At 40.7% G+C, this 68998-nt stretch overlaps 1 protein-coding gene across 1 annotated transcript; it reads left to right on the forward strand.

Annotated features, from left to right (window-relative positions):
* The first annotated feature begins 1968 nt into the window (after positions 1 to 1968).
* On the forward strand, positions 1969 to 32302 carry cckbrb (cholecystokinin B receptor b). Its single transcript, XM_030111914.1, has 5 exons — positions 1969 to 2131; positions 16753 to 17004; positions 20086 to 20347; positions 25615 to 25742; positions 31638 to 32302. The coding sequence occupies exons 1-5, from the start codon at positions 1969 to 1971 to the stop codon at positions 32177 to 32179; spliced, it is 1347 nt and encodes a 448-aa protein (XP_029967774.1). The 3' UTR covers positions 32180 to 32302.
* The last annotated feature ends 36696 nt before the right edge of the window (positions 32303 to 68998 follow it).

The raw sequence follows: 68998 nt of genomic DNA on the forward strand, positions 1-68998 counted from the left end.
GAAAACATTCTGAATTTAGTTGAATTTTCAAAATTTTCATGCAACTGATGAAGCTCATGACGGTCACAACCACCAATATATAAACAGAGTTTTATTTCTAGCATCTTCTTTCTCATGTCCTCACACAGATTTTCTCACTGGCTGGGTGTGTGAAGGATCACCAGTTTAAGGCGTTTAGCAGGGAACCCACTTCTCCATCATAATCAGCTGTGTCGCTCCAGTCCACTGCAGCCCTCGGCTGGATTAAGCAGTGTAGATGGTGGAAGGTTCTATCCAGCATTAAAGGAGTGAGATAAATAGATTTCCCCCTTTATAGTGCTTCCCCACTGATCCAGGAGCCCCCAGAGCACTTTATATTCACCCATTCACACACACACACACACACACACACACACACACGAATGAAGGCGACTACCAAGCAAAGCACTCGGTCCATCCACTTTGACATATGGGGGACTGAACCTGTGACATTCCCATGGACAGACAGTCCACTCCTCCAACTGATCAACCAACAAACACATCAATCAACAGTAATTTGATAGGAGTTGCATTTTTATTTTTGAGGACGGAAAGTGACATTTTTATTTCTCATGAAGATTAGCTTTCTCCACATCTGCTGTCCTCTGTGCACAATGTTAAAACAGGCACATTTTAGGGCACTTTAGCTTGGACCAGGTTATCATAATCTCATGGCTGATCAGTGTTTGTCTTAATGTTTACACGGGGCTTTATTATTGCTGAATGAGGAAATACCTGAATAATCTTATGATTATTTCAGCCCATGACCACACAGGACAGGCAACAATAATCCAAGCATTGAACCACCGCCAGTACTTTAAGAGTTTGGTTCATATTTGATTTATAATTGGTAATTTCCCACCTCTGTAACCTGTTTTCTGAAGACCTTTACTTGTCTGAACTCACCACCAGAGGGCACAGGCGCGCGTGCAAAGCAGCTGCAGCCTCTTCCAGCCATCAGATTACACGCAGCAGAAACGCTTCTGCTTGTAATTTCATTTTAAAGTGACTTTACGAGGCTAAAAATCCATTAACTGACAACTTGTGGAGACAAATTATGCAAAAGAAGTCACAACCGCGGGAGAGAACGCATTTATAATCCGCGAATTTCCCTTAAATTCCATTGCAGATTGTGTTATTTATTTATTATTTATTTGTTTATTTATTTATTTTTGTTAATCCCTGGATTATGTAAAAATGAGACGGGAAATCTCAAGGGTGTGCGGCTTTTCACTCTCCGGATATGACAAGATGGATTGGAGTCAGATATGATGGGACAGCTGGACTGGACAGTCACAAAACTAAGAAGCATTAACAGTACAGCCTTCTTTTTTTTAAGATACTTATATTTGACACTTCTACATAAAATTTGTGGCAAAGAGAAATCCTTTTTAAACTTTTTTCATACATTTTTTTTTATTTAAATCTGTGCGTAAGATGAGTGTGTGGTGGTGGGCGACCTCTCTCTCTCTCTCTCTCTCTCTCTCTCTCTCTCTCTCTCTCTCTCTCGCTCAGGCACGCGCACACACACTCTCACGGTGTATAACATGAGCCCTCACTCGCTCTCCGTGCGCGGTTCACTTGGCAGGAGCGCAGAGGTCCGCCGCGCCTCCTCCTGCCCGGAGCGCTCTTCTCCTCCATCAACATCTGGGCGCATCTGCACCAACCTGAGAGCGGAAAAACTAAAAGGGAATAAACTTTTCTTCTTCTTCTTCTTCTCTTTTTTTTTAAACATGTAGACATGCATTAAATTGATCTCCTTCATCAAGTGTGATGGAATATAGATTCAAGGTTTTATTTCACTCCTTGGGTTGGGACAGATATTGATTGGAAGTTTTTTTTTTTTTTTTTTTTTTTTGCTCTGTTTTGTTTTGTTTTTTTTTTTCTTCTTCTTGCAACACTTGCCGTTACTGTAGTTTGGCAGGAGCGGTGTCTAAGATTTAAGGGGACATGGATTTCTATGGCCGGAATGAGACGTGGTTGTCGTCGGAGTGCGTCGGAGCGCAGCCTGACGCGCTCCTGAACGGAACCAGCAACGGGAGCCTGGAGACCGCGAGCATCGCCTGCAACAACTCGTCCACATTCCTCACACACCAGCGTGCGAGGCAGAGAGGTGAGGGCGCGCGCGCGCGCGCGCGCGCACACACACACACACACACACACACACACACACACACACACACACACACACACACACACACACACCACTTCATCATCACCAAAGGCGCAACCACTGGCTTCAAGGATTTTAAATATATGGATTTCTTTATAATAAAAAGAAAAGGGTGGATTTTTTTTGTGAGTCAGTGTAATGAGTGAGAGGTGTAGCCTCCCCCCAACTCAATCTCCTCCCATGCCAAACCGATTATTTATGCCTGTCAGACTCAGTTAATTGACATTTATTGCTTTCAGTGGAATCTGAAGCTCAAATTGACCAAGGTACCATTTATGTCTATTTTCAGTCTTTGAATAATTGGGCTTCAACAATTCACTGGATTGAGAATTTGAAAATTTAGATTTTATTTTGTTCCATTTTGAGAGAAAATCAGTGAAGCTACATTGAAGAGAGAGAGACTCATAGTTAATCCTTGGAATAAAGGAGCGTATTTGTTCATAAAAGCACTGCCTGCTGGTCGCTGGGCTCCACTCTGCTGTTACTGTGTGTTTTCAAAACATTCTCAAGCACCTTATCCAAATGGAAAGTCCAAGGCTGGAACATTGGTCAACGATTCTCTCCAACAGTGATAAAACTGAAATGGTTTGACTTCACCTTGAACTAGAGATGAAGAAAAAGCGCCCCCACTGTTTCAATTTCCTCCCAGTGCCTGTTCCACCTGCTGCATAATCAACACATGCTATTTTCATCCGTCTTGACACCGTTCAGGCTCCTCGTCAGTGTTTCCATGTGTTGATGAGTTGTTTGTGCTGCCTACACCGGTGTAAGCGACCTTCGATATGCTGGTGTGAGGGAGTGAGTGTAACTTTTTGCACATGCTCAGTATTATCTGTTATCGCCCTGGCTCTTCCAGGCTCTAGACGTGCCCATCATTACCTGACAGCTTCTCCGTCCAGTGATCAATGAGTCTAAGTGCTCAGCTTTTCAGACTGACAGCTAGATGAAGTCAGACCAAAGTGTGTGTGCCGAGACTCCCAGCAACAGTTAAATTTAGATCTTAATCCATTTTTTTTTAATGTGGAAATATTTAATTATTTTGCCCCGGCGATGAATCAATCACTCCCTCCCGAGCCTAACTATTATTTTTCTATCTTTAGCGATCTCGCTGTATCTTCTGACAAGATGTCACGCCCATCTAATGAGAAATAAAAAAGACATCTGAACCATAACAGCTGCTGACACCGTCATTACTCCCTCTGCCACATCAAAATTGATTACATCTCCACCACATTCACTCAGTCCCGTCGTCTCCTCTCCCGCTGTCCATCACTCGGGCTCTGCGTTTGGCTGCACACTGAGATTGCGTCATTGTTGAATTCCTGCTGGAGTGCGTTCTTCAGGCCTTTTGTTCATGTCAGTTCCTCCTGATACTGGGATGTAGCTGTGTGGTTCTGTCTCTTGGAGGCCTGTTCGGAGGAGCGGTCTGCAAGCTTTTCAACCAAAAAGACACTTTAGCCTCTTCGCCATCAAATGAAATGAAATCACTCCCCTGATGATGATCATCCGTTATATCTGTTGACTGTCCAGCAGTGGCTGATTGTGTTCAGAGTGTCCAGTTATGATGGAAGTTAAAATCCTCCTGGAGTCCAGGACACCACCTCCATCGCTCACACCTTCTCCTGCCTCTCTGCCTGTTGGGAGGTGAGGTGTTTATTACAAAAAGCAAGTTGCTGTAGTGTTCGTTCCAGTGTGACCGGGACCTCCGGGAGTCGCCTGGTGTCAGTCGACAGAAAGTCGTTTCCCTCATCGCCTCCATCAACAGTTCTGGGGTGCATTTGGCTTAGCGACGAGGCTTAGATGACATTTACCATGCTGGATTAGCCACTAGCTGTGACATTTACCCGCACCCAGGTCCTACAGAAGCGTTGCGCGCTTTTCTCTGATAGGAGCGGTGACACACGGACCCCCGGGGACCGACAGTGACACACACACAGCATATGTATTAGAGGGCGTGTGTTACCACCACATGGTCCATATAGGGGCCTCTATAGCTGCTACAGAATGAGAAAAAAAAAAAAACAGACCAACCTTTAAATATTAACGGATGTAAAATGATTCCCATTATTAATTCATTCACAGTTTCACTGAATAACTAATAATATCCTCTTCCACTGCCGTTAACTTTTTGCATGAATCACTGCAACGGCCTAATTCATGAGAGATCTTCCCGCCCGTCTTTCACCGACACTTAAATTGCCGCTGTATTAATACTTATGGTCTTTCAAATATGAATCTAAAGTGGGACAAATTGCATACACATGGGTGTGCAGTCCTGCAGACATCATACTGTGGCATGCGGAGGTAATGAGCGTCAATGAAACGCGAACCCAAACGTTAAATTGTTTCAGATGACTGCAGGTGGAAAACTTCTGAATGTGCCAATAAAAGAATTTTAAGTGAGTAATTCATCCCGTTTACATGCTCAGAGAGGCGGCGTAATACCGGAGTAAGTGGTGAGACGCAGCCATGCCGCAGAATCACTTTTTCTTATTTGGCTCTTCCAACAGAAAATAGATTTTTTTAAATGATTAGCTGAGAAGAACTCGTCCAGATCATCAGTCGCAGTAATAGCTCAGCTCTTCTGCAGAATAGTTTCTCTGGTGTTTTTGAAACAGTTCAGTGTGATAATATGACGCATTGGCTGAAAGATAAATATAACATTGATAATTATGTTTGTCAGGTGCTGAAACGGGGCCTTCAAATCCAAGTGGACCAAGGTCCCTTTTTCCAAGGAGTGCATCACGTTATGCTGCCGTGTTTCCATTAAAATCGTCTCTATGTGTGTGTTTTCATGGCCGTGATACGGGCAGTGCTCATCACATGGTTACAATAGGCAGCCTGCTGAATGTCCTTCCATGAATCAATCTTTTCTCCTGCTTTATATAACTCAGGATTCTGTGTGGGGTTTGCTTCATATCGCACCGACTCGCATGAAGAAGCTGATCAACTAACTGGAGACTTCATCTGACAGATGTGTAAAATAAACTCATGAAGTACATTTGTTTTCACGGATATGTAAAACTGGGCATGTGGACTGGATCATGCAAAAATACTGTGAGGAGTAGATGCTTATAAATTAATATGCAATGCATCTGACAGGTCCATGATTGTGTCGGCTTTTAACATGTTAAATGTCTTTGTTATTGCAGTAAAAGGTATTTCCTCAGCGGTCTCTCCACAACTTCTGCATGTGGACTTTATTAAACCCCAAGATTTCTAACTGCGCTGGCGTAATTCCATGGTGAAGACAATAAATAATGCATGCAAAATCCTCATTTTGGTTCTTCTGTTTGAGCAAGATGTCAGTCATGAATTATTATTCATAGCTGATCACCTGCAGGAGTCTGCTAGCCCCGGCCCTGAATGGGGTCATACATTGCTTACATTAAAGTAATTATTTCATAATTTAACATTGGTGATTGAGATTCAATATGTTTTGAAATTATTTTCAGACTTTTATGATTGTTTTTCATCCTTTTATGATTTCCACCGGTTCTCCAAAACTCAGCTCACAGCATGACAGGGTTAAAAACTACAGTGTACAGCGGTTAAAGGGAGGCAGAGTTTCATATCTAAACATGTTTGCTCTGCGTGATTCAGAAAGACTGTTATTGTTGTAAACAAAATCATTTTAAGAGCTCATATCTGAAAGTCATTACTGTGGAACAAACCCATGCTCTTTATAATTAATTTATTTTGCACTTACATTTGATCGGAATTACAATGAATGCTGTGGTAGATCCTAACAGTGCAGGGAATAAATTATAAATATAGCATGAAGCAATATGCTTGTTAAGCTTGTTTCATCTCATTCTTTCTCCAGTAATAACAACATGCTGTGGCCACATTACTACAAATGAAACACTGATTCTGTGGTAAATTCCAATGAAATTATACTACTGTGAGATAAATTATTATAAGGTTGATGCAGCTTTTTATTCATTCATTCTCTTGTAGTTTTTCCCTAATGAACAAATCTCATGTCGATGGTGTTTGTGAGTCGCCAGAGACCCCTGACTAAAAATAAATCCATTGTATTTGATGTTCATTGAGCTGGTTAGTGAAAATGTCCTCGGAGAATCATATCAAGAGTGGGTTCATTTTCTCATGTATGCAGAACATGTGCTCAAAAAGTGCTGAAGCATTTTTGAAAATTCCACAGTATTAGTTCTCTTATAGATCCCTTACATATGATTATAATATCACATCTACGGGGGGCTTAACATATATCCTGGATGGTTTTGTGGCCTCAGGGTGAGCTCATGATTTGAATATTTTAAAATAATCCTGCAGAGATTCATGAGAAATAGTAAGCTCATGAAAATCTCACAATGTAAACGTATTAACCAAAAAAATATACCCTGGACTTTTCCCATCTTATTGCATGTTCAACATGTAATTTTTTTTGAAAAACCATTTTGCTTATTTAACCTTAGATCATTGAGTTTGACAAGGTTGTCCTCTTTCCCCATTGCTCTTCGCTACTCCCTATGTATAACGGAGTCTCTCGTACTGATGTTGAACTCAAATTGTCGCTTTACGCAGATGATTTACTTTTATACATATCGGATCCACTGTCAAGCATGACGTCAATCTTGGATCTATTCAATAAGTTTGGCTCCTTCTCGGGTTATAAAGTCAATCTGCTTAAAAGTGAACGTTATCCCATAAACCCATCTGCTCTATCACTCAAACAATCTGACCTTCCTTTTAAATTTTGTATGTCAGGGTTTAAGTATTTAGGGATTAATGTTACCCCCACTCTACCCTCACTTTTCACTGCTAATTTCTCTTCCCTGTTGACTCAGGTCGAAGCTGATTTTCAGAGGTGGAACTCCTTACCTTTATCCTTGATAGGCAGGATTAATGTAGTAAAAATGTCTGTGCTGCCAAAAGTTTTGTTCCTATTTCAATGCACTCCTGTATTTCTCCCCCAAAAATTCTTCAGAACCCTGGACCAACGTGTGACGACCTTCTTGTGGCATGGGAAAGCGCCAAGAGTGAGATATTCACTCTTGCAGAAACTTAAATTTAATGGTGGACTTGCATTACCCAATTTCTTGCTTTATTGGTCAGCACATATACACAAAATGATTTATTGGCTTAAATGTCCAGAACTGTTGTGGTGCAGGTTGGAGGTGCAGTCAACACTCTCATCTTCTCCACTGGCTTTACTCTTGTCCTCCTTACCATTGAACCCTTCCAGTTTTACAGCTAACCCTGTGGTACTTTCCACTCTCAGGGTTTGGTTTCAGTTTAGACAACATTTTAAATTTGAGTCACCATCCACTCTGACACCTGTTACCAAAACTCATTTATTTACCCCGTCACTTTTAGATAATACATTTGGAACCTGGCAGAGACGGGGCATTAAACACTTCAGAGATCTCCATAAAGATGGTATTTTCTCAAGTTTCCCAGAACTGGCATCAGATTTTAATTTACCTGCGTCTCACCTATTTCGTTATTTCCAAATCAGACACTGTGCATCAACCCGACTCCCATGTTATCCTTCCCTACCTGTTAGTCAGCCGTGGGAAGATCTTCTATTGTTGAAATACAGTCAGAAAGCTCTAATATCCAAAATATATTCACAACTAATATCGTTAGATGGTCACAGAATGAATAAATCTCGCATCACGTGGGAACAGGAGCTAGGATTAAAATTTACAGACCGTTTATGGGATAAGGCCGTCGATATTATACGCTCTCGTACACCTTGTGCCAGGCTAGGATTAATACAATTTAAAGTGTTGCACAGAGTCCATTTATCTAAATCTCGATCAGCCCAGATATATCCCAATGTAGTAGATCAAGGTGACAAATGCCATGTTTCTACTTGCAATGTAAGTCATATGTTCTTTTCCTGCCCCAAAATACAAAAGTTCTGGAGCGATTCTATGATTGTGTCAAAGGTTCTGGGAAAGAACATCAAAAGATCATTGAGTTGCTGTTGGAGTGTTTTATGGGTTTGTAGAGTATGCACCCTGTGTTACTGTGTGTGTGTGTGTGTGTGTGTGTGTGTGTGTGTGTGTGTGTGTGTGTGTGTGTGTGTGTGTGTGTGTGTGTATGTGTGTGTGTAAATCTCTGGAATATTCCAGCCCAGCAATGCAAAATTAATTTCAGTCTGATCAAAAAGTTGTCCACTGTCATCTGATCAGTGCCAGTGTGTGCATCTGGTTTCCAGGCCCTCCAAATAAGAAACCTGTCTGCCAGTTGGCCAGCAGTCTGCCACAGGTGATGAATTAGTCAGACCTTGTGATCGTGTATGGATCAGTTTTTACCAGATGATCCATGACTTTATATTGTAACAAGTAAACAGAACAGAGGTGTGACAGAGACATTGTTTCTGATCCTCTTGTTTCCGTGGGAACTGTAGACCACTTCCACTCGGAATCGAAAATAAACATAAAAAAGTTCACTGCATCAAAAAAGTTCATAACAGTTAACTGTTTCTCTGAAAGAGGGAGGCTGGAATCACTGTTGTTTATGGTTGAAGAAAAAAAAAAAAACGGATGCAGACCTCCTTGGCTGCAGCTTCATGTAAATTATGGTGGCACCAAAGTGAAGAACAGTTCCAGACTTTAATGTTTACATTTTTCAGACCTCTGAAGAGCTCTAAAAAACAATGTTATATACAACCACTGCAGAGTTTAAGTGTCTCGTTACTGGAGTACTTGGAGTGTTAGCTATAGTTTAAACACACTACAAATGGATGTATGGGCTCACTTTACACTGAACACACACACACACACACACACACACTCATACACACATGGTAAGGTGGGAAAAGATACCAGCTGCAGACCACATTCCTCTCGTGACTGACAGCTAACATCTGACCAATCAGAGTGCAAAACAGATCCCTGTGCATGTGAGGCAATGTCCATCAAACGTTGTGTCTGGAACAATCAGGAAAGAAAGAATAATGAGAAATTGTTGTTGGAAAGATGTAACGCTGAAGACACAGTCAGTATTGTTGATTTTTTTTTTTAAGTAATAACTCATGAAAGTTGTGTTTTCTGCACTGTGCACATGCTCCTGAAGTTCACTTATCACCAGCAGCAGACGTTCCCGGTCCTCCCACTAAATATTCTAATCCTCTCACGGGAGCACCTTGCGCTTTAAAATATCCAGTTTTGCTAATGTCTGATTAATTCACACAGACCAAAACAAATCATGTGGGCATCCCGTTTGACTTTGATGTAACTTCTGAACTAAATGAGTGAGTCAGACTGATCCGCTCAGCTCAGCTCCAGGAACACGACCACTGCATGTCCACATTATGTGGACTTTACACACACAGAGAAAGAGGTGAAACAATAAATGTTTTACTTGAAGCCAGGAGTTGAGACGCACAGAGACGACTGAAAACACGTCACAATGTTTTTTTTTTTGTTTTTTTTTTTTAAAGCGGCGGGTTACACCTGAGTTCACTCTTATTTTAAAATAATGAGATGTTTTGCTGGGAACATCCTGAACCCAGGGTTAGTGCAGCACCAGGACTTTTTCATGGTCACATAGATAATGGTTAGTTTATTAGAGAAAGGCTGTATAATTCATAACAGAGGAGTTTTACTCAGTATTTTTCCATCAATGGCCCTCAGAATTTCACACAAACAGGGCAGAGCACAAGGTAAGCTAACAAATGCCACAAAAAAGAGTTGATGATTAAAATTTTAAAAATAGGTTCATGCTGTAGACTGTTGCCAGGCTCAACGCTTGTTGTTAGAAACAAATTCATTCAATTTTAGGTTGTCATTTTAGGGTCACATTTAATTTTAAATGCACTCTTTCAGTATTGTAAATTATCATTCGAACAGCTGTCTTTTTTCAGTATTTTCTCTTGACAAGAGTCCTTTTTACTCTAAAGAAGCAAAGGGCACTCTGAGTTATTGCATGTTTTTCATTTGCTCTTCTGTATTCAGAATCGCTTGTTAGTTATTTAGAAAGGAACAGAAATTAAATCACTGAAATAGGAAACAGGAAATGAGTTGTGCAGAGAAGACATCATTTAAATCTGTAGCTCTCTCCAATCACAGTCTGTATTCTGATTGTTTTGGCTGAACATTAATAATCTACCAGCAGGCAGCCGCGAACAGTGAAAGTACTGCGCAACGTCTTCGTAACACCAAACAGCAGGCAGGGAAACTCGTGAACTCACAACAGTGGAGTCAGGAGCAGCTTATTTTTTTTTTCTTCTTTTGGAGGTTGTAGAGATTAGAAAATAAAGCTAAAGGAACATTTTCTCCGGGTGACGCTAAATAAAACTCCTAATAAAAGACATCACTGCGTTTTCTGTTGACTCACAACCTATTCTGGCCTGAAATGACTCAATACGATGTGTTAGCAGATTGAAGAAACCATTAAAGAAAACACTGTAAAAGCTTCTCGAGACGCTGCAGACCTCCCAGTGTTTATCATGCTGATGCTGCAGGCCTGTAAAGAAGAAGACATCCATGTCAAACCTATTGAACAGGCATATAATCCATAATTCAACATTGTTAACAGTTCTAATTTAATTCTACAGTATAAACAACCTATTGAGGCTGAGAAACACCAGACTGAAATATTGGAGTGCTTTTTTTTTTGCTGTGCTGTGAATGCGAGTGAGCCACTGGAAAGCAAATGGAAATGCCAGCCAGAAGGAACTTGTAAATGTGCCGGGGGAGTTATCAGCGAGCGCACAGGGAAACTAATTGGCTCCGATTAGGCCGAAGCCAGTGTAGCACATTTCACTGAGTGAGTGAGAGAGTCGCTAATAAACAAAGGAGCGCTTCCCGCTCCCTCGTGCCAATCATGTGTCTGCACACTTCCACTGCTCCCACGTGGATGCATGTGCACTTTACATGCACGCAAAAAAAAAAACAACAAAAAAACAAAAACAGAATTAAACGACTTCGGATGCTGCTATTTACGTCTCTTTGTTGTTGGAGAAACGGTAACGTTCGGCTGCACTCCGCTGACGTCTCAGCTCTTTATTAATCTGCATTAAGGCTGACGGAGCCTTAGAAACTTCATGACATCAGTGTTTGTGTTTTTAATCAGTATTTTACGGTAAATGCAGCAGTGCAGGGTGTAGAAATCTCCAGGTTGTTGTTGGGAGTCTGTCAGTGAGTTTGCATGTTCTCCCTGTGCTTGCATGGTTTTCTGTGTTGAGCATGCCTTTCTTCAGAGAGGACATCTGTGAAAACAGGAACTGGACCACTTTGCACTTCGTTAGAGAACAACGCTGTAGAACAACAGATGGGGCCAAACTGAATTAGCTCACATTTATTGAGTTTCGCAGTAGGCATCACTGCTGTTTGTCTTTAGTTTTGACTTAAATTACTGTATTTTTACACATTTTGTTGTAATTCTCTATATTTTTCACACATTTTTGCTGCCTTTAGTGTATTTTTCTCACAATTCTGAAGTCTTTATCTTAAATTGAATGCATTTTGTGTTCATTCTGTTCTTAACATTTTCTTATGCGCCACGTTTCATAAATGTTTGTTCTCATTTGATTTCTGACCTCCAACAATGCTCCCGCTCCATCATTTCTCTAACTGTGAATATCCCAGTTTATGTTTCCACTTTTCACAGTGTGTTAACCCTGTTATTCGCTGTTGTTTTCCAAAAAAGAAGAAGAGGGAAAATGGTGCATACAAACTTACACAAGGAAATGTTCAAATGAGCCCGCATAATGTTTTGTTTTTCAGCAACCCGCAGATAAATCAGAAGGTGTAGGATGTTACAAATTTAAATAAGTTTGTAATGTCATTTTTATCCCCCCGGTACTTTATAATTATTTTTGCTCTAGTTTACCTTGGCTCAGCTTAACTTTTGCTCATCCAGTTTACGGCTTTGAGTGATTGATATTCATGTGAAGTCCTGAAAATGTATATTGGTGAAATTGCGAGTTTGTGTTTTGATCCCGGCTCTGATGTTGCTTCTGGGATGTTCAGTCTCAAAGCTATCAGTCTGCAGGAGTCAGATCATCTTTCGGTTGGACTGCTACACTGATGGAGACTGTTCTTCCTCCTGTCCTCATCACTAAATTTGCTCTCAGATTCTGCTCCGGTTCCTCCTTCATCCAGGCTTCTGTCCAGTAAGTCCCTCTGTATAAGGATCAGTTGAAATCTTGTGCCCACAACTGAATTCATGATGGGGGCTTGCCATCTGAAAATTGGTTGTCATAAAAAGAGAGAAATCCACGAGTGTTTGGACTGATCTCAGTGTGGTTGGTCCGAGCGTGCAGAACACTTCCTGCTGCATCCAGACGGCGCCGCAGGTTTTCCCGTGTGCTCATTCAGACGCACCAACACGTGCCGACTCTTTTTGCCACACCATTTACATTTTCTGCACCTTCTGCTGCTTCCTGATAAGCAGGCTGATAATTGGAGCTCGGATTAAGCGCCTCAACCACCTGTGCACGTTGTGCATAGTTACATCTCAGGTGGATTGCTCCAATCTGATGTGATTTAGGCTCATGATTTGGTCTCTAAATAGATGCAGCGATGTCCAAGGGAAATGCATGCGCTTTGTTCTGTGCTTCAGTTCTCTCTGTAATGGAATGAAGTGAAGTTTTATGATCAGAGAATGATCATCCATGTAAGTAGTTATTCTTGTTGAGGAAAATGTGATAGCCAGAGCTCTAGTACAACAGCTTGATATTTTGTGGCGCGACCAATGGCAGGCGGGTCACTGTGTGACCTGCTTTTCTCTTGTGTGGCTTTCTCTTAGCATGTTTGGGTAAAATCTTTTCACTTTTAATTGAAAGCGAAACAGGAAGACAGGGTTGTCAAAATAAAGCAAAGAGGGCAAACTGCAGATGACCCCCAAGAGAGAAACAGTACAGATCAAAGCACGACAAAAATACAGTTAAAAAAAGACATTTGCACTCAGAATGAACTGCAGAAGGTGCAAATGTTAAAAGCAAGATAGCAGAAATCATCTTAGCAAAAAGAATAAACCTTTCAAGATTTATTTAGTTTTTTTGTTTTATCACTCTCTCTGTTCGACTGTTGGTATATTTTCAGAGGATTAAAGTGTGCTTGGTTACACAAACCGCGCCAGTAAAGACAGACTTCTGTGTGATATGATTTGTCTCCTGCAGATGTGGAACCCAAGGGTACCTTTAATTACCAGGAAACACAGTAGGAAACACGATGAAAGAGTGTTGTGTCTGAGCAGGGGAGGGCGAGTTAAAGCAAACAGCATAGATTTTACAGGATGTGGTCCAGTGGAGCTGCTAATGACTGAAGGCGTGTCAGAATTTTCAACTGTACAGGGAGAGCAAATAAAATCTCAACTCAGAGGGGAAAAAATGCTGGTATTGAAATTTGATGTGTTTTCATACAAATGACCTGATGTAGTCATGGAACTGATAAACACATTGACTCTGTCAATAAGTGCCAGTATACATGTGACAGGAAGCAAGAAAATATATATATATATATGTATATGTATATATATATATGTATATATATATATATATATATATATATATATATATATATATATATATATATATATATATATATATATATATATATATATATATAAATATACATATATACATATATATATAAAAACATTAAAACCATAAAATAAAATTAAGAAATGTGACACTAGTTGCCCGGAACACAAGTAAAGATTAGAAAGACAGGAATAACTACAAATGAGAGCTAAGAAGGGAACATAAAACTAGGAGCAAGACAAAAATAACCCAGAAAAATATTGCTATTATTATCATTGAAATCTGAGCCTCAATAATGAGCGACACCTTGCTCTCCGATATCAAAGATCACTTCAGTTGTATTCTCCTGGTGAAAAAAACAAAGATAAGTCAGTTTTTAATTACAGTAGTTATTTGCAGAAGTCAGAGGAAGCAGGCCGTCTGCTGCAGCAGGAGAATCGTCCCTTACGAGTTTGACATGCCTCAAGTTTAAAAGAAATAATACAGTGGTTTACTGTTATTTATCACATTAACAGACTTTTGAAGGCTTCATCACCATTACTTAATGCATAAAGAGTTGCAAACCTTTGTACAAAAACATGTTACATCAATCCAGCATAAACTGACTGTAAATCAGCAGCAGTTTCTTACAATTCAGCTTCAGTTCAGCTCAGGATGTTCAGTTGCTACTTTTCACTTTAGCCAAACATAAATAACTTTTCAAACACCAGAATACGGAGGTTTCTAGGAACGCCCTGCCTTACCTGTTGGTCCTATCAGGTGTCTCAGGACATCAAGTTTCTCAAAGCGAAACATGAAGTTGTGTGTGTTTGTATTTCTTTACTTCCAGGCAACACTGTCTGACACAGTGGGAGCCTACCTACCACTGGGATAATAATAATAATAATAACAAAAACATTCCCATAATTCAAATCAATCATTGTAGGCAGCTGCGGATAGTCTGAGGTCAGGGTCAGGGTCGGGGTTAAGCAAGCACCAATTATGTTTAGTGTTAGGATAAGCCGCCAGGAAATTAATGTACCTCAGTGCAATATCTTCTGAAACGATGGAATATTGTCTCCCTCTCTGTTTGTGGGCTGCCTGAGGAACGGTTTGATGAATAAAGACTATTTATTAGGAGATCATGGAGTCGATGGCAGTTGAGATAATTAAAGTAATGGTTCGAAAATAAGACGAACCTGATTATAAGATATAGAACCAATATAACCAATGTGAAACATTCTATAAAGGTTTGTTCAGGATTACTGAGGGAGAGGATTTGTCTGCAAACACGGACATTTTATACCAGAAAACAAGCTCGTGTTTGTCTTACAAATGTTCAGTTCTCTGTGTAAGCATGTGGAAAATATTAGTAATATGAATAATAAATGAGTTTATATGAAAAACAAAAAAACAATAAACGTGCACCCTCTCAATGTGACCTGCTGGCATTTCACTTCCTTGCTCTGCTGCGCTGTTATGATTCCTGATTCCACCATCAGTTCCTGGCTCAGACGCTTCCTTTGGGAGAGTCCTCAACCTGAGAGACCCACTAACATGCTGTCTTGAATCAGCTGTTCATATAGCAGTCTGTATTTACAGCTCGTGCATACGGCGCTGTGACAGAACAGCTCACCGTTTTGTTTTCCTCCTGCACACGCTTATTGAGTTTCTCTCGCCATCATCTGCTTTGTCTCTCCAGTGCAGTAAATCATTGCGTTGATCTGCTTCTTCTCTGAACTCATATTTAAATTACTTGCCAGACAAAATATTTTGAACCTTCGGATCCTTGTAGTCCATTCCTGTGGCCTTCTGGCGTTGAAACTTCCTGTTAGCTGTATGCTAAAAGTAGCACCAGCACATGGTCAGGGTGGCTGAGCTGCTGCTCTGTCGCGATATCGTCCGGGTTCCACAGACCCAAGCTCATGGCACATAAATGCCCAAGATTCGCTCCATAACTAACAGTGTCAGCTTCACTGCTGTATGTTCAGGTCAGCCATAATGGAGGCATTTAAAGAGCTCCAGTCTTTCTCAGGTGCTACACGTGGTGAAAAGTCTTGGCCAACATCATCCAACCACATTATGTTCCAGTGAGATCACACCACAACCATCACCAACCTCCTGTGAATTCCCGGAGCCTCTCATTTGCCCTCCAAGGTCGTGGTCCGAGACCCCTGGTCTCCAGTCTTGAGTGTCGTCAGGACTATTCCTGACACAGATCCCCCGTCTCGCTTGTTTTCAGCTATCGTCACGCTCCGGTTCAGCCTGCTCCTTCCGTAGATTGTCATCCAAAGCTTTTTGCAGGCTTTAAACAGCTTTTATCCCCCCTTTCATAAAGACCCAGCTTCAGTTCATTGTGTGCACCTGATGTCTTACTGGCTCAGTCGGGTGTCCGCAGATTACATTCAGCATTTTCTTTGTGTCTGATGTGGAACTGGGCACAAAACCAGAGGCTGAAAATTGGGCACTAAAAATAGGGGCGACCCTCATTTTTCCAGGAAGGATTGTTTGTGTTACATTTAGATTCAAACGGTTCTTCATTTTCAGCAACACGGCATTTGATCCATCATCACGTTCTGAGCAATCCAAACAGACCTTCAGCTCCTGATGAACAAGAACAACTGCATGAAAGAATGTTTTAATTTGGACGACGATGGCAATACACAGCTTTCACACACACACACACACACACACACACACACACACACACACACACTATGTGTCTTGAGTTGATGGGTGGGGCCCGTCCTCTTTTCTTCCGTTCTTTTGTTTGGACTAGACTGAGTGGCTCAGATGCGTTGATTGTTCGGTTCATCTGGGCAGATGAACCTTGGCTGCATGGCGTTTCATGCAGGAAAAGACCAACCAGGGAAATGTTTGTAGTGTTAATGTTTTTATTTTTTACCAGATTTTTTTTTTCCAAAGGTGGTCCAAGTGTTAAAAAAGATTAACAAACAACACTAATAAAGCCTCAACTAAAAGTGTGACTATAAATGGCTCCTACAGGTGGTTAGACACACCTCTGTTACTCCAGACTGGATTATTCAGGAATCAAACCTTATCATTTTGTTCAAAAGTATTCATCTTTTAATATTCCCTGTTCTTCTGCCTTTAACAGATGAGGACCACACGCTGCGGATCTTGCTCTACTCGCTCATTTTCTTCCTGAGCGTGTTCGGAAACATGTTGATCATCGTGGTTCTTACGGTCAACAAGCGCATGCGCACTGTGACCAACACCTTCCTGCTCTCGCTCGCCGTCAGCGACCTGATGATGGCCATCTTCTGCATGCCCTTCACACTGATCCCCAGCATCCTCAAGGACTTCATCTTTGGAGCTGCGATGTGCAAGATCGTGTCCTACCTCATGGGTAAGAGAAGCTGCTGAGGTGAGGGAAGAGGAGGGACTGCTGCTCCAGTCCTGGACCCACATGTTACCGCTACAGGGAAATACAGTTCGATGTCATGAATAGTGTAGTGAAAACAAATATAGTCCTGAGGAGAAGCATGAAAAATGCTCAATATAGTCACCAAAATTTAAAAAAGGAATTTTCTTCATGTTTGGAATTGGCATTGGAACAACTCAGTGTGGCTCCTGAGATATTCAGTCTTTTAGATTTACATGTTGAACTGCAGGAGTCTTGAGTTTCTGAACCTTGAAAAGGCCAAAACCGAAGCCACAGTTTCATAAAAAGAAGAATTACGTGATTGAGATGATGAAATATAAATAATGATAAAAATATTGGCTGACGTCAATGAAAGATGAAAAAAAAAGAGGAAACAGAGAGAATAAGCTGCAAAAAGACTACAAGTCAACAGGCTCAGTTCAGAAATAAAAACCCTGAAAGCTCCAAAAAAAAACAAGGCTGCAAAGCTCAAGATACATTTAAATGAAAAAAGATAAGGAAGATAGGAAAGCATAATTAAAAGAAAAAAAAAAACAATGTCAGAAAGAAATGAATGCTGGACAAAACAAATGAAGAGTAGAAAACAGGACGTGGCTGCAGAGAAGGACTCTGGAAACAGCAGGGAGAGAAAGTGTCTGAGCCCAGACAGGAGATCATCTGCTAGAAGAAATGAAAACTCAATGGAGCAGGAAGCTCAGAGGACTGAAAAAGCAGGGGAGATGTTCGAACAAGTACAAATCCAGAAATTCAGTTCCCGGTTAACAGGATCACGATGAGCATGAGCTCTATCTCAAAAAGTGACCTCAAGAAGGGGAAGATGAGGAAAGCTGTCAGGGAAACTCAGGAAAAGAATGAAATGAGGGAGGAGGGGAGAGAAGAAGAATAAAGGAACCAAGGAAAGTAGTTTAGACTGAGATAGGAAAGTCAGCCTCTCTGCGTGCATCGGCACCTCAGAAACTGAGATAAAATCAGGTTTAGAAGGGGCAGCACAGCGGGGCAGTGCTCAGTCACCTCATGATGTGAAGGATTTCCATGTGGAGTTTGTGTTCTCGCTGCACTTACCATGGGTTGATCTGCAGGAGCTGTGGTTTCCTCCCACTGTCTAAAGCCCTCTTAAAGTCTCCTTATGCCCGTTCTTTCTCTATCATATTTACAATTAGAACAACAAAATTAATTCCTTCAGTATTTCCAGTGATTGTCAAGTAAATTCCTCTATTAAAACATGTGAAATGTTCAGATATGTAAATAAAAAGCTTGCTTACAATGTCTTACAGTATGAATGTATTTGTAATATTCATAAGAAAAGAGTTATTGTAGAAAAGAAGAACCACTATAGTGTCTGTCTTCTAGAGACAAAGTGGGACGTCCTTCACAGTCAGTCACTGTAGAAAACTTTACTTTTTTGAATTATTTAGTCTATTATAATCAAAGAAAGTGGGATCATAGGACAGTAGAAACATTCATCAGCAAATAACTTGAGTGTTCCCTGTGTGTCACCCTCCAGGCTAACTTTTCATTCCCTGATTTGTTGGGCCTTGACAGCCTTATTTTAAGATTTTAAGCACGTTGCCACCATAAAACATTTTGATATTTTAATATTTAATATTTAAATTGTAAACTGTTTTTTTTTTTCACAAACCAACAAAACTTTAAATTGACTTTAGGTTACTATTGACTTGCTCATTTTACAATTATAGTTACAATAAAATAATGCCATACCAAGGTATTGAGTATGATCACGTATTTTGTCACAGTTTTTAACATTTTTTCTATATTTTGAAGCAAGAAAGTGCTACTTATTCAAAGCAGGAGTGAGCAAAAACACCATAGCATTGTGAGAAGTACCAGTTTCATCATTTTCCCAGTGTTACGAGCTGCTTTGCTGACGTCAGATTAATACTCCAAGCACCTCAGTAGTAATTCACCAAGTTGAGCAAGTATTAATGACTCTGTTTAATGAGTTCTCTGGTAGCTCATTTGAAAGCTAGAAGGGACGTTTTGGCTTGTTGGAGATAAATCTTTAGCGTAATTATAACTATCCATTATTTTTACTCAGGGACATCTAAAATTAGAAGACAGAAAAAACCCATTCACGTTGGTTAAAATATAATTCCACGTGTCATACATGTTCAGGGGCAGCTATGGTTCAGTATGGTCGGGCCGTTTTTCAGTAAAAAGGTTGGTTGTTCGTTTACGATGGTGATCTTTGGAAGGATATTGAACTTCAAAATACAATGAAATATCTTAACTGTTTAACATATGCTTGTTTATGAGGTGGAGTTAAAGAAAATATTAGAGAATCAGTAAATTGAATGAAAGTCACTGAACTCAATTACACTGAAAGCACTGCTGTCAAATGTATTTGGGTGGAAAAAAAGCATTAAATCAAAGAGGGCTGTGCTGCTCTTGAGAGGAGAGTCACCTGAGAGTTGACCTGTAAAGGTTTATAAATTAAAGTACAGCACTTTTGTGAATGCAGGGAAGCCATCATTAGGATGTATTGAGGCAAAGTGGACTAACCACATGAGACTGTCTCCTGATTGTCCTCTGCTTCACTGGGCTCTACTCGAAAGCTTCCTTCATAGGTTTGAGGCAAGATAGTGCTCTCTCGGGTGCTGCCTCTTTCTCTCTTCCTCCATCACACACTCCCACAGTTTGATTTTCATTGAGGATATGGATGAGGCAGGTAAAGAGTAATTTCCCGTCTTCCCCTGTCAACAGGGACATGCCAGATCTCATCAGCGGTGAAGGCCAACATGATTTCCTCCACCACAAGATTCAGATAACCATCTCAGCCCCCTCCACCTTGCACTATATTCCTAAGACCATCTCAGCAGAGCACTGTGCTTTGTTTTGATTGCAGATATTACTTTCACTTCAAGAGACTTGTTTTTTTTTTTTTATTATGATTCAAAATTATATTCTGAGCCCTGAGCGGAAATAACTTCTCATTCATGAAAATAAAGAGTATCTAAGGACAGACAGCACTGCATATGTGTGCTTGTTTTCTTATTTTCCAAATATTCTGCCTTGTTTCCCCTACAGGTATATCAGTCAGCATCTCTACATTTAGCCTGGTTGCCATAGCGATTGAGCGCTACAGTGCCATCTGTAACCCTTTGAAGTCCAGGGTGTGGCAGACCCGCTCCCACGCCTATCGGGTGATTGCCGCCACTTGGGTGCTGGCCTTCATCATCATGATCCCCTACCCAATCATCAGCCACCTGGAGTCTTTTCAGCGGAACGACAACACCACGGCGCATCAGTGTCGCCACAAGTGGCCCATCGCCACGGCGGAGCAGACATGGTGAGTGTTTACAGCCGAGGCACTCCATCATGTCCCCTGCTGCATACTGCAGGAAAAAACAAAAGAACTGTGGTGCAATTTGTTGAACCTTCGAGTAAATATAACAGTTCCTTGCCATCACAATATTAATCTCATCCTCTATAGAGAGGAGATGAGCAGTGTGAGAATATCTCTTACTAATGGTGTTGGGGGGGTGGGGTCGTGATCATATTCAATCAGTGTGTTTGATATTTTCACATCTCGGAAACAATACAATTTTTTGGAACTGTTTCAGTTAGCCCCTGGTTCAAGTGTGGTTACGGTAAAGCAGATTGTCTGTAGCAGAATTCCCCATCTCCCACTGTCCATATGTCAAAACTGAGCAAGACACTGAACCTCAAATTGCTCCCAATGGATGGAGTGAGTGCCTCACATGGCAGCTGTCACCGCTGATGTGTGGATGGGTAAATGTGCACGAGCATTGTGAAGCGCTCTGGAAACTGGTGAATCAGTGGAAAATAGAGCCCTCAGAGTGAAATACGTTTCCTTTGAAAGCAATAATTCTTGAAAAATGGCTTGCAGGTTGCGTTGTATGGGAGTGGTGGCTGTATGTGACCAGTGAGCCGCCCATTTCCCATGCCTGCTGCAGACTCGCTGTTTCTGTCAGAGAAATATTGCTGCATGGAGGGCGATGTTGTTAGCGCTGTCGTCTCAGTTAGAAACCTGTGGGTCTAAATCCAGACATGGGTCCAGCCGGACAAGGTACTGTGGTCGTACTTTCCTCTGTCATCACTTTTGAAGACTCACCCCCGATGCACACTGGATGCGGTCCGGCTGCGGAACGGACACCGCAGCTAATCTATAGTCATTAAAATCAATGCTGTGGTGCACACCGGCCGTCCGGCCGCGGTCCGGCTCCAGTCCGGTTCTAGAGCCCTTGCGGAGCTCTGGTCTGGCTGCAAGGATCCTATTTTTCCGCATGCTGCAGCCCTACCACGTCAATTCAGACAGAAGCAAGTCGGGTGCCGGAAGGAAACGCGATATGTGTTCCAAAATAAATAACTTCAAAATAAAATCTGTGTCGTGTTTTTGTCATAATATTCTATTTTTTTACTTCTTCTGGTAGAATACAGAACAAACAACGTGATGTAGTCATTATACACATTAGAAGAATGAACGCTTTTGTACTTCGTCACTGCTGGAAAGTCAAATGACATCAAAATGGCTCAAAACAGCTCTGTGACCGGAGCAGCTCCGCGTTGCCAGATTGGGCGGGTTTCTGTCAAATCAAGCTTCTTTTTTTGAACACGTCGGACGGGTTGATGAAACGATTATGTGTTTATGACGTGTTTTAACTGTATTTTTGTAATAACTGCGATTCGCAGTGCTGCGGTATACCGGACGGCAGTCGAAACGCATCCAGTGTGCTTGAGGAGTTATCCCCGATGCTGGAGGAGGTTGCCAGATATGTCGCTCTCCCCCGTAAACAATATGACCCATTTAACTCAATAGAAAGCAGCCCAAACCGTCATCTCGGTTGAAAATTCAAGTTAAAACCATATTTTTATAATAAAAAAACACGTCATGAACACATAATCATTTCATCAACCCGTCAGACGTGTTCAAAAAAGAAGCTTGATTTGGCAGAAACCCGCCCAATCTGGCAACGCGGAGCTGCTCCGGTCACAGAGCTGTTTTGAGCCATTTTGATGTCATTTGACTTTCCAGCAGTGACGAAGTACAAAAGCGTTCATTCTTCTAATGTGTATAATGACTACATCACGTTGTTTGTTCTGTATTCTACCAGAAGAAGTAAAAAAATAGAATATTAAGGCAAAAACACGACAGATTTTATTTTGAAGTCACTTATTTTGGAACACGTATCGCGTTTCCTTCCGGCACCCGACTTGCTTCTGTCTGAATTGACGTGGTAGGGCTGCAGCATGCAGAAAAATAGGATCCTTGCAGCCAGACCAGAGCTCCGCAAGGGCTCTAGAGCCGGACTGGAGCCGGTGTGCACCACAGCATTGATTTCAATGACTACGGATTAGCTGCGGTGTCCGTTCCGCAGCCGTTCCACATCCAGTGTGCATCGGGGGTTAGTAATCAAATGTGGGGGAGGGGGATTCAGATTCAGTCTGGCTTTATTTATATAGCGCCAAATACAACACAGTCATGTCTAGACACTTTTACAGAGAAAACCCAACAGTTACCTCAAGAGCAGGCAAACGAAAACCTCCTTTTGAAAGGAAGAAATCTGCAGAACCACACTGAGAGGTGGAGACTTTCTGCTATTCCAGTTGGGGTGAGGGGATAAGAAGAAAAAAAGGACAGGACTGAGTGGCTGTATAATGAGACTTTGAATAATCAATGCTAAAAAATGTTTTTATTCTGGTTGAAACTATCCAGTCTTCAGCAAAAAAGAATGTCTTAAGAAATTTGGTTGTTTTAAAAAGTACTTTATCTAATTATAGCTTTATCCAATTAAATTATTTTTTAAATAGAATAAATATTTTGGAAAAAATGTCAGTCTGGCTTTCAATTCATGGATGGCAGACAACTTCCTCCAGCTCAACACAACACTGAGGTTTTAATTATCGGTCCTGAAGGTCATAAAGACAAACTTTTACCAGCACTGCGAGATCTGTAAATCTCCCAGAGAGTTAGAAACCTGGGCATTCTCTTCGACTCTGAGCTTGATTTTATCCATCATATAAAGAATGTAACAAAAACAGGATTTTATCAACGCAAGAACATAGCTAGAGTGCGCCCATTTCTCTCTCAGGCCAGACTTGCTTTTATTTCCAGCTGTTTAGATCGTTGTAATGCCCAGCTCTTTGGTCCTTCTGAGAAGAGCAACCTTTAGCTTCCTCAGAATGAAAGAGTGCTGATGAGGACCAGAAGTCTGGAGCACATTTCAGGATTGATTTTAAGGGTTCATTATTAGTTTTTAAGTTCTTAACGGTCTTGGGCCGTCTTATTTAACTGACCTTGTTGTGCCCGGTCCGCCGGGGGGGGTTGTTCTGAGGACTGTTGTGGTCTGGATGGTGGGAACCCTGCATTGTGCTTCATGGGCCATGGTGAGGGCTCCTCTCCCCCTGGGTCAGAGCGGACCCTTTGGTGCGGTCCCTCACATTGAAGAAGCATGGTCTGGATTTCAACCCACAAACCACTGAACCACAGCGCGGCCCTTCGATTGGACTTGACTCATTTTATTTCTTCTCTACCTTCAGTGGATCACACTGCCTCCTGAAAGCGAAGCGATTCAAATGTTCCAGCTGAGAGTTCCTTTCTCTACGTGCACTCTGCATGCACTTCCTTGTGCCTGACTGGGTTTTCTCCCTGAACCACAGCTTCCTCCTGGAATCCAAGGACATGCTTGTTAGGTTAATTGGTGACTCACTCTAAATTGCCAGTAGGTGTGTGTGTGTGTGTGTGTGTGTGTGTGTGTGCATGCGTGTGCGCATATGCATGCACGTGTGTGACTGTTCGTCTGCGAATCTCGAAAAATCTATCAGCTAATTCAGGTTTGTGTTGTCCGAAGGGAATGTTACTTCAACCAGTGATCAGCTGTGACGGGCTTTAATTCAGCGAAGAGCCATCTCGCTTACAGTGAGATCATTTCAAGGTCCATTTGCATCCTGTTACATAATGTCAAAGTCCAGTCACATATGTCACATGGTGCTTGTCTAAATATGAATTTCACTCCCTGCAGCTGATGCTAATTTTGAAATCTTGATGACTGTTTGTAGTTAAAATTTGAAAAAAAAAAAAAAAAAAAATCCCTCCTGCAGTTCTCAATGATGAAGCTTCCACTGAGGTCTCATAAAACTATGCACTGCACGCTCTGTACATTTCATTAGCAAATCAAACAGGGGGAAAAAAAAAACTGTAGAACAAATGAGATTTTACATCCAAGCCACTTCTGTAAGGCTTTAATCCAATTTAAGGTAATAGCAGATACAGGCAGTTTTGGTGCTGCCAATTAACGTTTTACTGTGGGTTTTCCCTCAGGAAGCTCAAACAATACAACATGTTAACTCCGCACAATCAAGCTGGGACTTGATCCAGGAATATTCTTGTTGTGAGGAGACGGCGCTGCGCCACACTGACACCACAGCTTCTTCTTTACACTCTCTACAAGTAATCAATTCTCTGTACGAGGACATTAAGTTGCCTCTTGTCTTGAAGCATTTCCTTCAATAACCGATGATACACGTCACTCTTGGCACTTGGGATGTCTTCATGAGAGACGTAATGAAATAGTTTAGTAGAGACATAACTTAAAGTTGAGCAGTTCATGCTTTTTTATTTTAATCTGGTGAACATCATCGGTCACATTTCCAGGGAAATAAGACCCACACCAGCTTGTAAAATGTAACTTATCATAAAATCTTCAGCCAGGTCGTGCATTACTTTGACTCTCGGCCGTCTGGAGAGTGTGCCGTTCTGTATCAAATAAACCTGAGATGAACTTTGTCTGCGTTTGAGGGGTGTGTGGGGCTCTGCGTACTTTCAACAAGACACGCCACACTGAAACACCTCATCCACTTCCATATTCGGGCCTGGAGTCTGTTTGTAGCAGCTCTCAGTGTAACTCTTTTGAATATTTTTGTGTTAACATTAGGACAGATGAAGAGAACAGACGGTGTTTCAGAGTGTTTCTTTTTTTTTTTGGCTCAAGATGGAACAGGCCTTGGGGTGATTTCAGTCCAATGGAGACCCTGTATGTGTGTTTTTAAACAGAGAGGATGTGTTACTATTTTGTTGGTGTGTGCATTGTTAAACTTTTATGTTGAAAGCTGTGTCCTTATCTACCTTCTACCACCTTATCTCTGTGTGTGTGTGTGTGTGTGTGTGTGTGTGTGTGTGTGCGTGTGTGTGTGTGCGTGTGTGTGCGTGTGTGCTTGCGTGCGTGCGTGCATGCATGCGTGCGTGCGTGTGTGCGCGTGTGTGTGTGATTGAAGCCAATCCGAGCTGACATTGATGCAATCCATCACTGAGACAAACACAATCCGATGCACAAGCTCACACTGGCAGGCAATTCAGAGTGACCGTTTAATCCACGTGTGTGTGTTTGTGTTTTCTGAGGAAGCTTGGATCACCATTTACCAACAGGTAGAACATGCAAACTTTCTTGAAGAAAGAATAAACAACTGTCTTAAACAGATGTTTGACGAAGCATGAACAGTAGAATTCATCATGATATGAGGAGTATTATGGAGCTTTGCATACATTTCATATCTTCAAACAATGACCTTTCCACACCTGCTCTGTTTCTCTTCCAGGTATATTCTGCTTTTGCTGGTACTGTTCGCCATCCCAGGCGTGGTCATGATTGTGGCCTATGGACTGATCTCCAGGGAACTTTATAGAGGCATCCAGTTTGAGATGGGCAACAAAAAAGACTCAACTGGTGAGACCATGCATGAAGCATGTTTGAAACACAGCGCAGGTTAAAGGTGCTGTAGGCAGGATTTTGCTAGTCAATGCTAATTTTTCTTGGTTTTCTTTGGATTAAATGTTACAGTATCCATTGATAATCCTTTAGGAGTGTAGCATAATTGCACTACCGCGAGGGCGCAGCATTTCCATCTGTCTCTGTTCTGAGCTGAAAAGGAATCTCGACAGCTCCAGGTATCTTTGACCAATCAGAAGACCCCATGAGGCTCTAACCGTGATTGGTCGAGGGGCGTTCGTTGCACGTTCTTGTGGGAGGGGCTTAACTTGCGTAAGGGCGTGATGTCAGAGAAAACAGGACAGGATTGGCTGTGCTGGGTTTCAAATCGCCATCTTTGTTGGGTCAAATCGCCATCTTGCTTAGGTAACCCTAAGCAAGATGGCGGATATGCCGAATCCTGCCTACAGCACCTTTAACTCACGGTGAAGACAAAAGTGATGTGGATGATTTAAAAAAAAAAGAAAAGTGAATCCAAAGGTTCCCAGGTTTGAATCCCACTGCTGACAGGATCTATTTTCATGAGCCACATACCCCAGCAGCTCCCTTGTCCTGCTGCTCCTCGTATGCAGTTTCGATTAACTGTGGATGTGATGGTTTGGATGCAGATAAATAATTTCCCCAAGGGGAAAAAAGTATCTAAGATTAAAATATGCTCAATGTTTGCATTCCATGCGCTAATGAACACATACATTAGACTTCTGATTTATGAAACTGTGCTCAGGATCCATGATAAAAGTTTGTTTTTGCATAAAAGCTGAAAGCTCCAACACAAAGTCAGTGGAAGGGTCATAGTGCACCTGAAATATATGAAGATCTCGCTCAAATCCAAAAGGCAAGACATTTCCATTTAACCCTGCAGAGAAATTCATGTATGTTAATTCAGTGAATTAAGTCTGTGTTTACAGTGAGTCACAGCAGCAGCCAAGAGAAAGACAGCAGAATGATGCACGGCTGAGTTGAACCTGCACATACAGTACTTTGGCAGTTTGGTCACTGCAGCAATGTGGGTAACAACAATCGAGTTGTGACATGCTGCTGCTGCTGTGGTTTATACAGTCAGGTACAGCACAGAGTTAATCCGAGTAGCTTGTTAAAAGATTGAGGGGAAAAAAAAAATAATCCCACGGTCAGAATGTGTCTGCAGCTCTTAGTTATCTTCACTGGAAACCTGAACTGCATTCAAGAGGCAGTGCAGCAGCATTGCAGTGGTTCTGTGCGCTCCGTCTGGCACATCTAGGATCATGCCAATATTTTATTTTGTTGAGTCAAAAATAACTCAGTGGTTTTATAAATGCTTAACACTCTTCATGCTGGTATCGCGTGAACAATTTACCAGATGTGACTTCCTGCAGCACGCAGCCAGCTGTCACTCCTCTGAGGCCGTCATTATCAGACACCACTGATTAACTACTGAGCAGTTTGATGTGGGATTCAATATAAATGAAAAGTATTTATAATTCCTATCTGTGCCACGAGCACAAACCGACTGCTGCTGGTGCGAATATTTATTATAAAGTCGATCTGCTCAGAACGTGGCATCTCTTAACAGGTATCGGGTTTGTTCTTCTGTTAAATGGAGTAAAGAGCTCTGCAGAGTAACCACAGTCAGTGTCAGGGTCAGGGTAACCCTTCTGGGTTCCAAGCAAATGTCAGAAGTTCGTACTTTCCACAACTGGTACTTTTTTTTTATGAAGTAAATTTAATGCCTCGTTTCAAACAGACACAACTTTCACAAGAGTTCCCAGGTCTGTTGGGGACAAAAAAGTGTTGCTTTCCGCTGTTCCTAAGGAATAGCTCACTATGCATTTTTCATGAACGAAACAGTGTTTTTCACAACTGCTGGATTATTTCAGCTCTGATCTGCGATTTCCTGTCAACCAAAGTACTGGCGTAAAAACAGATTCAGAGGCTCTTTTCATTCTAGATGTCTCTGGAGAGAAAAGCTAAACTGGGTCTTTTATTTTGTTGTTGACAGTTTGAAATCATTTAACAATGACTTTTGTATTTTTAGGGCTCAGACCTGGACATAGTGAGAAATTATCACTTCAGTGAAAAGCTGTGTAAATAAACACATAATATGCTTTTCTCTCAGTTTGAAGAGATTGCAGTTGTTGTTTTTTTCAAAGTGTACATAGATCATGCTTGCAGGCACTCTGTGTTGAAGGAATATATTAAAATCAACATCATCAGGCCAAGCAGAAAAAAAAAATATATATATATATATATATGTGTGTGCATATATATATATATATGTATACACACACACACACACACACACACACATATATATATATATATATATATATATGTGTGTGTGTGTGTGTGTGTGTAAGAACTTGACTGATAAATAGCATAAACCTGATCAAAACTTTGTTGTCACAGGCTAATTTTCCAAAAAAAAAAAAAAAAAAAAAAAGGAATAATTATATTGGGCAGAATTGAGTAGAACAACACAGTTGTCCTTGTTTATGTGCACCTCTTGGGAAAATTAATACTACACACCCCTGGGGAAACTTATAAATCCTTGGTATAAGTATTTTTTCATCAATTTAAATGCTATTTTGATTGCATTACCATTCGGTTGTCTCATAATGAATACCATTAAACTTAAAAATCTCCAACCGCTTCTGACATTTTCATATTTTTCATAAATGACAAGGTTTTGCATTTTAATCACATTTTCATTAGATCTTCAATCATGATAATGTGTGCAGGTTAAGTAAAACATAACCTTTTGTGGGCTTGTCCGTGTGTGACCGGGATGAGAGCTGTGTGGAGTGAAGGGTGGAATCAGCCTGCAGCTGCATGTCTGGGCAACACCATCTGTTTGGTCTCACGGAGAAGGAGGTTATCCAAATTAGAAAATGCCAACCCAAAAAGGAAGAACAAAACAGAAATTAGAGGCAGGGGTATGATACTAATGATAATAAAAAGCTTATATGGAGATTGTGTACATGTTAGCTTCTGTCTGACTTGGAACGCTTTCACTTTCCCCACTATAGCACGATAACTGAACTGCGTAACAGAATTGTAATTTCCCTCTATGTATAATTATTTGGGCAGCTTCTGTTTGCACGATACGATCAAAATAAATGTTCCCAATCAGTTCGCGTTCGAAATCAATCAGCTGGACGAAGGTCCAACTCAATTTCCTTTTCCAATTTATATTTTTATTCAACTAGATAAAAACAAGACAAAAATACTTCATGAAAAATGCAGGAATGGAAAAAAAATACATTTGAGTTTAAAACCAAAACAGTAGACAGATTTGATGAAGATATTTGACAAATATTAATAACTTTCCTAATTGTTTTAATTTAATTAATTTGTTGTGAATTAAGTTGTTAGAAGATAGCGAATGTCACGACATGTCAGGTGCCTGAAGGTGGCTGTGATCGCTCGGATGGTCTTTATAGGCTTGCTGCTGCTTGGCATTTTCCTCATGTTCACCTTCTGGATGAAAAGAAAACGCAGAGATAACAGTGTAGTTTGTCCAGCTTGAGGGAAGACACATGGAGGAATATAGTAATAATAATAATAATAATAATAATAATAATAATAATAATATTAAAGGTATAGTGGATGATTTCCTCAAAAGTCGAAGCCAAACGACTGTTACTCGCTTTCTAAAAAACACGCATGCGCCAGACCATCCTACCTGCTCTACTGCGCCTCCCGAGGAAACGCCTATCAATGTCGGAAGCGTGCGAGCGCGAGCTCATCTTCCCCGGGCGTGCACGGCTCTGTTTACAGTTTCTGCGATCGGCCTCGCTCATAAAGCTTATTTTCTGAAACAGTTACAGTTTCATTATGTCAGACTCGCCATCGGTAAGTACTGGCTGAAACCGAAGCTCACGGGCTACATAAACACTCTGAATGCTCATGCGCAGATAACGGGAAGGAGCGCGCTGACGGCGTTACGCAAACATTTCTCCAACGTGATTGACATGTGACCAATAGTTGAGATTTGCATCCCGGAATTCATAGGCTAATAACATCGTCCACTATACCTTTAAGACAGAATAGATACCAAAATTATGGAAAATATTACCAAGTGGAAGATTATAGCTGATGAAGAGGAGGGGCCCCAGGACAGAACCCTGGGGTACACCTGAAGTGATAGGGGAGGGCTGTGAAGTGAAGGATTTGAGTAGGGTGAACTGAATACAGGCTGAGAGGTAGAAGTGAAACCAGTGAAGGGGTGAGGGAATATGGGCTTCACAGGGGGAACATGCTCTAAAGCATAAGCAAAGAGGGAAAACATTATAAAGTTAAATAAATAATTAAAGCTCGTGTCCGGAGTTTTGAAAGAGAGAGGTTTATTTTTTAATCCAAAGGCTCAGGTTCCACCCTCCCTCTGCTTTCATGAGCGACCAAGCCACGCCCCTTTAATTGTGCACGCTATTATCCGTCGGGTGAAAATGAGAGCCTCCGAGCCCTACAGCATCCTCCATGTTTAGCTGTTTACCGTGGATGTTCAGCAGACAGTGGATATATCCGAGGTAAGCGCGGCGGCTGCTGCGTAGCTGACTCACCTCTGCCTGGGCGAGTGCGCGTGCTCTCTGGCTGCGAAGCTGCGTGCACACTTTGATTGACAGCGCGAGAATGCGGAAGCTTGAAATCTATTGGCTGAAGCTGACCGGCGCTTTTTCGGATAACACGGGGGTCTATGAGACGAAGGCGGGGCTCATAAATAAATTTTTATATTGCTTTATGCTAATATTATATTGTAGTATCGAACCAGACTGACACATTGAAGCTCTGTTGAAAAATGATACATACGTTGGAAACGAACGGAAACTCCGGACACGAGCTTTAATGAAAATGACAACTATCGTGCGATTTTCTGTTAGTGCAAATGTGTGCATGTTAAAAATGCTTTGTGAACCTGGAAAGTGCTTAGTGGAAGATGCAGTGAACTTATCATGGTGATGTAAAGAAAGAGTGCCACTGGACTGGGTCATGAATGTAGAAATGCTGTCAACAGTTACAAATGAAATTTGATCAGTGTCAGTGGCGGGTGGGGAGTTTAAATGGGAAAAAAACTGACTGTAAAAAAACCCAACAAAAAACACAATGTTGCTTTAAAACCGATACATTGTCGCCAACTCCTCTGTCAGGAAAGTTCTAAATGACATCATTATACAGAAAGAAAGAACGGTATTGGTGTGAAGTGCGTCACATGATGTGACAGAGATACAGCCATAGAGAGCCCTGATCCTTTCAAGGCAGCTTTTAAATGGACGTACAGATATCTAATGAACAAACATCTATTGTGCTTTATTAATCTTTTGCAAATGTAGGAATACTATGTACAGTTACAAATCTAATTTGATTGGTGTCTTGCATCTTATTATCACAAAGCAGCATTTGAATGATTTAGATCAATGCACTCTAATACAGCTGGGTTATTTCTTCAACTCAGTTCCTGCTGGGTTATAGTTCTGAGCTATTTTTCAGAGGTATAACCATTTCTTGGGTTATCGGTGTTGTATTTTAACCCAATTTGTGGGGTTTTTTTAACTTGGTTGAATTGAGTTATTTTTCTAAGAATAGGCTTACCCTATTCTTTGGGTTAGGTAAACACACTAACTGACCGAACAGAGAGCTTCCACAAACGATGTGTTATTATGTTGTCAACTGCTTGCATTGAAAACAGAGGTTTAATAAAAAATGGATACAAGTATAACAAGATAAATCCAAGCACTGTGGCTTGTTTCACTTGTTCCGAGTAATTTATTCTGTCAAGTGTCCATCCATTCATTTCATTTATACACATTAAAGTTTCATATTTTGTTCAGAGCATTTTTGTTCTTAATGATTTTTTTTCCATCCTGCTGTCCTTTGCAGATGTGAAGAATGGCCTGACCTCCACTGCGTGCACCGGGAGCGATGATGGAGATGGCTGTTACGTTAACGTGGTCCAGCGGCCGCACTCCATGGAGATGTCCTCCATGGCGTCGTCGGGCAAGGCGAGCAAGGCGGAGCGACCTCGCAGCAACACGTCAGAGGCCAAGCTGAAGGCAAAGAAGCGGGTCATTCGTATGCTGGTGGTCATTGTTGTTCTGTTCTTCATCTGCTGGATGCCGCTGTACTGTGCCAACACGTGGCGGGCGTTCGATGACCTCTCTGCCAAGCACGCCCTCTCGGGGGCGCCCATCGCTTTTATTCATTTGCTGTGCTACACTTCCGCTTGCGTCAACCCGATTATTTACTGCTTCATGAACACGCGCTTCCGCAAAGGTCTGCTTGCCACCTTCTCGTGCTGCGCTGCTCCGTTCCGCCGCCGCCGTCGTCGTGGGCTACGGGACAATGAGGAGGATGTCATGGCAACAGGGGCGTCCATGTCCAAGTTCAGTTATACCACGGTGAGCACGATGGGAACCTGCTGAGGGAAGCTGACGCAACAGCCGCGCAGCACGCTATACTCTTCATTTGTAGGCCAGCACTAAGCTCATAGGGACAGTAATGTGAATTCTACAAGCAGGCAATGTAATGTAGCACTATAGAAGCTTCGAGGATTATTTATGGACAACAAGTAATGAAACCCAGTCCATCAGTGTAAATATAAATCCATTGTTTTTTTTGGAAAACAAGACAAAAAAAAAAAAAGAAAGAAATCAGAATATACTCTTGTCTAATGTCACAATGGGCTCAGTCCACTTAAATGTTTACAGAGTGGGTGTGTGTGTGTGTGGGGGGGGGGGGGGAGGTGTTACTCACAATGGGGAACTACTTATCCTTGTCGGGACAGAAAAAAAAAAGAAAAAAAAAAAGAAGCGCCCATAAAGGGAAACCGTAAGACTCCAGTAAAGACAGGATTTATTGTGGGACTGAGGTTAAGAGGAAGTTAAAGTCAGAGTTCAGCAAACAGTAAATCAAGCAAAGTTGGAGTCAGTCTGCAGAATATGAATGTACAATGTCCCTGAGAGGCATGTGTGTGTGTGTGTGTGTGAAGTGTGTGTAAATACTGCTGTTGTTCATCGTTTTGTGGGATCTTGAAACTTAAAGCTCATCTGACCTCCTCTTTAGGGTCCAAAATGCAGGATCCCACTCTGCTTTACATGTGTTCGAGGGTTATTATCGGCTTTTATGATTGAGTTTATATTTTGGTTAATGTTCCCATTAATTACTCAGTTTTGAAGATTAAAGTTAAAGGGAAGGGGCGCAGAGTCAGATGGGAAACCCTCATCAAAATAGCTCTAAAAGTCTGTTTGTGTGTGTTTGGATGTCGGACTGACTCTGTGTGTCCATAAGGAAAATGTTACATTTTCATTTTCATGGTCAGGTGAAGGTCAGGGTCAGCTGAAGATTATATTAAGGGTTTTGAATAAGCTTAAAGAAATAGACCCGAACTCATCAATGCAATGGCCCAAGGGACGAGAAAATACAAACTCTGAGTGTGTGTGTGTGTGTGTGTGTGTCTGTGTGTGTGTGTGTGTGTGTGTGTGTGTGTGTGTGTGTGTGTGTGGACGCAGTTTTGATAACTTACACATCTTTATGTAGTGTAGCTATAAAAATATAGATATGACATCTGCTTAAAACTTTTCACTGTGTTTTATATTTTGCTACCACTTGTTATTTTTATCATTATCAATTCTTTTTCTTATTGCATTTGCCTTGTTGACTAAGTGCCTGCTTCTCTTTATTGATTTGTTTCATAAGTCTTTGGCGTTTTTTTTGCTGTTCATGTTCCAAAGGTTTGTGAAATCACTGTCGTAGTTTTCCATGAGTGTAGAAATTCATACATGGAAAATGATGGATGAGTTGGTTATATATCGTATCTATAGGTCTCTATGATGAACAACTAAACAAATATGTCATGTACTGCTAGTGTGATTTCAAACTATATTGCTAGTCATGCTTGTTCTTTCAGTTTTGTATTGGGTCAGAATTAAAAAAAAAAAAAACTTCCTGACTGTAGGACCTGCAGTTTTTGGAGAGTACCCCCTCCCAAAAAAATTTTACAAACATTTCAAAGACAGTATGCACCAGAAAGTGTTGTGTGTTGCACAAACTAAGCAGATAACAGAAAATGAGAAAGGGAAACGTGTCATGTGTTTTTAAAGTTAAATGTTCTGGTAAGTCATTATAAAGTTGAAAAGGCTTTACCGGTAAAAAACAAAACAAAACTTTATGGCGTTTTCATTCAAAACAAGTTTTAAGTGCATTTGTGTCATTAAAGTTACCAATATTAAAGCAACCAGCATGTGAAATAAAATCTGAAATATTTATTTAATGGTTCAACTAAACTGTGTTTCTGTCCTGTCAGATTGTTGCTCGGAGATGCAAAGTCCAAGCTTTTGCTTCTTCTGCGGAGGTGATTTCATTGATCAGTCTTTAGAGTAGAGAAGTCCAGTGAACACTAGCAGCCTGACGGGCTGCATTTATTCCTGGCCGTCGGTCCCATCTGAGCCCACCTGCAGGATTTAAAGTGGAAGTGGGCTTTCTGAGCCCTCCCTCTCTCTTTGTCAGGTCACTGTTGTGCGCCTGACTGTGGCTCCTCTACTCACCTCACACTAATTGCGTTACAACCTCGGCCCTGCGAGGCTGAATGGCCCAGCATATTTCACTGAGTGCACCAAAGCACAATGCTGTCAGTCTGGCAGCTAATAGATGTATGAGCTGCTTTTCAGAGCAGTTTTTGGGAATATTGGTAGGCCTGTGATTTCTTGTGTGCTACTTTTGTATGTGTTCAAAATATAAAGCAAAGTTACTGCATTACAGTAGGAGACCAGCGTGTATATATCGCGAATATGTACAAAGTTCTAACCCAAACAGAGGATATTAATCACTGATCATCGAATCACTGTGCAGCAATTTAGAGGGTTACATGCAGGATGTTTGTAAATTGGAGTGATGAATGGTGCTTTGAAAGCAAAACACAGAATACTCTAAGAAATGGTGTTTCCAAGTTCTTGTTAACTTTCCATTCTAATAGAAAAACTTCTGTTATTTTAGATTTTTTTGAGCGACTACTAGTTCTATACACAGCGGTCTAAAATATGTTCATGAAGCCAAAGTGGTGGCATGAAAAAGTAAGTTATTGTTCCACAGCTATATTGTTCAAAATGAGTCATTTTTCTCTGTGAGCGATGTTCTCCTGGAGAAGTGAGCAGCGGACATGTGGTATATCATTTCCACCGTAAGTGGAGCAGTGTCACACAGCTGCCTCTGTTGTTTATGAGTGTTCATGAGTGATGGAGTGATAAAGGGAAGTGTTTTCCCTGTCCACAAGAGCTAAAAGAGATTGATTTCCCTGAGGTGTCACAGAGACTGTTGTGTTTTGCTCCTTCACCTAATCCACCTCATACACATCGCGCCACACACACCACACACACACACTCTCTCCATACACACACTGCACTCCATCTTAAACGTACCAGCTCAAAGCCAATTACAGACACATTGCAGTAATTAGTTCTATTCCACTTCACAAAATGAATGCAGTTCAGAAAAATCGATTTTCATTATACAAAAATATCTGATGAAAAGTTGGCAATAGGATCTATAATTAGCATATTTTACTTATATAGTTAAATGTCACTGTGAACAAAAGCAGTAAAGGTTACCCTGATCTCTCAGTCACAAGTCCATTAGGTGATCTAATTACAGAGAAAACCTTAAAGGAGCAGCAGTCGCCGTCTTTTCAAATGAAATACCAATTAAATGACTGTGATGTGAAAAGGGCTTGATTTAGCAATGAATACACATACATATATATTAGTTGCTCTATAATGCCTACTTCAAATATTTTCTTTAAAAAATTCAGATAACTTTAAAGTTTCTAATGATTAAACCTTTGTTGTTTGGTGTTGTGGAGATACAATCATAAAATAGATACAATCCACACTAGTTTTGGAGGAAAATGTGAATTTGACACCTATAGAGATCAACACTTTCAGATTAATCCAACACTGACAGTGAAAGTGATTAATTGTGGAGATGCAGAAAGAACATGCCAACTGTGAGATGACAGTGTTAACCATTGCCCTACACCGTTTGCCAAACTACCTCCAAATATTGTGCGAAAAGAAAAAAAATAAAGTCCATATGATTTATATTGATGTGCTGCAAAGTCTCTTAATGCTTAATGCGCTCATCTCATAGCAGATCCCCGATCTGAAACCTGATGGGATCGTTTCTGTGTTGAGTTAAACTCCATCCATGTCACTGTCAGTCTACGTGCATGTGCTCGAGTTTAAATGTGATTGTGAGTGTCTTTCTGCGCTCATAGCCAGGCGGGATTGGCTGTTGGATTCCTCAGCCCCAGGTTGGATTAATCAGTATGGATAATTGGAATTATGTTCATGTAATTGTTCAAGATTTAGTTGACAGAGGTGTCTGAGCAGCTAATTGTGCGTGCTGTGTGCTGATCACTCTAACAAGCCCACCTTTACCGGGTAATCAATCATGTTAACTCAAGACAATGAAGTGGCCTTTATACAGTGACAAACGTTCAGCCATTCTCTGATTATTATGCCCCTGCTGCCCATCTCATCTCCATAATAACTGCAGAAACAGGCACTTGTTGTGTTAATTGGTTTCTCCATCTACCGCCCCGTGATGTAGCTTCTTATCAGAACACTTGATCTTAGCATCTCTCTCCTTGAGCTACAGTATATATGATTATGTGTGTTCATATTCAAACAACATGTGATATTAGATGAACCTGTGGCTGCTGCTCGGCTCAGAGTGAGAGGAGCAGCAGGTCCCTGAATGTGAGAGTGTGGCCATTTGGCTGGCAAGCTGTGCAGCAGGACTCTGGGGAGATGCTGCTGGTGACTGATAAGCACACAGCACACAGGTGGAGCGCAGGGGAATCTCCGGAGCACACAGGGTGGCGGTTTGAGAGCCATCCTACTTGTTTAATGCAAGCAAAGCTGATATTTGAGAAGCAAATTCGCCTGACGTGGCCAGCAACGCCAGCACTTTTTACTATAACCCCCCCACAAAGGAAGAATGGGGGGAAAAAAAAGAAAAATACATGAATTGTCAACGAAAACTGGCATGCAAGGTAGTAGATACATTATTACATTAACATTCACACAGATAAAGTGATTTTATTCATTAATAACGCTGTCATGTTAATTTCCCCATCTTCACGGTTGGATAATTCTATTTAGGAGGACTGACGGCACAAAACAAAAAACTTGCTTACACACTGCCGGTTGCCTGCTAAGTGGCTTACAGAGCACAGCCGTCTGCCCAGATAAACATTAGAGCAGAGCTTTATCTGCAAGGATTTCATTAAAATGCCTACATAAGCTAATTTTATTTTTCAGAAATTAACTCTGGATTCCTTGAACGCTCACACCTGACAATAAAAAGAAATAGTATGGTTATGTTATTTCTGACTACACCTACTCTAATATTGCTTCCAAACTCTGGATCTGTTTAATAGAAACTTTAAAGAAATTTACATGATGTAAGATGTGTTTCAGTAAGTGCAAATACACACTAAAAATATATATTTAGTATATTGAAAATACTATTCTACTGCAGTATGTCAGGACTTGTAAGCCATGACTTCCACTCCACTGGTTGATTCAAGTGGGTGTGAGGCATGACGAGCAATGAAACCCAGTTTTTTTCTGCCCCCTGTAACTTTGTCCAGTTTCTTCTGGGGAGACCCAGAGCCACTCCTAAACCAAACCTCAGATTCAGTCTCTCCAGGTTCAGTCAGATGTGCTTAGGAAACCCTTAATGGGAAGAGACCGGCGTGAATCCTAATCAGATGTGGAGAATCACATTCTGGAGCACAACTCTATCATGAAGACTGATGTTTGCATATGGAGAAAACTCATTTCATGATATTCATGGCCATGACCATCGGTGAGGATGGGGATGTAGAAATGAGTTGATCATCCACCTGAGACCCAAGGAGCTCTGATACCAAGCACACTGTGAACCAAGCATCCATGTGTTCAGACATGTCTCATATCCTTACAGCTGCATCATGGCAGAGAGAGTCAAAAGAAAATGCCAGAATCCTATTCAGGATTGTTTTGAGTCTAACTGTGTATCAGACAAAGAGCAAGTGTCTTGTGGTGGAATGTGATGAAATTTGTGATGTATTTCTGAGAGGCAAAATCCTAAATGACATTAAATGACATTTAAAAAGTTTATATAAGCAATAGTGGCCCGAGAATTGACATCTGTAGAACATTATGAAAAATAAAGTCTATCTTAAACAGGTAAAGCAATGCCTCCAATGACTCTTCTTGTGACAAAAAGGTATTAAACAGAATGCAGCCTTTGTTTTATTGGAGCCATCACAATCATCTCTGTAGTGGAATTGTCAAGATAAACGGAATTGAGAGTTTTCATGCACATGCTCAAGGGATTGCAGTCTGAGTTATGTTTTAATATACAGTCGTCTTCAGTGTTGTGTCATTATATTAATATGATCCATGTGGAAATCACATAGTAGAACGTAATGACGAGGATCACAGACTGTATCATCTGAGGGTTAAGGATGTGGATATTGTTTCATTTGTGTTTCACTGTGTCCGAGGAGGGCTTTGGATGAGCGCAGCCATCTTTCAGGGCGTGAGAAATGATATTTCTTGGCAGAAAGATCTGTCACAACAACATGCACAAATCACTGCATAACTCTCTCTGTACATGCTCTTCTGTAGGCTGGTTCTTTGTGCCATCTCTGTTAAACTGTGCGCTATTATTATTAGAAAATTTAGAGAAGTTTTTAAATGAAGGATCTGATGCTGTGTCTTGTAGTGTGACATGCTTTTAGCTGTTTTTTCTTGCCACGGCCATCTATGCTATGAACAGAGATGGCGTGTTAGCGATGCATTCAAGGGCACAATTAGACGTACACGAATAGTCACTGTTGCCAGGCCACCATTGCCTTAAGTGAGTTTTGAGTGAGAAGTGTTTGTAAGTTTGCGTACGTGTGTGGGTGTCATTCATACAATGTCCATGTGTAGACATGAGTCACTGCAGTTTGAGGCGAAATGACAGAACGACATTTACTCCTGTAGAGTCTTCATCCGAGAGACAGAGAGAGGGAGCGACAAGGGGGATGATGAGCACAGGCAACACGGGAAAATCCAGCGCTGGCTCGATGTCGCCGGCTGTATGAAATCAGTAACAGCAACGAGACAATAATGTGTGAAAATATTTGATGTGGCTTTCTTGGCTGTCGTCTGTGAAGCCGTGTTGACTAAACGTTAGTGCTGCTATAACATTGTAAGGCCTTCAGTGTTTTCTCTGAGACTGGGAGTTTGTATGCTCTGATCAACACCAACGAGCCATATCATTATGACCAGCTTCGATGTTAGCAGATTCTTAAAGTCCTGCAAGTTGCAAGGTGTTGCCTCCTTGGAATGATGTGCTTCAATGAGTCTCATGACCATGCTGATGGTTAACTGCTTTTGTTCACTTATTCCTCGATATATCCAACTGATAATCGTTGAACCCTAACCCAGTGGTCATAATGCTTTGGCTGATTGGTGTTTACTCTTGATAAAGGAGATATGTCTCCTTTAATGTGAGCATTGATTTACAGTTACTACCGTTGTTGTTATGGCCGCTGTTCATTGTGCTTGACTCGGCAGATGCAGCAGATGTGATCTCGGGATGAAAATCATCTGGTTTGCATTTGTATTCCAAGTATGAAAGGTTTTAACTGTCACTGCTGTCGCTCACTTAATAGACACAATGCCTGTCTCTGATTCTTTTCTTTGTCAGATGCAAACACTGTTAAATCAGTATGTATCAATAGTTTGCTACTGTAGTCTTTTGTTTCAGAATTCTGTGCAATGTTATTTAATTCTAATAAAGTCAATGTAAAAATTGTACTTGGTGTTACTTTTCAATGGTGAAATAAATGAGTAACATTGCGTGGATACTGGAGTTGTGGGGAACAGACCACGAAAGGTCAGGATGAGACGTGACACACTATCAGCCCCTCCTTCACTCTTTCATCTGCTGTGACTGTTCAGCCATCCACACCAGAAACACCAAATTAGCTGATGACGCCACTGCAAGCGATAAACCACAATGAACTGCATCAGATGTTCTGACCCAGAGAGAGGCACTCCCTCCCCTCAGAGACCTTCAGACAGCCCTCTCCATCTGTTCTAGAGCCCCCCTCCAGAGTTTCACACAAACTCTTTAAAATTCTTGACAAATAGAACAGAAAAAACTGCTTTTTACCCCAAACAGCCAGACGAAACTCTCTTCATAAGACTTGAGACAAACTGAACCCCTGATAAACTTCTCTGTTCTGATTTGCACTTTTTATTACTGCGTAGGTATTATGATTCTGATGCAGTCATTCTAGAAACTTCAGAAACTCGAGTGCACACACGACGCTTGGGATTCATTTTCCTGTCTACTTGGATGGCCTGCTCAGAGTAGGCTTAATGGATTTCAAATAAAACGGAACGGTGAAAGGGCAACTCCCTCAAATGACCCCATTTAGCTTCTTGAATTACAAACATTATACTATTAGATATAAATAAATCCATATCACAATAACATTTCCTCCCTAAGGCCCATGAGATATTGCACCAACAGCATACCTGATGCTTGCAAGCAGAACAGGGATGAAGGGATTCGGCCTTGAAAGTATCCCATTCCAGTCATGGTGTGACACCTTTTGACTGGACTTTATTTATATTGCTAAGTGTTTCCGTGCTCATATGAACATGATTTAGACAGTGAAGTCCAGAGTAATGGATGATTATTGATTGGGACAGTACTTGTTATCAATATCGCAGGAGGATGAGGTTCAACGCTGCCAGACTGATTTACAAACAGGCAAAAATCAATTGGGGATTTGTGTTTTCCTGAATATCTTCACTCCTCTGAAGCTGTCATTAGCACATTGGCCTTGAGTCAGTTATTCCTTGAAATAAAGAAAGATTCCACTCAGGAAAAAATGCAAGAAAAGATGAAATAACTTTTTCATTCAGGTTGTTTGCAGGTTCTTATTTCCAACGGAGTAAATTGTTGACACCTTCTTCAATCTTCAGCTGCACATGTTGTCAAACTGATGAAGGGTCCTTTCATGACTTCAAGCTACTAAACTTCAAGGAGCAATTTCCAGCAACAGCCATTACTGTACCTCTCCGCCGTGGATGCTCCAATCACCACTTCAACGGAGGTCAAATGTGAAAGGTCAAAGATGTCACAGGAAGCCTCAACACTTACATTAATTGCGATGGGAAACCGATGTCTCTGAGACGCCACAGAAATAACGTGCGAAATGAAAACAATTCACGGTCGAGGAAGAACAAACACACATGAATTATAAAGTTATGGTGACTATATACCTCAGTTAAATGCATCGTCACAGAGCGACAACAACGCATCATCCGCAAAGACCCTGAACTTGGACCTTGGGTATCAAAGAAGATGAGGCTGGCAGAAAACATTCACACTCCAACCCTATTATGGAACTGCGTCTTCCATGACAGTCCTGAGACCGACCGCCTGGAGGCAAGACACCCTTCAGCACACAGCCGAGCTAACAAAAGAAGACTTAATATAAATGGGCGTACATGTGGAGAGGTAAGTGTCTGAAGTTTGATTTGTATAGAAATGGTGACGTGCGTGTTTGTAAGAATGTTTGCGTCTTCTCCACCCGATTTGTGTATCGTATAATGAGATGTGTGCACGTGATGGCATTTTTACCTGCATATCCTAATTTGCATTACAGATTAAGTAGTATTGAAGATGGATGGATGGATTCTGCTCTTGTGTAATATTTGTCATTGGTGTAAACTGAGAGGCTCATTCCTGCTCTGCATTGCACAGTCAGCTGTAAAGTATATGGACTTCATAAGGCTGTATAACTGTTTAGTGATTTAAAATGTAGCATTACAGGACCTGGTCTGATGGAAGAGGAGTTGAAAACACATTTGCAGCTGATGATCTATCACACTCACTCACTAGAAATATTACACATAAAGGGTGCGCACATACAGCCATGTGTGCGCACAAATCTAAAGTACCCTTTTAAAAATTCCATTACAGGCATACACACACACACACAAATCAATATGAACACACAAGCTTATATACAGACGCACTACTCTCCACGCACTTACTTATCTCAACCCTTTTCTCAAGCTTTCTTAGTGCTTCATTGAAGTTTACTGTCTATAAATGCAATTTTTGGACTTTTTCTGGTCAAACAAAGTTAGAATCACATGAAAGCTGTTTGTATTATTTGCTCTGTCGGCATCCTGTGCTTACTGTAACAAGACCGGTCCCGTCTCTCAGACAAATCGCATGATTTTACAATATCTAATCCAGCACATGCTGGAAGTTTGATTCATTTGGATGAGGATTTATTTTGTGTTTATGTCTGTATAAGGAATTTGGGAGAAAATGAATGGATAGACACCGAAAAGGAAAGCGAAAGTAAAGCAGTAGTGACGTTTTTTGTGTTCATTTCACAGCTGACCTTGCAAACATTCAAAGAGGGCTTTTTTTTTTTGCTGTGATGTATACAAACCAGACTGAAAATTGGATTTGCTTTTCATGTTTTAATCTGCAGCAACATGCCCACACAAACATTTGTTTTTCTTTCAGAGTTATTTAAATATAGAACAAGTAAACAGTCCATGAGTTTGTGTTAGAGGTGTGCATATCCCACAGGGCATGTCCGGGGAACAAAATAATGATTCCCCCTAACCTTTCATGTCCTATATCCTACACCTGTGAATTAAATGGGGATTTTTCTTTCTCTCAACGGAATTAAATTTGTGCAAAGGCCAGAATAACAAGCAATAAAAAAATGGACACAAACAAAGCATGAAAAATGATGGTCTGAACTCCATTTAAGTGGAAGACATGAAGGAGGACAGTATGGTGCTAAACCTGTCAGCGGAAAAGACCAACAACATAAATACTACACATGTGACACACAAGGGAAGCCAGTTACATACGATTAACATATTTGATTTTATGCCCAAGGAGATTTACAGTGTTTATCAAGCAGCTCTCTGTATGGAAGACTGAGCTGTTCGGTACAATCCACTCCATTTAATTCAATATCAGTTCAATAAAATAGTTTATTTGTTACTTTAAATCTTTTGTTATGTGGCAATCGACAAAATTGTAAGAGTAACCAAATTTAGTGATCTGAAAGCGACTATAACGTCACATTGTTTCAGTCTATAATGTACAATAGCCTTATGTCATTCTCTATTACAGTAAAGAAACACCAAAAACAATGTGTATAAAGGAACAAGCTCTTTATGGGCACAGAAATATTTGCCAACAATCCCAATACAAAACAGACAAATACGGTATAACGGGTGCTACTTAATTAAATAATCAATTCAAACTAAAAGATGACCAGGTCCAGTAAAGTCGAGATGATTCACCAACACATTCAGACAATGAAAGCACTTTTTAAACACTTTATCAGTGTCGCTTGAAATTCTAGTTTAAACCAAGTTTGATAGAGTGACAATGAGCACAGTGCAAGAGTATATCTGAAAATCAGTGAAGGACTGAGGGTCTGAATTTTGCTTTGAAAAACAGACTACTGTCTCTCACAGCAATCATTTCAGGACTCTACTTGATGTGATTGTAGATCGTAAATACATAATGAATGACACTGTTGGACAGTTATATAGCAGAGAACTCCTTTGATATTTCAGGTATAAACAATGACTGTATAAACTTATGAAACATCCCTTCTTCATTCATCGGATTCACAGTGGTTTGGTCCATTTTCTTGTCTGTGGATCAGTAGAAGTGTGTCGGACTGAAATAAATTAAAGTTTTACTGTCTGGTTTTAGCATCATGCTCAGCTGAAACTTATTTTACAGCGCTGCTTCTGAAGCAGAGGAGCTGTGTTAGAATTCTTTTGTTGGAATAATCAAAAGATCTGAAAAACTATCATATCTAAGTGTATGAGCTGTAGAAATCATGTCTTCAGTGTGTTTTGTCGATATGAGATAGTGTGTGACTGAAAAATGAGTGGTTCAATCAGGAGTCAGCACTAATGAGCAGCGGGTTAATCAATGAAAAACATTTGGAGAACAAATGTGTTTGTCTCACAATCACTTTTATTATTGGTATATTTATATTTTACACCTGAATTCATTTTCTGCAGATACGTTCTTTTATTCACTGCATTACTAATAAAACCTACTGTCAAAGTCAGGAAATCAGAAAAACATCAAACCACTGCTTCTGTCATTGGGACGTCAGTTTAGACAAAACAGGAGCAAAGCCACCAAAATAAAACATCTATAACGTGATACACAAGGTGGATTTTTTTTTTTTTTTTTGAAGTACAGATTTTGCTTTGCTCAGAAAATAAACGACTTTTGCTTTTCATTTGCATTCATTTAAATGAGGTGAACTACTCCAAGAACTGAAAGTCTTTTTTTTACAGTTTTAGGTGAAGTCTTTGTGTTTTCAGGAAATGTCACCGTGCTCCTGTGTGCAGAAAAAAAAAAAGGCAATAAAGCAGCTCAGTAGAGGGACGAAATGCTACAGGCTTTCTCATTCTGGCTGTGAAGTGACATTTTAGTTTAAGGAGAAAAAAAAATGGCATCCTTTGAGAATATTCAGACCTAACTGTTGATGCTCTGTGCTTCAAGAACATATGACTAACTGCTTTTGTTGGCTGAGGTAGGACGAGTTTTTCCCTTCCCTGTCTGACCCTCAGTTACCTCAACATTATGTAACAACTTTGCATGATAAATAAGAATAAATATTATCATGATTTGAAGTCATAAATTAACATCAAATATATACACTTTTAAACTGTAAAAATAAACAGAAAAAAAATCCGTGCATGCACAGGGAGAACATGGAAACTCTACACAAAAGCTTCAAAAGCCCACCTTCAAGCCAGGGTTTCATCACTGTGAGGAAAGAGCGATCCATTATCATCCAATATCAGTACAAATGCTTAAAATATACAGTTCTTATGCATCAAGAGTCTGCTTATGTTTCCTTTCTTTCTCTTATTTTTGTCTTTTCAAGTACAAACTAACGGCCACTGGAACAAAGGCTAATGTAAATGTTTTTCTTGATTCCTCTGAGTCATCAGCCTCTATAACCTTTGCAGGTTACAAACTCTGCAGAGTGACTGAAGTATATTCCTCAGATACACGTTTTCATCTGTATTTACCTTCATAAAAATGCAACTTTCACAATTAAGCATTAATTAGTAAAAATAGTGTCACTGTTTCAAGTGAACAATTGAATGAAAAAAAATGTACCAATCAGCTGTGTTCTACTACATATTTAAGGGACACCTGCAGCTGTCCAAAGATGAAACATGGACTTTATAGATGTGGTGACAAAATGGCTCAAAAGTGGTTACAAATAATAATAATAATAAAAAAAAAAGTTCAACAAAAGGACAACTATGGAGCATTTTCGTGATTTTTTGTTCACTCGGCTTGAAGCATTTCATTGCTTGAATTCAGTAACTAAGCAACTAAAGTCTGAGATGAAAAAAAGGAAAAAAAAGACATCTTTTGTTTGTCTCACAGTGGCAAGCGTCTTACCACACAAGGGAAAAAATAGAAGGAGTTTTATCTGTGTCACTCATTTCAAAGTCACTGCACAATGTGGTGTAGTAATTATATTCATTGAATGAACTTAATTCCTGCTAAGCACACTGGAATGTGGATACTTCGATTCTAAAGCAATCTGCATGCTGTAGAAATGCAGTTCTGAGGCGTAAATGAAGACTTCTACATGCTTCATGAACATTTTACAAAGGCCATCGATCTTCATGAAGACGGAATACATTTGTTCAGAGTCTGGATTTCTTTGTATAGAGGCTGAGACAGAAGAATACATCTTTGAACGCTGCTTGAATGCTTTCTAAATATGCATTTTTCTCCTTCCAAAGGGTGTCAATAATACGAAGCGACGGCCCCTGATAGATTGAGTCATGAAGCATATAAATGTGTCTTTATGTTGATGACACTGTTTAATACTTACTGTCTGTGTGAGTTTCAGGTTTTGCATAAAACTGAAACATATGTGGAAAGTATGTGACTATCTGGCCCAACATTCTGTCACTTGCAAGTATTATAAAGAGTGGCACTTGAATTGTTTGTTATTGTTACATTGATAATATGTGTGTGAAAGTAATGTAAGTGTGGTATATTGAGGACTAACTGTATATATCTGTACATCTTCCCAGCAGCTGTCTTATCTTTCTGCTTGCGATGTGAAATTCGCTTGTATAGCACTTTTTTACAGCTACAGTCATCTTGATGCACCTCAACCAAACAGTCACATGTCACCCATTCACACCCGCATTCACCTAAATGGTTATTAATGCCATCCGGAGCGCTCGGAGCAACTTCATTGGCTTGGCCACTGATGCTGCAACACACGCACAGAGCAAGATGGATATCAAACCGCCAGCAATCAAGACTGGAAGAAAAACGACTCCAGCAGCCAAACCACAGCAGCTCCAACAGCTGGCAAGGGCTTCTATTAGTACACACAATAAATCATGCCAAACACATGCTGTTGCTTGTTTTTAACATTTGTCAATAGAAAATATTACACCTCAAATCAAGTGCATCCAACAAGAAAAGGGGTTGTGGTGGAAATATGGTGAGCAGAGAAGCCAAGCTTTAACTGTCGACTCGTCATTGTGTCGCTCGTCATTGGGGACGCCGGGTCGTTTCCTGAGCAGTTGAGAGGTATTAGATCTCCATCTGCTCCGGAGGAACTTCAGGGTCCGGTCCAGCTTGGCCATGCCAGGCACATCTACTGGACATCAGCAATGATCAGGAACATTAGCTTCTCTCAGTGTGGAAGAGGGCCAGATCAGTGCCTGAGTCACTAAGACTCGCATAAAGCGAGCTAAATTTCACATTCACAAAAATAAAATTAGGTTCAGTCTGCATGCATTCCGTGACTGACTAAGAATAGCACCATAAGTGGAATCACTTGCAAACAGAAGAATTCAAATGTGGGTTTAGACCCTGTCGACACAAGAGCAATCATGTTAGAAATGTTGGTTTGTTCACCATGATTAAATGGAGCCCTGAACCCCTGCAAACACAACACAGTGGAGTTGGACATGTCAGTTATCAAACATACTGGAACCACGCTGCAAATCATTCTGACCTGAGGAGGAAAAATATCACAATCTGGGAGACGTTCAGTCGCAGAGTCAATATTTTAGGCACAGCAAAAAAAAAATCTTATAATAAGGTTTGAAAGCAGAGCAAATTCGCACTACCTTCTTAAAAGGCAGATTCAGTAACGATGCAAACTTTTCCAAGGTCTCAAATGACATCTTAATTATACATAAATTAATTCATCTTAGCTCCTCCCAGTTTTTTGAAGAATTACAGGAGGCTAGCCCAATATTGAAAGACTTGATCTCTGGCATTAATTAAGCATTTCTATTCTAGATTCATGGAGGGAAAATATTCTCAATTCTGTGTCCCTTCAGTAAATAATCTATATTTAGTATTAGCTTCCACATTTTTGCACTTATTTTCATTTGTAAAAAACAAAAACAAAAAAAAGACTTCAGTTGATCAGGCCCACACTGCTTGTTCATTGTGATAAAGAAGGTTAAAAAAAGAAAGAAAAACCAGTAGTTAGCATTGCCACCCACCATACCCTACTACCGATCTCACTGTCTTCAAGACATCCAATATCTTCTGCAACATTCCTTAGTTGTTTAACATGTGGACACAATAAAGTGATTATGGCAATAAAATAATAAAAAGTTGTCAGCTGTGCAAAGGACTCCGTTACTGCTTTGTACTTTTTATTGCAAATGCATTACACACACATTTTACTGTGAAAATCAATGAAAAGTCCAACATTCACAAAATATTAGAACCTTGTGTGAGACAAAAAGTGTGCCGAGTGAAATTTTAGGCCCCACCTGATATGTGGCTGCTTTAGCAGGTCATTGGTGTATTTTTATTATTTCTTCTTGTAAGGAAACTGCAGCTGTCAGTCCAAACACTGTTAATCTTGAGGCAGGTGGCGGAGAGCTGGACCCAGTCCCATCTGATTTTACTCCGAAGAAAGCTACATCCTGGGATTGTAAAGCCCGGCCATGTAACAAGGATTTCCTCACTCTGATTCCAAAGTATCAACCATGAATGGCATTATACTAATATTTACTTCCTTTAGGAATTTAGATTTCTGTGGTTTTTTTTTTTAAACAAACTTCCACCAGTATTCCCGGATTAAAAGGAACTTTGACACTTTGACAGAGGCTAATGAGCCTCTAGTAAATCATTGTGTTTTGTCATCTATAAAATATGAACATCAGTAAAGTGAGGGCGAGTGCTAGCAAGTGGTCACAAACTTCTCTTTCCTAACTGTCGCACTAAAAGACTGATGGAAAAATAAGCAGAGACCACAGTGAGTTTTAATGTACTGTACAGCATTTTCAGAGACCCGATGGCGCTCAGTGTATATGGAATTACCACACGGCTAAAAGCGAGCCCCGGTGAAGACGGAGCTCTCCCTCCGTTCCTGAACCTCTACTTTAAAATCCATTACGGAGGCACTGCATTTCCTGTCTGGAAAATGGACGGACTCCAATAATGGCATTAGTGAATTTGCTAAGTTAGAGCACTGGAGGAATTTGACAACTTCCCATTTAAAATGACAACTTTTTAAAGCAAGTGTTAAGTGAGTCTGTAATGCCATGCTCGCAAAATAAAGTACAACTTGAAAGACTGAAACTGACGTTGCTAGTCCTTCAACGTCCAAAGAGAAGGTTTTTTTTTTTTTTTTTTTTTAATACGTGCAACAAATATCTCTGTTCTTTGTTGAATTATCATTGACTAAGGTGTTATGGATGTACTCCTGGCTGAGAATATTTTCAAAATTAAAGCTCGGTTGTTCCCAATCTGCACCAGTCACTCTCTCTAGTGTGGCTGCAGGAACAAACTGCAGTGAGCTAACGACAGAGCCAATGGATGACTAAATTCACACAGAGAACTTTACAGTTTGCTGTATATGAGCAAGAAAAATGAGACCGGCATAAACTCAGGTAGGCAACTGTTTACTTGTTAATTTGATTCGTAGACAATACAAGGGGATAACAAGTTCCAAAAAGGTATTCAGTCATTCCAGCAGATATCCAGAGTGAATATAAATGTGATAAAGTTGTACGGAAATGCTTCTTTTACTGCTGAAGACACTCCTGGAGTGAACCACTCTCTAGGGAAGAAATAGGCACATTGCAGAACTGTTTAGAGTCATGGATTAAAACTGCTCGTTTTGACCCAGTCTACATATGTGGATTTCAGATGTGTGATGCAGAATAAGAATAATTAAGAGGTGGCAGCTCTGGGCTCAGAACAGGAGGAGGTCCAGTGCTGGAGGAACAAACCTGTCGCCAGACAGATAGGTGACCTTTAGGCCATTTCCACAGTCTTCACGACGAGAAAGCTAGAGCGCATGAGAGACCCAGCTTTATGTCACTAAAGACATGACACGTTTGAGAAGCTGAGAGCACTACTATGAGTAGAAAAACCAGTGATTCGCCCTTAAAACCAGATTTTATCCACAATGGCACACAGACAACATAGAATATTTTGAACGTGGCAGATTTTTCCAAATAATTAAACATATTAACTTATTTTGAATGTCATGGCAGTGATACTTGTAGTTGAGAAAGGCGACAAAAGACTGGAAAAGTAAGGTTTGAAAACCACATATAGGTGTGTGTAAGTACTGAATGATGAATTGACAGCTGCAGCAGTCTTGATGATCTTTAAACTGCTACATTTATCCGTTCACTCACCAATGCTGACAAGGACAGTTTGACATGTACAGAGCAAGATGGTGTATCAAGTGAAGTTTGCAGATAACTGTGCATGCAATCCTACTCTGGTTTCCTCCTGGAAAAAAAAAACCAGTCCTGTACATTTGAATAGAAGTCTACATGTGTGATTTTTCCTTTGTGCTGACCCTGTGATGGATGGGCGACTTGTCGATAGCGTCCCCTGCTTTCACCAAATGCAAAGTGGAATCAGCTCTTTCTGTTCTCAGTTGAAGAAAGAAGACGGACTCACATTGACAAGGAGTGAGGAGTAACCCCTCGTGAGAATTGATTCCATCAATCTGCTTCAAAACAACACTATTGCTGGTTTGCTCGTAGTGATTACAGGCTCTTGTTTTCCGTCATGTAACTACTGCACACTTATATGAATTGTAAACAAGTTGTAAAGTTTGTGAATTTATTTCTCTTTAAGTCTTTTTCTAAATTTCTTAGAATCAAATCTGCTTCCCCAATATACTGCTTGCTTCACATCATGTGCACATTTGGATAAATATTGTTCAATATTGTTGCTACGTCTGTTTTGCAAGGAAGGTGCTCTAATAAATACAATCGAAAGATTAATTTCATTATTTTGCACATCGATTCATCCATCCCCTGTACCCACTTTACCATAAATATTGACAAGGAGCTGCTCTGAGGTTGAAGTTTCTCCCCGCTGTGCTGAACGGTTCAATAAGAGTTAAAACTGCGCACATGAGACTACAATGACTGAAATATTCCCGGGCTGCTTGGATTTATTGCTTCTTTCCTCTTGTGGAATGATCACTAAAGTACTTTTGAATCTATGAAAATGAAAACGAGCAATGAAAAAGTTATTCATGCACAAGAGGCAATTTGCTATTGTCTCTGAAATAAAATGGGCCAATGGAGGATGAGGATACATGAATTAGGGTTGACTGAAAGCGGCAGAATTTTCCATTTCATTTCCATTTCCTGTATTAGAGCACTCAGGTCAGGCTCCAGCTCCGTATTTCTGAGGTCATGCATTGGACACACGAGATCAGACACGACACGCGGAACTTTGACCCCTCGGCTGGATTATTCGATTTATTTGAAGCAAATACCAGCCAGCTGAGAGCATGATGAGGAAATTAGTTTCCACGGAGCCACACACAGCAAATGCTTGAGCACATGCGCCACGAGCACCGTAAGGAACTCATCTCATCAACATAGTTAAAGGCAATCAGTAAAAATCCCCCCTCCTCCCATTCCCTTAATGATGACGGATGGAGTCTGAAAGAGGGATGACAACTATGGAAAATGGAAGGAGCTTGTGCCCAATGCTGCATGTTGAACATCTTGTCTGTCTGCCTGTGGGCTGTTGACAAACTCCAACGGCGGAGCTGAATTCCAACAGCTCCATTAGCGAGTGAGGCTGTTTGGACCGAAGACGAATCAGCCATTAACCCAGGTGTGAGAAAAGCAGGCGGAAATATAATAAAAGTGAACAGATATACCCTACTTTCCCATAAAACCATAACTGTAATGCGATGTCGTTTGACATCTCAAGTGGCTCAAACTCCTTTATGAGCAAGTCAAGGCTTCACAGATCAACTCAGTCAGTATGCAGAGCAAAGATACAGCATGAATGTTGGAGGCATGTCGACCGTGTCAATGTGTCGTGTTTTATGAAATATTAATGTGATTTCATAGTCAGGCATGGAATGTCTCATCAACCTTCAGTTAACCTTGTGGCTCTTCATCTCCTCCGCGTCATTCCGCCTGTGCTTATAGGTGTGGATGACCGGAGGTTGTTGTTACAGTGGCAAGGAGGACTTGACAGCATAAGCAATCAGATTTATCCCTACAAATTGCTGGCCTCCCCGAAGCGACACTCAAGCCAGAACAGAGTAGGTGTTTAGAAAAACGCAACAAAAACAAAACACAAAAGAGAAGTAAAGACAAACCAGGATTAATTCATGAGGATATGATTAATTTAAGTGATATATTTCTGTATATTTTTTTTCTTTTAATAGCATCAATGGCAAAGTCTCTTAATGATCATTAAGTCAGTTGTGCAACAGCTTCGATTTCATCACTGACAGTGATCTTTTTAACACAGTGCCAGTTTGATATTATGTTGTCCAGGAGCATGCTATGATCACCAGCAGGCTAAAACACTGAATGTAGTACGACACAAAAGCCTTCTCTTGAAAAAAAGAAAAATCCACTTAGAACCGAAACTTTAACATTGACTTCAATTAATTAATTGCTGGAAAAACAAAAAATACATTTATGAGAACACAGAACTATTGTTGATGCACTTGACAAACAGTACAGGATGGTAGAACAACATTCTATATGACTAAATATTTGAATTACCACATCTTGAATACAACTGTTTGTATACCTTTATTGTTTTTCTTTTTTTTTCAGTTAAACTATTTTCTGTCTTTTCTGTCAAATACGTCAAATACTTATTTGCAGTGTAATAGCCATTGGGAAGTGGGAAAGTTACGACTACCAAGTGTGTGTAGAGGGGGTGACAACTCTGTTTGTCATCTATGTGCAGGTTTTTGTTGTGCTAACTCGTCAGCCATTACAGCTCTTCATCATGTTCCCTGCTTGGAGATGAGAATTTAACGCTTCGGGAGCTTGGGTCCACTAAATAAATGCATCAAACACCTAAATGTCAATGGGTTTATAGAATCCACTCAATGTCTAATTGGACTGCAGAAGAATTGGATCACTTCATTAGACGCCTTTGCTGCCATCAGATGGGAAATAAAGCCTCATATACGCTCAACACTAAATATGCAGACAGATGAACGGAGCTGTGTCTTTTATATATCGCCCATTTTCTTTTGACTTTTTTGACTTATTTTGTTTTCCTGTTTTTTGTGCAGTTTTGTCTTTTATCAAACTCAATATACAAACAATACAACCTTTGCCCTTCTTACCCTAGAGTCAACACATTTTGATTATTTCAAGCCAACTTACTTTATCAATGTTGTTTTCAATTTCTCAGTAAGATTAGAGAATGTCTGGGTCAAGATTCCAATCTGACAGCAAAGTGTCACGATTCGGGTTGATGCTTGTAGTGATTACAGTAATCAACATGAAGATAAGGTTATTAGTTCTGATTATGAAAGACGTTGCGGCTCGCTGTTTTGAAATTAGAAAACAGGGTTCTATCATGTTAAAATCCATTCATCCAGCCTGACCTCCCCCTGGATTACATGGGTATCAAACTTCATCCTCCTGGCTCCTTTGGACATGATTATAATTCCTGCTCGGGATGGATCCAACACTGAAATGTAATTACGGGATATTAAAAGCTGCTTGCACATAAGACATATAGTGGTTCTTTTTTCTCTCTCTCAGCATGGAGATCCATTATTTCATGTGAGCAACTTTCAAGGAGAGATTTGCAGTGGGGTTTATCACTGGCCCCCTGCTGACAGTACAAGTAGATGAATTAGCAAACCCCCGATTTTCCAGCTGTAACCTTCAGATGTCTTTGCACCGTGACTTTCATCTCATGGGTCTTGATATTCAGGAAATCTATAGTCATTACTATGAAATGCAATCAGCCAAGTACCCAGGAGTCCAGATGTGAACTCAGCTAAGCTACAAACCATGTAAGACTAAACCTTAAATATGTGCATACACATTGAGTGTAATGTGGAAAACACAGCACTGCTACAAGAATCCCTCTGGAGGTTTATATATAGAGATATATATGGATACACGCACAGTGCACGTGACACCACTGTGCTGCATATACCTAACGTGGAATTTATCAATGCATTTGATGCAAAAAACAGAAAATACGTGATCTGAGGCATGAAACTGTGCTCCGTCTGACAGCAGCCAAAGCAGGACATTCCGTGCTGCTCTTCAGGTTCTCATTAATGTGATTTTTCTTCACTGCAGGGTCCAGTGTGCTCTGAAATATCCTCATGGACACGTCCTTCTGTTTACACATAACAATAGCACGGCCTCGGCACCTCTCCGCAGTCTTCCTGATGGAAAACATTGATTGTGGGGCAGCAGATTTTGTGATAACACTTGGGTAAGTGGTCGAGTTTCCACTTCTGGGTGGAAAAGTGCATGTCGCAGACAATGCTCAGCCTATTGGGGTGGGAGTCCACCCACAGCAGCTTAACGACCGGGATCCCCCTGTTGACACACTGATCTGCGACGGCTTAACTGGTGACTCAATACGGCCAACAGAAAACAGAGGAACACGTTGAGGAGGCTTTATCCACTGTGTCCTCTGTTCCCATACCAACATAAATAAAAGAGGTTGCTCACAAACTTGCAGAGCTAGAGTGGACAACGTAAGAGAGAACAGAGAATGAATAAAGAGCTTATGAAAAATACAGTTACTAGTGTTTGTATGAAATATAGAAACCATAAAATCTCGACTTTGAGCTTAAAAAGGGATGGGCGACTGCGCGACCACAGCACTAAAGAAACTGCTGTGTTCGGATTAGATTCAGCTGGATGGCAAAAGCAGCTTTTATCAGAGATAAAGGTGTGCCATGATAAGAAGTCAATCAACTTCTGTGTGAGCTTTTCTTGTTTTTAGGCTTCTCTCATCCGTTTTGTACTCAGTCTGGTCACAAGAAGCTGGAACTGATACCAGTCGACAGAGGTTGAAGGATAACATGGACGAGTTACCAGTTTGTCAAGGGGCAAATCCAAAAAAGGTTCACAAAAACCGACAATGTCAAATCACAGATAAACCCAAGCTAACACACAAAAATGTGGACCCAATCTGCAAAAACATCTGCAAGTGTAAAAGTTCGATATTGTATGAGCACATGTAGAAGCTGATCAGGAAACACTGCGGATCACATCCGACAAACTCTTGCTTTTTAGTTTTTGCTCACGAATCTGGATTATCAGCTATATCTGTCCGATCAAATGAAACACTCGGAGGAGCTGTTGCCGACAGACAGTATGTAACACCATGTCATTTAAAATGTCTGAAAGTGTCTGCCGTGTTGTGAATCATTTTCAACGTTTTTACATGTTTGAAAAGATGACGCAAACCTACTCAGCCTTCAGCAGAGTTGGAATCTCAAACACATTCCGCTCAGTACAAAAGGTTCCTTATTAAAATGCTGCATGTTGGATGGTTTTGCAAGTTAAGAGCACCTCATACTTGAAATGTTCACATCCTTCAACAAGCACGAACTATGAGCACCATAAAAAAAATATGTCTACCGCCTTCAAAATAGAGGCAACGCAATTGAATTGCATGCAGCATGTGTACTAGTTTTCATCTGACTCTTTATTTCTTATTCAGTCATCGCACCTCGAGACAGTCACGAGGGAACAAACAGCCCCTGGGTTGTGTAATGCCCACGGGTGGTTTATAGACAGCAGGCTCAGAAAGAATCAAAGTCCATAAGCACATGCAGTTTGCTTCGTTAACATTTTTTTTTCCAAATACACACTTTTCACGTCTCAGTGTGGCATAAATGCTTCTAACTTCAGGAACTGCAAAGGAAAAGAACTTCTACCAATACAGTATTTCCAAATGTTCAGTGTACATAAGCAGCCATCACATCAGACGAATAGTAAATTATTTACTCTTTCTGGGAGAAACATAGTCGGAAAAAAATGAGCAAGGGCATAATAGCTCAAGCATTGTACAGACGGAGAAGTCATTCAGCAACATCTGCATTTATATAAATAAAATGACCTGAAATGTTTTGTTCTGGAAATGGACTATTTGTTGCTGAAGTGTACCTGCTGCGTGCTTATTTACCCCAAGCACACACTCCAGTGGTGCTGCTTACTGTTATTTGATCTATTTTTAAAATGTCATTAGATTTCCATCTCTGCACCTGCAAAAGTTGTTCGATTCCAACCTGAGAACAGTTCAACTGCTGAAAATCAATCATAAGTGAAGTAGGGTGATGGATCTATTTTCTCTGGTCAAAATCCTCTAATTTGACAGGATGTGTTCACGTTCTGAAAATAGCTGAGAGCAATATGGATTGCTGTGCAGGGGACACTGAATCCGAGCAAGATTTCCCCATAAAAGAGAAAACCTGCAATGCAAGATGAGGATTTAAATCCAGGAAGGGAGCGGGCATAATTGCAAACACATTTGTTGAAGTTTACAGTAAATTACACATCACTGCATTTAGGACACGGGCAGAGCCAAAGAAAACACACTGCTATGTGTGTCTGTGCAAGTGAATGTGTGTGTGTGTGTGTGTGTGTGTGTGCGACCAGTGTCAGGCCCACTCCTGGCCACCTGGAGGCCCGAAGTGAAAAGAGCTAATGAAGCCCCCACAGTGGCGTGCACGCACTCCGGGGCGCGCGCTCCTGCGAGGGCAAAGCAACTTTCCACACTCATTGCCTTAACAGGGCATTTTAAGATCAGGAACAGCTGCTGCTGGAAACAGCTGAACTTCAGGAGCGTAAACACACTGCAGTCGCAGCTCTTTATCGTGTCATTAATTGCAGGTAAAGTCAACAATACGGACAAACTATTACATGCTTATTTGTAACATTAGACCCACCTCAGAGTGAAGCCAAAGTTTCCTTTGTTTTGGTCTTTTTTTTCCAGATCCAAACACTCATTAGCTGATAAACTGCGTTCCCCAGAACGACCTGAGGCCGACGTGTTCTCCACACGGAGAACGCTGAGGCTTGTCACTGCACCGTTCAGATCTCTGTTCCTTTTTTTTTTTTAATCTGTACATTCTATGATTGTAAATAAGCTTAGTTTAATACCAGCTGTCACTGAGATTAAGATTAAGATTGTATAAGCTTTCATTTGCATAAGAGACTATGCGTATGTGAATATATAAAAGCAAAGGAGGGTGAAGCTTTTCTGCCTCATATCAAAATTGTAAAATTTAATTTCATTGCCAGAATAAAAAACAACATTAAGCAAATACCCATATCAAGAATTCAAGAATTAGTTATTTATTCTAACATTATTCTGTTTCTTGGTGGTTTGCAGACATTTTGGGGCTCTTTAGCCATCTGAATGACGCTGTGGATCAGAGTGGTAAGTGCTTTTTTTTTTCTTTCTTTTTTTTTTAATCTGGTAGTTAAAAAATATTAAGTATGGCCTAACATGAATGAATATATATATATATATATATATATATATATATATATATATATATATATATATATATATATATATATATATATATATATATATATATAAATGACAATGGATTATGACGTAGGCAGCGGTGCTGGTACCTGCCTGATGGGTGTAACTGACATGAAGTCAGGAGGAAACGCATTGAAGCAGGAAATTTAGAAACCAACATGAATAACCGTGTCTATCGGGCTACTTCCTGTTTTACAGGGTAACCACAGCACACTTTTGCAAAAAGAAGAATAACTTTATTGTCATCATACATATGAAAAAGTAACTAGCCGCCCGGTGTTGAGCCTGACAGTCAAGACTTAAAGTCCCGCTCCAATCCTCTTTTGTAGCTATTTTAAAGCATTCTCAGGAGTGTTTAAATTGTGATTATGAAGTTTTTAATCAAAATCACAAAACCTGTGCCATTTTCCAGGCCTCTGTATCTACAAAGCTCCAGAGCTCATTAACAATTTGCCTCTGGGTTTTGTGTCAGAGACCCACCACCCCCCCTTCTCTCTCGCTGAAAGCTCGCTCTTTCCACTAGCTTGCAGCCGCATTCCTCCCACGTCAGTCAGTGGCTCTGCAGACCGCCCTCCACCTCTCCTCCTCCCGGCTCACCACGGCTTCAGGGAGATCCGTTACTACCGGGTTGCACGAGTTAAGGCTGCGTTAGCTGATGAAGCCAATCCCAGAATGCGCGGGATGGAGTGGGCAGGGCGCGAGCTCGTGGCCCGCCCAGTGGGTTTGTGACGGAACAAATCCAGTTATTTTGATTCTGCATTTTCTGGCCAGATTATTGTTCACAGCGATTTGAATGCTGAAATACGAAATGCCAAGTCGAGCATAGTTTTATCAACCCGTGTCCTGTAGAATAGGAAAAATGCTCCATGAACATGTGAACAACATGAAAAACATCATTTTAATTGGATTAGGTCCAAAGACAAACATTAAGCACTGGATCTATCTCATCCTGTAATTCAAAGATGAGGTGAATTAAGTGTCATGAGCTGCTTTAAATGTACATTCTGAAAATGATGAGTGCAGAGGTGGGCCCTCCTCGTCCTGGCAGGCCGCTACACCATTGTATTTCGCTCTGGCCCTACTTGAGATGGAATGAGAGGCTCATGCTCGTAATTGGATTTTTTCTTCTTTTCGCAGGTCTTTCTGGGGACACATTAAATAAATTTGGTGTGTTGGAGCAGGAACTCACTTCAAACATGCAGGACTGTTTCCCTCCAGGACCAGGAGTGCCCACCTCTTGATACAAGCTGATTGTAAATGCTGCAGAATTAATTAAAACAATTATTTAACGTGTTTTTGCTTTGATGGATAATTCACAAGTGCACGCATTAACACTTCAGTCACTCAGCCATGCCAGTGTAGACCACGGGCTGGTGACTGGCCGCACGGGGACATGCACTCAGAGCTCTGACCGCTGATGAACTCTGTGACCTCTGAATTCAGGTCTGACTTCCTCTTCATGGACACTTACTGACGCCGTATGGGACGAAAAAAAATAAAACAAACAAACAAAAAAAAACCCACAGCAGAACAGAAAAACAATCAGACTGATTGAAACAACTAAAGCTCCTGAATTCATGAGATCTACTTTCTCTTTATTAGATTGTTTTTCGCATTAAGAAATCACTAATGCTTCACTGCCATTCTGCATCACTTTTAAGGCAGAAGTCAAGTCAAGCAGAGTAACTGGATTTATTGTGTCCATGTCTCTTTGTAATTCACTGTATTAGTTTGTATTGCCTGTCTCTGCCGCTTGTGGTCAGCTGCAGCTGAACCGTCACACACACCCCATAATACTGCACGGGCTGATATAACTATCACGACTTGACATCAGCATGATGCATGCTTTCTTTGTAGTTTCTCTGTTCATCATTTTCTGGCTAAATTTGAAAGCTGTTCAGTGATATTTATGAATGTGGAAAGGATGCATTAGGGAAGAATGAACTTCAAAGTAATCCTGTGGCATAAAAAACATGAGAAAATGCTTTAGACTAAACATCTTATAAACAGCAAGGCAAATAATTTCACACAATGTGATATTTTGTATGGAATAAAAGCTGCCCAGGATAGAAATTGCCTGTAAATATATTGTGACAACCGGAATAGTTTAGGCTGTTTTTTTTTTTTTTACTCTATACACTGTATGGTATTCGTGTCATGCCCTTTCTTTCCTGCATTCCGTTTAACTGTTAATTCAAGGTGAAGGTTCACTCTCCACTAATGAGACAATCAGAGTCAGTCATGCCACCGCTATGATTAATATAATATCCTGTTATCAACTTTCTGAAGTCTGCGAGTCTAACGAGTGATTTAATTTGCCAGTGTGTGTGTGTGTGTGTGTGTGTGTGTGTGTGTGTGTGTGTGTGTGTGTGCGCGCGTGCGAAGGCTTGCGGGGGGAGGTTTATCCTGAAAGTGGGCCTCATAGCAGGAAGAGATAGACATCATGGTAAACGTTCATGGCAGACCGACCATCAGATTCATTTGGCGATGGGAAGGCTTCGTCTTGTGCGCTCCGTCCAGATAAGCCCGTGCCCTGTGACAGCAGATGTTATTTACCCAACGCACAGTCGTCCACGAGTGTGAGCTGCGCAGGTTGCCTAATTAATGTGAAAGTTGCAATCCGGCTCGCTGTTACTTCTACATCACATTTTTCATCTTGAGTTCAGAGCCTCATCTGGAGGGAAAAAAAACAAAAAAAACACACAAGCGCCGGGGTCTGCTGTGCTTTGGAAATATCAGAGAAACTTTCCGTAAGTGGTGAGTCATGATCATGCTAATGAAGGAGAAAACTGGTTAAGCACACCTTTTGTCGTGCTTTAAGAAACGGTCGATCAGATGCAGAATAAATCATCCACCATGTAACAAACCCATTAATCGGTGATGAATACTCATTACAACTTTCATTCTCAGCCTTAAAGAGGTAAGGTGAACAGTGATTTGGTCTTAATTCATCAGAGCAAGGGCAGAAAGAACCCAAATACAGGAGTAAATTACAACAAAGGGGATCTTTAATAACCGCTGAAGTGGGAAAGATGAAATCAGTAATGGAAGGAGGCACGAGCGACAGAAGACTGAAGTAGGCAAGAGAAGCGCCGAGGAACAATACATTCGTACAGTCGTACTTTATCAAGGAGAGAATTTATCTTTCTGTGTTTTGTTCTTTCACTCTCTACATTTCAACGTATATCTGTACTTTCTCCTCACTGAATCCTTCTTACTGTCTCTTCACCAGCTGATCGTAAACTAAAAGAGTAAAATAGACTTGTGATTGATTGATCAAGATTGTTCTGAAATGATCAGAAATTCACTGTGATTTGATCCATAACCCAGGAGTGTTAAGAGCAGCATGTCCTAAAAATTTATGGGCGATAATTTGCTCATTTCAATTCATGAAATCACTAATATTTCACATTCAGGGCAAGACATTTGGACATGATTTGTGAAAAAGGCACAAAGTGGATGATTGAATAAAAGTGGAGGAGTACAGGTGTGACACTATGATCTGTATTTTTACAACACAAACATTTTGGCCTGATGGGTTTAGCCTTGAATAAACATCATCACTTCACCACACTTTATTTTGATTAATGAAGACCAAACCAATTCATTCTGGCTGGTAATGAAACAGTGACGTCTGTCTGGCTGAGTTCACTCTCAGTCTGTTTGTTATTGTCAGAACTGATTGTGACTGATGTCTGTGGCAGATGGCATTAGAAACAGATGCTATCAGTCAAGGTTTGGTTCCATTTGGGTCTAATCACTGATACTCTTTGTGACCTTGTGTGTGCGTGCGCACGTTCTCATGCATGCAAACGACGTGTGTGTACCAGTGAGAGAGGTAAAGAGAGAGCGAGAGAAACATTTTAATTTAGAACTGTTTGCTAAAACAACAGCTATTTGTCTCATGTCATGGAGAACACAGTCACTGCGCTTGTGTGTGTGTGTGTGTGTGTGTGTGTGTGTGTGTGTGTGTGTGTGTGTGTGTGTGTGGAGGATTAGTCACATTTAAAAGTAACCGTCCCAAAACAAAGTCGACAGCTTGACAGACGCCAACATTTTCACCAACTTACCCACAACCTTTCAAAATCTCCTGTCTCGCCCATCTGTGTGACCTGTGACCTCCTCTGTGGCTGCGACACACACACACACACACACACACACACACACACACACACACACACACACACACACACACACACACACACACACTCATGCACCTGCTTTTCTGTTGTGATAATTATTAAATAAACCACTGCTACGTTTCATTATTAAAGCATCTTTAGAGCTTAGTGGACCAACGGTCGCAGCACATCACAGTCGAAGAGTCTAAACCTTTGGTTCTGGAACTCAGGGAGAACGTGGACGTGATTTATGATAAAAGCAGAAAGCGAATGTTGTGCTTTAATAAAAACTGTGACTATTATATTTTTTTTGTCAAAGTTACATGTATTTGCTGTAACGCTCTGATGTGGTTGATAACTTCCTCCACCAACACATCGACCTGCATTGCACTACATTCCATTGTGGAGGAAACAGAGGTCCAGTCACTCCATGGTGAATAGCCAAAAAAACAAACAAACAAAAAAAACAATGAAACAAGCCTTCTTGTGGAAACTGGGCATGTAAAATCCTCATTTGTTTTTCTGTACACTGGATTGTGTGCACAATTTTGCAATTTTAAACTAGATCTTTTAATTTTACAATTAGTTTGAGAAAATATTATTTTACAGTGGTATTTTTCAGCACTCCAGAATTTAGCGGAGTGCTCAGTACGATGGTGGAGTAGTTTTAATTACGATGAAGTGGCAATAAATTCCAACTCGGCGTGGTTATTTCTCTTTTTCAGATGATTGAGAATATGCAGATGAGGGGGGAAGTCATTCCTCCATCCCCCCAGCAAACTGAACCCTGGATACACTCATGTTTGCCAAAGCGGTTGAAATGACGGTTCATACTAATGAAATATTCACCATTTGAAGCCTGGAATCTGTGACACCGGGCTCTTTCAGTTCAGACTTAGGAAATAAAATCCACTCCGTCCATCCTCCAGGTGAGCGTGGGTCCTCTCGCTTGTTGTGTGTCGTTCACTGGGAACAGGAAGTGAGGATGGCAGGGTGGCTTGTTATGGCGTGTGTCGTTTTTCTGATTATGCAGGGTCTTTTCATCATCTGCAGAGCTGCTGCGCCACACCTGGATCCCATGTGTCCAGACACTTTGAAAGGAGCAGTGGTACAATAACACTGTATGGGAACTGTTGCATAAAGCATGGCCACTCCTGAGTCCTGTGGCATTTGTAATTCATGACAGGTCCTCTGTAATGTGTGTGCATGAGACGTTTGAAGCACCAGTTCCACCTCCTGCTCACTCATGTGCTGTTGGGACTTCTTCCTGAAACCAAGCAGGACTTCATATGTTTGTGTTATGGTTGGATTTAGAGTACGGAGGGATGTCAGAGGAAGCAATGAAAAGTTATGGGAAAGTTCAGAAAAGCACAACAAAATTAGGCTCTGTGGTTTCGCTGTCTGGTTTTTCATATTTAGGTACTAATTTGTGACCGAAAAAGTGGCGGAAAATTAAATAACGAGATATTAGAAGAGGGAGTGGATGAAATCACGGTAATTGGAGAGCGATTTATTCCCCAAACTTTGAAAATTTTAACCGTCATTAGGCACACAGTGTTGCTGGAAGGAGAAAAAAAAAGATGAAACATAAATCATTTTCATAATCGCATCTGTCGGGCAAATGTTATTCCAGGAAATCAAAAGTCTTTACCTCTGCTTTGCTTTAAAGTGGCATTAGCTGGAGCCAGTGTTATTAATAATATGCACAAATTAGTCCAATGTGAATGGCTGCATTTGGTTCTAGCTGAAATGCTTGCAGCTAACACATACAGTGTTGTTTTTTACATTTTTTAATGAAATTAACATTATTCAGGAAACTACTAAATCTATCTGCAAACATTTCATGTCACATAGGCACTGAGTACACCCTGGACAGGTTAATCAGTCAGTCTGGTAAACAAGGTAAACAAGGTAAACACAGAGATACAGACAACAAGAACAGCAGCAACAATAACCCCCCCCCCAAAAAAAAAAAAAAAAAAATCACCTGTTTTGATGGTGCTAACATGTAATAATCATCCTCTCATACTAAAACGGCTTGTGTTGCAGTTGTGTTGTTCATTTGTGTGAGTTCAAAAACTTTAATGCGTCCTGCCCACTTCATCAGAAATGTCATTTTTCAGATGAAGACGGAACACTGAGGCCATATTGAACTTAACTGGAGTGCTCTTCTAAGTTCTTCTCTCCTCCCTGAGCTCCTTGTGACATTTATTCTGTATAATGTTCCTTTTGGCTCTTTATCATTAGATTACTAACATGACATTTTGGTTCATTACTAATGGCATCGGACAATATTGAGTCTAGGACATCCTTCAGTGATCCCATTAGGTAAACCGAACAATGTGAAATAGATTTCAATCCCAATGACCACCTGAGGCCAGATAATAAATGGAAGAGACTAGTGAGTCCTTGAATTTACGATGTAGTCTTCCTGATGTGTTCCAGAGGGTTCGGAAGAGGGATTTATAAGCTTGCTCGCTCAATGCATGGCTCTCCATACCGGCTAGGCTCATTGTGTGCATCAGCTGCTCACTGCATAACAATACAAACTAAAAGAAAATATATAGAAATTAAACAGCCAGCTGAGACACCCTCTGCTTTCAGTCTTTTGCAGAAACCTGTGTTTCAATTCATTAAAAATCTGTAATGCATGGGAATAAATGTGATGACAAAAGTGGGTGAGACAGAGGAAAAACAAAATACATTTCCAGTGTGGTTGTTATTCTTGTGGATGTGTTTGTGTTTAATCTGCTTGCCTTTACTTAGAGCCACACCAGTCAGTTAAAGAGAGAGAGAGAGAGAGAGAGAGAGAGAGAGAGAGAAAAAGAGAGCGAGAGAGAGAGAGAGAGAGAGAGAGAGAGAGAGAGAGAGAGAGAGAGAGAGAGCTGTGAATGGAAAATTGTTGTTGTGTTTGTCTAATTGCTTCATGTCAACATGCCTCAGATGGAGAGAGAACAGGCCAGGCTCGTCCACAGGAGGCTGCAGGAGCGCCATGTCTGTCTGTATTGCAGTGGATGTTCTAAGAGCAGGGGGTAATTAGAGCACATAGGTGCACTTTTATTCACTCACTGCAGCCAAGTTAGAGTTTTAATGTTTTGTTGTCCTTCTGTCTGCAGCAGACATTAAAAAAATACACATTATATTGACAAACCTACAATGCTCTTTTTACTTTTGAGAGAAAAAATGAACTTTAATTTTAATTGAGTGATGCATGTTCAGGTCACTCGTTTTTAAAGGATTATCCATAAATATTAATCACTCAATTATTTTAATTGATATAATTCCTTTATGATTGTTGGCTCATGTGCTGTCTTTACCCGAGTGTGACGTGTTTTGCCACCAAAATCTACGGAGAGGCAGGCATCCTGATCCTTGTGCTTTCATTTTTCCTGAGTCTCATTTCCATCAACGTTGTGGCCAAAAACATTTAACAATCAGTAATTTTGTTGACTCACGCTGCTGTCAGGTTCTTCCAGGGAACAACCAAATGCTGCTCAGTGAGGCTTCAACGACGTCAGGCGGGACGTTCGCTGGAGCATCGTCCGTCTCCATTCTGTCCATCAATCCTGCCATCAATCCAGTGGAGAGAGAAAAACTCAGACATCAGAACCATTCATGCACACATCCTCTTTTTTTCCCAGTGACCTTGGGACTAATGCATCGTTGGAAGCAGCAGTACAGGTTTATGATTCATTGTGTGTGTCCAACTTGTCGAGTGCAGCCTATGAACTGTATAATACTCTATTACTGTAGCAATGATGAAAACAGTTATATTATTCCAATTTAACACAAACTGGTTGACTGCTACTTTTTGAGGCTGAGGGAGTGAAATACAGATGAAGCAGGAAAACCTGGATAAAACTCCAGTAACACTTCTCCCTCTGAAGGTTGAACATCTTGAAGCTGACAGACACTGAAGTGGTTTGAGACAGCTGAAGTCCTAAAAAGTAGTGAAAATGCCAACCTAGGGGCTAACTACGTTTAGCTGGCCCAGCAGTCAGTAGAAAGAAAAAAAAAAACAAACAACACACAGAAATTGCATTTTGGGGGTCTCTTAAGATGTTTTCTCAGGATCTAAAGCAGAAATGTGAAACGTTTCAAAGGCTCTGGCTTTTCTGTGTTTGTAAGACCTGCATTCAAAAGTCTCTGGCTTCGCTCTAATGAAATTTGGGAATGGGTCCGCAATCTGAAGGCAGCCGAAGTGGGACTGGAAAGTTAATAATCACTGCGGCAACCGGCTCGCTCGCTCTCATCACGCACATGGTTAAGCAAACGCCCGGGACATGGGCCGCTCACTTACTAACACGCTAACAGCGAGCACCGCTGACATTATTTGCTTTCTGACTGAGAATTACAGCCAGAGGTAGCGCGGCACACACCACCGTAAGCTCACGACATTTTCTTCACTGTGAAATGGGAAGCACAGCAAGAAAATTCAGCCGCAGAGTCGCCGCCTTGTATCAGCATCTCCGAACGATTACGCTTCAAGATTATCTGTAGATAAGAGCGTCACAGCAGAACAGGAAGCCAGACTAATCCATGCGTCCGTATCTCAAGCGGAGTTTGTCATTACTTGTTGCTGTATGCCAACAGAGCTCTATGCTGAGTGGGTGTGTGAACACACAGCACGTACGTATGAGGTGTAAGTTATTTATGTATACAGAGAATGTGAAGGCCACAGAGACTGATGCGTGTGCTCCTGTCTGGCGGCCATGTGTGATTCATACTTCGCAATCTTCGCACTGACAACTCAATTAAAGCTCAGAAGAAAAAAAAAAAAAAAAACAGGAATAGATTCACAATTTCGTCATTCTCATTAGGATTCAACGAGTTTTCAGAAGTTGGGTCTGTGCTTTCGAAGTGTTTTCAGTCCGGCTTCATTCGTTTTGTGTTTATCTGCTCACTCTGGTGAGCCCCACATGAAACACTCCTTGAAATGTCTTCACTGCAGGTCCGCTGAGGATTAAAGATGCTGTAGAGTCGTTGCACAATACTGAGAAATATTGCTGTGGCCTCATGTGGGAGAAAAGTAAGGCTTGTAAACTTCTGTTTTATATCAAATTTCATAGTCTAGACACACACACGCACACACACACACACACACACACACACACACACACACACACACACACACACACACATACATACATACACACACTGATATTGCTATCCTCCTGTCATCTTTTCCAAAGGCCATTTACTAACTTACTTAACTATTACTTAAATTACTTAACTATTAAATCTTACAACTAAGTTTGATATTACCGTAATAATAAAATACACACAAATACACATCTATATTAGAAAACTATCAAAACTGGCAATACATTCTGATTATATTCTGTTTTATTCTTTATTTATCTGGCTCTCTTGAAGATTCCTTCTAATTGGAAGGTGCATATATTCATATATTTCGCCTCATTTTGAAGATTGCAGGTGTGCGATTGTGTTTTTTGATCAATGATAAACTGTTTGCACGTAATTTCTTTAACTCGTTGCTGAATTAAGAGTTCTACAAATGTGGATGAGACTGAGAAGACTTCTGCGTTCTGTGTTCTGCTATTATATTCATTCCAGCAGTCTAAGTGGATGGTTTTCTTAAGTAAATTGTTTTGTTCACCCGGATGCATAATTAATATGCACTTTATTATCATCAGCCCATGTTTATATTCAATGATGTGCTTTTTGGAATAAATGTTTCTGGGAAACTAATCATTGTGTTGTATTTCTGTCAGGTTTGAGATCTTAGAGTTGGGTGGGCCTCAGAAGATTTTATGACTTTTAAGTGGGTTTCCTTACTTTGAGACAGGTTGTGTCAGTCTCTGAACAGTATTACTGGCCAGATTGCATTGGCAACAAAAGCAGAGCATCTCTAAAATGTTTGCGGGATATTTGCAGTGGTCAGTCACTACAGTTGTTGCTGATTCAGACAGAAAGATGTCAGAGTGTTTCTGTCAATTCCCAACAACATTCTTTTTCTTTTTTTATTCACACCTTTAGAAATGGCCCAGTGCCCGGTCCTCCCCGGTGAGTCCATGGTGCATGCACATCTGTTTGATAATACCTTTTTCACTCGGCCTGATGACCTGCAGTGATCAAATCATCAATTGGGATCACTGCAGAGGAATAAAACAATTTCCCTTTTTGTTTTTCATATTTCCTCAGTGGTATAAATGACACTGTGCTGAAATTCACTCTCTGGCAAATGATCCTCTTCCCCTTAAATCCCGTCAGTTGTGATGTTGTTGTCCTTCCCTCTCTCATGTCCTAAAACCTCAACAGACAGTAAACACACTGTGCAGCAAAAAAAAAAAAAAAAAAAAAAAAAAGGGAGGATGTGCCAGGACTTGGCTTAAAAAATGGTTACGAGGGACTGTTATATAACAACTTCAGAAGCTTTAACTTGGTGAAATATTAATCTTGGCTGACATTTTTCAACTGCTCTCAAGAGCAGCCCAGCACTGGGACACATGCACAGCGACACCTGCACAGAAGCTACACAGGGCTCAGCCGTCATGTTCACTACCTGCTTTAGCCAAGTTAGGGTTGTGGGGATCACAAACACACACTCACAAATATCACCACACGCCTACAAGCCACTGAGAACATTTATAGAGAGCATCTATATCATGATGTGCAACTTTCTGCTTGTTAATGTTTAATAGAAGACAGAGATGAATAAATATCGTCTTCATTGCAACTCATTGTGACACCTAGTTGTGTCAGCTCCAAAAAGGCAGTAATTGTCAATCTGAGAAAAGTCTGAGCTTATCAAGTGACAAAAGAGCAGATAAGAAGGAAGTCGAGGGAGCTGGATCAGTCAAAAGACCATTAGCTGTTAGCTCAGTGCCTCCTCTTTTCCCTGAAGGTTTACAACCAGTGACACACTGACAGCTACACACACTGTCGATTTAATGTTACACTCAGAGGAGTGTTGCTTATGAAATGAATAGATCATCATACACAATGTGATTTATGGCATCTGAAAAAGCTTCTTTTGACTGTGTCAGTTTGAGAAGGAGGCACGTTGTACCAAAGTTTGTCACCGCTCATCTCGGAAATTCAGGTTTATTTACTGATACACTCATGATGACTTTTTTTCTCCACCGAAACGTCCATCTCCACCTGTGCTCTATTCAGACTCTCCAAAAACAGCAGCACTTCCAGCAGGTTCTCCTCTCAAAATGAGCTTCTAATGGATGCAAAAGCTTCATAATTAAAATCACTGTTTGTTCATTCATGTTGTTCCCCTTGGTAAAGCATCCTGAAAAACATGAGTTACATTAAGCCAAGGAGAAATACTGTGGAAGGGAGAAGCTTAGCTTTTAATAGAACGAGGAAGATAAAAAAAAAAAAACAGAGCAAAGAGAAAAATAAAATACAACCAAATAGAGGACATTTATGTGGTCGTTTTTCTGTACTTCTTCTATTTCTTTGCACTAAATAATAGTGGAACACTTGGAGTTATTTCAAATTGGCCTTCTGTAGATCTCCATTGCACACACACACACACACACACACACACACACACACACACACACTTATATCGTTGTGAGGACACTCATTGACATAATGCATTTCCTAGCCCCTTACCCTAACCCTAACCATCAAAAATAAATGCCTAACCCTAACCTATGCCCTAAACCTAACCTAAACCCAATTGTAACCCTAAATAAAAAACCAAGTCTTAACCCTCAAAAAGGTCAAAAAAGGCCTGTCGAAAAGTGAGGATCGGGAAAAATGTCCTCACTCTGTTGGTGAGAAACGAATTTTGGTCCTTACTTTTGGGTATGTACAAGAACACACACACACACACACACACACACACACACACACACACACACACACACACACACACACACACACACACACACACACACACACACACACTTCACCTGTGTTCCTGGTGTTGACAGCAGCTCAAGATGGAGGAACCTACAATCCAAACATGCAACACAGATAAGAGAGGGAGAGAGGAAGCAAAATATTAATTCACTTGTTAACAACGATATGTAAACTTTTAGAGCCTTTTTCCTCTCTGCTGTGCAGCCACGGTTGAGATAAGGCGGCCTGGATTCCTTCCTTTCTTTGGAAAAACAGAAAATGTCATCTTGGAACAATATAATTTGTCCAAAGTGGCTTTTTGGAGACTTTAGTGTTTATTTTCCGCTCAGAGGCTTACATGGGATTTCTGCCAAGGCAGAC

Source organism: Salarias fasciatus, chromosome 16, assembly GCF_902148845.1.
Source record: "Salarias fasciatus chromosome 16, fSalaFa1.1, whole genome shotgun sequence".
Taxonomy (NCBI): Eukaryota; Metazoa; Chordata; class Actinopteri; order Blenniiformes; family Blenniidae; genus Salarias; species Salarias fasciatus.

Coding starts and splice junctions, on each gene's coding strand:
- cckbrb (XM_030111914.1), top strand. CDS start 1,969: ATGGATTTCTATGGCCGGAATGAGACGTGGTTGTCGTCGGAGTGCGTC. Junction 17,005..20,085: donor GATCGTGTCCTACCTCATGG/GTAAGAGAAGCT, acceptor TTTCCCCTACAG/GTATATCAGTCAGCATCTCT. Junction 20,348..25,614: donor GCCACGGCGGAGCAGACATG/GTGAGTGTTTAC, acceptor TTTCTCTTCCAG/GTATATTCTGCTTTTGCTGG.